This window comes from Colossoma macropomum, unplaced genomic scaffold, assembly GCF_904425465.1.
Source record: "Colossoma macropomum unplaced genomic scaffold, Colossoma_macropomum, whole genome shotgun sequence".
NCBI classification, from domain to species: domain Eukaryota; kingdom Metazoa; phylum Chordata; class Actinopteri; order Characiformes; family Serrasalmidae; genus Colossoma; species Colossoma macropomum.
The window spans coordinates 8,351,430-8,418,852 of NW_023494802.1; the positions used below are offsets into that span (position 1 = coordinate 8,351,430).

At 38.3% G+C, this 67,423-nt stretch overlaps 3 protein-coding genes across 3 annotated transcripts; all 3 read left to right on the top strand.

Moving 5' to 3' along the window:
- Positions 1-250: 250 nt before the first annotated feature.
- smc1a (structural maintenance of chromosomes 1A) lies at positions 251-20,690 on the top strand. The gene is made up of 26 exons (XM_036591354.1): positions 251-530; positions 2,029-2,217; positions 3,100-3,212; positions 3,300-3,503; positions 4,470-4,708; positions 4,950-5,208; positions 6,823-6,963; positions 7,298-7,380; positions 7,483-7,582; positions 7,733-7,840; positions 7,967-8,152; positions 8,263-8,442; positions 9,314-9,460; positions 9,819-9,956; positions 10,749-10,865; positions 10,948-11,054; positions 12,557-12,698; positions 13,392-13,537; positions 13,764-13,917; positions 15,614-15,721; positions 15,843-15,999; positions 17,490-17,644; positions 17,787-17,938; positions 18,041-18,110; positions 19,953-20,063; positions 20,230-20,690. The coding sequence occupies exons 1-26, from the start codon at positions 422-424 to the stop codon at positions 20,308-20,310; spliced, it is 3,696 nt and encodes a 1,231-aa protein (XP_036447247.1). The 5' UTR covers positions 251-421; the 3' UTR covers positions 20,311-20,690.
- A 3,207-nt stretch (positions 20,691-23,897) lies between these two features.
- Positions 23,898-30,241, top strand: srm (spermidine synthase). Its single transcript, XM_036592106.1, has 8 exons — positions 23,898-24,258; positions 25,469-25,589; positions 25,766-25,858; positions 26,631-26,784; positions 26,892-26,975; positions 27,075-27,220; positions 27,327-27,449; positions 28,824-30,241. The coding sequence occupies exons 1-8, from the start codon at positions 24,128-24,130 to the stop codon at positions 28,839-28,841; spliced, it is 870 nt and encodes a 289-aa protein (XP_036447999.1). The 5' UTR covers positions 23,898-24,127; the 3' UTR covers positions 28,842-30,241.
- Positions 30,242-34,844: 4,603 nt separating this feature from the next.
- Positions 34,845-37,524, top strand: cort (cortistatin). The gene is made up of 2 exons (XM_036591899.1): positions 34,845-36,154; positions 36,925-37,524. Exons 1-2 carry the CDS (start codon positions 36,053-36,055, stop codon positions 37,150-37,152), a joined length of 330 nt encoding a protein of 109 aa, XP_036447792.1. The 5' UTR covers positions 34,845-36,052; the 3' UTR covers positions 37,153-37,524.
- The last annotated feature ends 29,899 nt before the right edge of the window (positions 37,525-67,423 follow it).

The following is a 67,423-nucleotide window of genomic DNA, read 5'->3' on the forward strand; positions in this document are numbered from 1 at the left end:
AACTGAATAATAAATTCAGGATTAAGTGTATTTAATCCGAGAATATTCGTTTGCTTTTATTTCAGGGAAGTTGTCTAAGGTGGTTAAAAGCTATATAGTGTATTTTACAGGATATTACAGTGTACATGGATTAATTAATTTAATAATCAAAGAGTACCGGACGACCCCTCTCCAAAAAACTTGGGGTTCAAGGGGCCGGGGAGGACTTTTATTATGCCCAGATGCTGCAACCCGCGTTAATGAAGGGGGGCGTGTGCAGAGGTGGTAGACTGAAAGACTGGAACGCTAAATGTTGTTTTTCACATGTAGACGTTTTAAAACGCTTCGACTGCAGAAGACAATAAATAAAAGCAGCATAAGAGAAGAACTGGACTTTATCTGACGTCAACCCGAGATAGCACAGCGCAGCAGCGGCAGCAGAATGGGTTACTTAAAACTAATCGAGATCGAAAATTTCAAATCGTACAAAGGTCGACAAATAATAGGACCTTTCCACAAATTCACAGCGATAATTGGACCAAATGGATCAGGTAAGCGCGGACGAGGCTGTTTTGGCGACACTGAGCATCATCTGTGTGCGAGGCTGACTGCGAGGAGGCTCTATTAATGTCAGTCTGATCCTCAGATGTTCTGCTGTCTATTAAACAGACTCACAGAAGGACGGAATGGACGCTGCTCCGCCCTGTTGCATGTAGTGATCTGCGTTTTAAGCGATCCTCTCTGTCTCCTGTGAGTCACGCCCCCCAGTCTAGCTCAGCGCCTACAGACAATCCCCCCATAAACGAGGCATTTTGAAGTGCTGGCTTTTGTGGAAGCCCGTTTCCGCCAGTTATAATAACGAGAAAGTTTTCTATGATTATGACTTAGCATCTCATAATAATAGGAATACCAAGTCATATTTATGAGGAATTCTAATTAATGTCTAATTATTGACATACTGAGTCATAAGTATGAGAAAGTAAGTAATAATTATGAGACTGAATCTAATTATTATGAGATACTAAGTCATAATTATGAGAAACCAAGTCATAATTATGACTGATTATTATGAGATGCTAATAAATAATTATGAGATATTAAGTCATAATTATGAGATGCTAAGTCATACTTAGGATATACTCCGTCACTATTATGCGATACTAAGTCATAATTTTGGAAAGCTTTCTCATTATTATGACTAACTAAATGGCTATATACTTTTTTCCAGTGGCAGAAAGGGGCTTCCATATGCCAGAGTAGCCTAAAACAAAATATCTAGGTGAAAGTATTGATGTTTCAGTAACATTATGAATTAATTTAAGTAAAAGTAATAAAAAAATATTTGAGTTTAACTTAAAAAGTATTAGATCAAAAACAGCCTCAAGAACTGAGTTCTCTATAGCACTGCAGTGGAACCTCTCAATACATCCAGTATCTGTCAGCGCATTTTGTTAGGTGCTTTTCTTCTCTTTTTTGGTTCCCTTCATTCTAAAGTAAAATGACAAAGCTCAAAGATGAGAGATATTTTTTTTGAAGTACTTTTGGACCATCGCTGTTTGTCGATTCATCATGAAATTGTAACACAATGTAAAGAACAGCTGGCATTTTTAAGTGAAGGAGATTCAGTCTATATGCAACATTTTGAGCATTCCTTGTTGCATTATGTTTTGTTGATTTTCAAGTGAAAATAAGTACACATCATCTATTTTTACTTTGAAAATCCACAAAACGCATCATTTGACAAGTGATATTCAAATTTTTGTATACAACTGTGCAAGGTTTTGTTCCTACAGCAGTGTTAAAGAAGTTAGAGTTGGTTATTATTATTTGTAGATCATTTTGAAATTTCAAAGATGAAGATGAAATATGATTATCCTTTTGAAATATGTAATACAGTACAAATCCAAGTGCATGACACTGAATAAATGTATATGAACTGGTTGTTACCCACTTCTACATATTTGAAAATGTTGTACATTTTAAAAATACTTTAAATGTACATGTGTTTGTGGTATTGCTTTATGTTGTCATATTGTCTTTGTTATTTAGGGAAGTCAAACTTGATGGATGCCATCAGCTTTGTTTTGGCAGAGAAGACGAGTAATCTCCGTGTTAAAACCCTGAAGGACCTGATCCACGGAGCTCCAGTGGGGAAACCCGCAGCTAACCGTGCGTTTGTGAGCATGGTGTACTGTGAGGACAGCGACAATGAACGCACATTCACACGGGTCATAATAGGTACACAGTGTGACATACAGTACATTCATACCAGTTTTATTTTTTTGCCCTCATTTCTGCATTTAGCAGCTGGTTTCCATACATAGATTAAGTCTAGTTTTGTACCAATGCCAGTGTTATTTCAGCCTTGAAAGTTCTTTTTAGTGCAGGCTTAGCCCTAATCTGGGTCTGAGAAGCTGGTCCTAATAGTTTTTGTCTGTAGGCTGTAAGACTGCATGATTCATTGTATTTTCATCATTATCATGATGAGTTCCCTTGATAAATATACCATTAAGGGTTGTGATAACAGTGCAGATTAAATTGCTTTACACAAGTACATCCCTAGAGTGCTGTAGCATTACATCTGAGTGACTTAACCACTCTGCTGTACAGCAAAAGCATGTACACAGTTAAAAAACTAGGCTTTTAAAAAAATACTTCAATCAAGATGACTATTCTTAATCCCAGGTGTCGTTTCAAGCAATGAAATATTTCAAACAATGAAATGTTTCAAACAGCAAGCCTGTATCATCATTATAAAATACATTTTTTAAAAGGTTACATATACAGTATGTTTATTTATTTGTTTGTTGTTTTTTCCAAACCGAATAGTGATTTTTCAACTTTTGCTATGTGCTTAAAACAGTAATACTCTTTTTACTCAAAAAAAGCATGAAAAAATCCATATTAATCCATATCAATCCATATCATATGCACACTATTGTTGTTACTATTATATATTGTTAAATGAACTTGCAAAGCACAGTAAAATAAAATAAATAGTCATTTTAGTTTTGTCACACAGCTAAAAGAAGTCATTTAAATAGAATTCAATGCAGTTCATATCATTATCACAACATCCAAGTTACACTAGAAGGCTGTTTGCATCTGTGTATGTTTTAGGTTCCTCTTCAGAATACAGGCTTGACAGCAAGGTGGTTGGACTCTCTGACTACAGTGAGGAACTGGAGAAACTGGGCATCCTCATCAAGGCCAGGAACTTTCTAGTGTTTCAGGTACAAAAGTCCATTTAGTGTCAGAGTATTCAAATTAAAGCTGCTCTTCCTTGTTGAGATGTTTGATTCCCTTGCTTGGTCTGTCAGGGTGCTGTTGAGTCCATAGCCATGAAGAACCCGAAGGAGAGGACAGCTCTTTTTGAGGAGATTTCCCGCTCGGGGGAACTAGCTCAGGAATATGACCGCAGGAAGAAAGAGATGGTAAAGGCAGAGGAGGACACACAGTTCAACTATCATCGGAAGAAGAACATCGCAGCTGAGCGCAAGGAGGCCAAGCAGGAGAAAGAGGAGGTGCCGAGTGCTGAATTCACAAAAATATATAACATCATTAGTGAGATTTATTAAAAATTTAGAAACTCCAGAATACTCTTAAGGGTTTTTTGTGCCATTAAGGAACTACTTTTGTCTCTCTTAAAGAACCTTTAAATTGATGTTTCTTCAGGGAGGGAACTGTTTTTGTAAATCAGGTGTGTGAGTGTGAAGAACCTTTTTAAAGTTGGAAGAACCTTACATTTTGTGGAGCATCTGTCAAACTTAAAAAGGTCCTTCACATTCACAAATCTCTTTTCACTCATGGTTCTTTAGGGAACCAAATATCCATATATTTTTATGGCATAACTCCACTGTTTGTGGCACCTTTTTTTTAAGAATGATAATAAAGGTTCCGAATTTGATTCTTGGCTTGGATGTACAGTCCTAGGAAAAACTCTTCTTTAAACTTGAAGAATGGCCTTCAAACTTGCACATCTCATTTAAAAAAAACACTTTTTTAGGGAACCATCCACTGAAAAGTCCTGTAGGGAACGCTTCTTCCAGTGATCTTCTCCGAAGAACCTTTTTTGGCACCTTTAATTTTATCTTCTTAGCCTCTTACACAAGGTACACTCCTGCAAAAAGTTTATTGGATGTGTGGTTTTAAAAAACTGTATTTGGTATAGAACACTTATTTATTAATGTAACACTTATACATTATGTGGATTTTTTTTAACTTAAGAGCTTGAAAAAGCTCTTCACATTCGCATGTCTCATTTTCATTCTTTTTGAAGGAACGATTCAAAGGCAGTGGTTCTCAAACCAGTCTTCAGGGACCCTTGGATGGTCCACACTTTTGCTCTGTCTCTATGCGTTGTGAGTGGAGTTGGAGCAAGGCTTAGCAAGGAGAGCCTCTGCTTTAGGAAACTAAATGTGTCTCTTCTAATCCATTTTAGCACCTTTATTTCTAAGAATATAAACATGAACCTTGTGTCTGTTCTCCAGGCTGAGCGGTACCAGCGGCTAAAGGACGAGGTGGTTAGGGCTCATGTGCAGTTGCAGCTCTTCAAGCTCTACCACAATGAAGCGGAGATTGAGAAGCTGAATCGAGAGCTGTCGCAGCGCAACCGTGAGATCGAGAAAGACAGAAAGAAGATGGACCACATCGAAGATGAACTGAAGGAGAAGAAGAAAGAGCTGGGGAGGATGATGAGGGACCAGCAGAACGTGGAGAAAGAGATAAAGTATGTGATCAGAAACTCTGTTTTGTCTAAAGTGAAAGATGATCTTTTCAGGCTGCTAGGAACCTGGACAGACTACATTAAGAATTAACCAAAAACTGATGGGAGTTAGTTTAAATGAGGGCCTCTACTTTGGGAAATGTTTCTGAAGATGTGGGGAAATGAGATTAGTCTTAACTTTAAGATTTGCTTTAACAGTTTATTTTTGCTAGAACTCTCTAAGACCTGTATCTGCCCACTACAGAGAGAAAGATGCAGAGCTGAACCAGAAACGGCCACTGTACATCAAAGCCAAGGAGAACACCTCCCACAAGATTAAGAAGCTGGAAGCGGCCCGCAAGTCTTTGCAGAATGCTCAGAAGATGTATAAGAAGCGTAAGGCAGACATGGAGGAGCTGGACCGAGAGCAGGGGGCTGTGGAGATGGCCAGGCAGGAGTTTGAGGAGCGCATGGAGGAGGAGGCTCAGAGTCAGGGCCAGGACCTCACCCTGGAGGAAAACCAGGTCAGATTAGCTTCAGAAAGCTCCATAGTCTTTTCTCTGTATTCTCTGGATGTTGTCTGCAGGTTCTGTGTAGTTGCTAGCTCGTAACTTCAGGACCACTGGATGATTTAGAGCGATAGTGTAGGTCTCAATAGGCCTTAAACACAGCCATCTGATAAAACAAGACAAGTTTTATAAGATTGTAGACAGTAATTTTACAGTGTAGCATCAGAAACACACCATGTCAGCAGTGAAATCATGGTTATAGAATAACAGCTTCTCAAACTTCAAAGTCACTGATAATGTAGGGTTTTCAGTTATTTCGGTTTGACACGTTTTTAGTCATGGACAAAACTTGTGAAATGATCTCGGTTCTTGTCCTGTTTGTCTGCTTACTAAAAAGAAAAAAAAGCAGAAACATAAATGGGCAGTCTCTAATTATGTTATTATATAGTCTCTTATATTAGTTTAATCAGGCACGTGTACAGATGGACCCCCAGGGCGGCTTGAGCTCCTGCCCCTTTGGCTGTACAGGTGCCCTCTTGGTAGCTATGTATAGTAATTGTGTTCTATATTGCCTTTGCCATTCTTCAAAAATCATTTCAATGCAGTGAAACTCAGCAATAGAGTTTGCAGGTTGTCTTGGGTTCTACAAGCTTCATCGCTCTTGGGTGCTCTCTCTGATGCAGTATTGACCACCAGTGGAGATTTGTTTTCAATCAGCACCAGTGCTGGAAATCCCACCAGTAAAACGCTGATAATCTCTTTATGAAAGTTGTTACTTTGACCAGCAACCAATCATAAAGTAGGCAATAAGAGATGGTAAGTTCTCATTATTGCAAACATGGGATTTACAGGGATTTATACCAGACTCAGCGGAGTCTGTCACCCTTTTCCTTTTGAGCCCCTTATCCCTAAAATGTCTGTGCGTGGGCTTGAGTATAACATTCAGAGCTGCAATCATTCAATGCTAGATGATCTTCAAATAATTGGTAAAAGGAGCCTGTGTCTGTCCTCCATCCAGAATTCTTTCATGTTTTTAAATGCATTGTAAGATTGATGTGTCTTGATTGGTCAAATAAAGAAATATGTGAGCTATTGGGCTCTAAGACTGAACTTATTCAATCTTCTATAACTCCAACCACCAGCATCCAACAGTTTAAAATATAAACGTTAACAAAACTGCCTTTATTACAATCTGAAACTGTCATGTCCCAATCCAGTCCCATATTGTCAGATAAGTGTAAATTGGGCTTCAATCCAGCCTGGTTTTGGTGTTTTCTCTGCTCAAACCAATCTGATTCTGAGCATCCAGGAGCAGAAGTAGACATCGCTGATCTACAGGAGGGAAAGTCACAAAAAAGAGGGTGAAGGGTGGGGGGCGGGGTTTGAGTACTCCTCAGATACGGGAGAGTGAAAATATATGTGCTTGTAGACTAGCTGGGAGGGAGGACTTTCAGGCACAGTTCTATACTCAAGCTTATTTCAGAGCTCTGGATTATGAAACAGAACTTTCAGATTCAGGCTGTTGTTGTTACATTTATTTTTTCACTGTTACTGTCTAAGTGATGCAGGCTTTATTTTTTTGGCCATATAGTTATCTTTTTTTTCTATATGCCTGTTCTTGGTCTACAGGTGAAGCAGTACCACAGGCTGAAGGAGGAGGCCAGTAAGCGGGCAGCCACGCTGGCACAGGAGCTGGAGAAGTTCAACCGCGATCAGAAGGCTGACCAGGACAGACTGGACCTGGAGGAGAGGAAGAAAGTGGAGACAGAGGTGGAGTTACGCAAAAATTTAAGAATAATCATTACCTGTTTTCCTGCTTTAAGCAGTATGAGCAGTTAATTGGAGCCCCCAAACCACCATGGGGCCCAATACATCACCATGGGGCCCCACAAGAGTGTAGAATTTATTGAATTGTTTTATTTTATATAAATTAAGCAACATTAATGAAGTTTTGTTGGGTTGGATAACCAGCCTCCGAGAATGTTGTTCAGAAACAGCCTTGCTATTTGCTGTAGTGATTGTTTTTGTATACTGATTGTGGGGTACTCTTTTAGCATTGTGAATTGAACACTGAAAGAAATTGCTGTATTGTTGTTAATTGCAGGCTAAAATAAAGCAGAAAATAAGAGAGATAGAGGAAAACCAGAAACGCATTGAGAAGCTGGAAGATTACATTGCGACTAGCAGGTATAACCAAAAACTTTGTTTCACAGTAATTCATGTTCAATTTTCTTCTTGATGTATAAATATTAATACTGAATGAGGGGTTATATTCTCTTTCTAAATCAGGCAGTCTCTGGATGAACAGAGGAGAATGGAGGAGGAGTTGACTGAGGAAGTAGAGCTCGCCAAACGGAGGATCGATGAGATAAATATGGAATTAAACCAGGTAAGGCCTCGTTATTGGGAAAGTCCTGCACATTTAAATAAACCACTGCAGATTGCAGGTTAAAGTAAACAATACTTAATAATGTAAATTAAGTAATGTTACCATGCATCTGTGAACACAGTGTTTTGATTTGAATGATGTTGGCTGCAGGTGATGGAGCAGCTTGGAGATGCCAGAATTGACCGTCAGGAGAACAGTCGTCAGCAGCGCAAAGCTGAGATCATGGAGAGCATTAAGAGACTCTACCCTGGCTCAGTGGTGAGTGATGGATTTTTATTTATTTTTATTTTTATCATTAACACCAATAAACACCATGTTTATTATTTTGATGTTGGCTTTTTAGTCTATCTGTTTTAAAACCTTTTATTATCTTGATCTAATCAGTATGGCAGGCTGATTGACCTGTGCCAGCCCACACAGAAGAAGTATCAGATTGCTGTGACAAAGGTGCTGGGAAAGAACATGGATGCCATCATTGTGGACTCAGAGAAGACAGGCAGAGACTGCATCCAGTACATCAAAGAGCAGAGAGGAGAACCAGAGACCTTCCTGCCCCTGGACTACCTGGAAGTACAGTATATTCTGAATTTCTTTAAGACAGCAACAAAGAATTATTCATCAGTTTTCAGTGAAATTTTATTTGTATTTGGTTTATGTTTCTCTTATATACCTCCTTGAAGGTCAAGCCCACAGATGAGAAGTTGAGGGAGCTGCGAGAAGCCAAGCTGGTGATTGACGTGATCCGCTATGAGCCACCCCACATAAAGAAAGCACTACAGTATGCCTGTGGAAATGCTCTCGTGTGTGAGAATGTGGAGGACGCTCGCAGGATTGCTTTTGGAGGACCTTACCGACATAAGGTGAGTCGTGGCTGTCATCAGAAACTCATGACTCAACTTTTTTTATCAATATCAATAGAAGCTTTAGAACAAGCAACCAATCAGTTTAACACCTCACTCATCTTAGTGTTGTGTGTAAAATGCATAGACTGTATGATAAAATGTATGACGCAGTAGTAGCTTTTTTAAGCGAAATGTATTGTCGGTGTCAAAACAAATCTTTGTATCTCCAAAGCGGTTAACTTGACAGGTTACAAAAGACGTTTCTATTGGTCCTTGGTCATAAAATTTTAATACAATCTAATGAGTAACACAACTTTTCAAATTATGCCAAAAGTAAAAATGTCAAAAATGGAGATGGAAGGTTTTTGCGTGGAAGATACCATATATTTATTAGTTTCTGTAATCCTATATTAAAAAAGTATACATATTTATTTGTGTTAATAGCCTGACTGTAACACCTCATGGAACTCATTCACGTTTAGCATGCTAAAATACTCCACAAGAGGGCGCCATTAACAATTAAATAGCTTTTGATGCTTTATATGAACAGTGCTTCACATCAGTGCAAATGTGTGTCCTTGTTCAGCCTTACAGTGCACAAAAATGTGCTTGCAGTAGCTATTAGCATTTTATTATTTTTATTTTGCACAACAGTGAATAGTGTTTTTTGTATGTTTTTCTATTTGCTTAAATAGGAGGTTAGTTAGATTTCTGTTTACGATAAAAAAGTCTGTACTTGTTGCACAATCAGTCTGAGGCACACTATTTTATTTATATACACTATGCACAGCCCTAGTGTAGAAACATATAGTTAGGTTTGTGGTGTTAAAGCATTTCTTTAAAGTAAGTCAGAACTCTGTACCATTTTCCTTTTGTCTTTCGTCTGAAGACGGTGGCCTTGGATGGCACTCTTTTTCAAAAGTCTGGAGTGATCTCTGGAGGAGCCAGTGATCTGAAAGCGAAGGCCCGACGCTGGGATGAGAAAGCTGTGGACAAACTCAAAGATAAGAAAGAGAAACTAACAGAGGAACTGAAGGTAACAGCAACCATTGTTACTGAACAGAGTTTAATATAAATCCAAAAAACCCTAAAGCATCCCCCACTGGAGTGCAGGGATGTATCAAAACTCTGAAGATATTTTAGAAGCGAGCAAAAATCATTACGTTACAATCAAAGATTATGGAAAAACAGGAATTTTGGTGTATAATATGATAAGATCAGTCATGTTTAATATAACCAGGGACATGAACTCACAAGGCAAGTTAGGCTCAGTTTTAATTTCAGGTTGGCTTTAATTTGATGGCAGCAATATAGTTTTTTTCAAAAATACAATGAATATATGCAGTTTAACCTTTTCTCACACTTGCTCTTTGTTTATGATTGGCTCTGTTCAGGAGCAGATGAAGGCGAAGAGGAAGGAGGCAGAGCTGAGGCAGGTCCAGTCTCAGGCCCACGGGCTGCAGATGAGACTGAAGTACTCTCAGAGTGACCTGGAACAGACCAAGACTCGCCACCTGTCCCTCAACATGCAGGTACTTTAAAGAAAATGTGTTGTACGAGAAAGGTTTCTATACAAAAATATGCAGCAATATTACTGTATATAAAATATTACAGTTACCAAACGCATCTTAGCATTACGATTATCTTAACTGGTAGAGAGAGTGTTCCATGTGATGCTCCCTCTACCATTTAAGAGTCATCTTTGTGCTAAGATGCTTTGGGAAACTCAGCCCTGTTTGTAAGTTTGTAGATTTCTAATATTTATCTAATCTGCAAAACATTAGGAAATTTTAGATTTAACTAGAATGACCAGAGCTGTAAATAATAACCAGAAGTTCTACAATACTGAGGAATGTAATAAAAGTTATAATAAAGTTAATATCTAGAATGTCTTGAATTGGAAATTGGTGATGAAATCTCAAAGCAAATAACTTGACAAGTAAATAGATATTTACACTATATAATTTATCATTTATTAACATCTCACTTAAAATATGAAAATATCTAAAAAATACTGACACCTAGACAATACTGGTGTCCAGTTTATAATGTTTCAGTCCAAACTGTAGAAAAGGTAAATTAAATGTAGAAAAGTAAATTAGTTTCATTCAGCTCAGATACTTTGAATGAAACATTGTTTCGATCACAGTGTTGACTCAATTTGAATAAAACTAGTTCTATTGCTTTTTACCACATGAAGTATTTTTATGTTGAACTGACAAACCATTTTTACAGTGTACACTGTATAAAGTATTATTGAATTAAATAGCAGCCATTATTAATTTGGAAAGTGATTCCAAACTGACTGCTGACTGTCTTTGTAGGAGAAATCAAAGTTGGAGAGTGAACTGGCAAATTTTGGTCCGCGCATCAACGACATCAGGAGAATCATCCAGTCACGTGAGAGAGACATCACTGAGCTGAGAGACCGCATGAACCTGGTAAGAGCCCTGACTGGACAGTGTCATAGTCATTCTGGGTGGTGGTGAACTGTGCAGTATCATTAATGGTGATGTTTTCCAGGTGGAGGATGAAGTATTTCTTGAATTTTGTGAAGAGATTGGGGTGAGAAACATTCGAGAGTTTGAAGAGGAGAAAGTCAAGAGACAGAATGAGATTGCCAAAAAACGGTGAGTGATGTGTGGGCTGTGCTGCTGTAGATTGGTTACGCATCTCTACAGAGGTGATTCTGTGCAAAGTTTTAAAGCAGTTATAACAGTGAAAACATGAAGTGCGATTCATTCATTTCATTAGTGACACGCAGAGAAGATACTAAATTAACCCCTTTTCACAGCAGGCATGAAATGCAATTTCCACTTCCTTTGACGTTCCCTCAAACGTAAAATATGCTTACAATATGCTTAATAAAATTGAAAGAGAATATTGAAGGAAATGTGTGATTTACTCAAGTAAATTGCATTTTTGTCTTCATTGGTGAGCAAGAAAATCAATAAAAGTGTTTCTATTATATTTTTTATTTGGGGCAGTTGTACATGGCAGTTATTAGGAAAGCTGCAGTTGTGTTGTCTTTTAACTCAGCACAGTCTTCTTTGTGGAGAGGGGTGAATTGCTTTCACAGCAGGGGTCTCTCACTCCTCAACACAGAGCCATTACACAGAACATTACACACAGAGAGCCAACGGTGTCCTAGTTCATCTGATAACAGACTTACAGGGAAAAATATGTTATTTAATTATATGAATTAAAAATATCCAAGTTGGCCACTGGGGGCCTCCAGGAAGAGGCTACTACATAAAACTTTCATCACACTGTTCTGATGTAGTTTTATTATTATTAAGTGGTGCCAATTCAGACCCCTGGTGACCATACGAGCTGTGGTTCTCCAGAATATTATGTCTTCTGCTTGGGTCTTTAGGCTTCTTTAGGCCTCTGTATCCATTCATCTTGTTCACATTGTCCTCTAACTCTTTTACCTTATACTGTTCCAAGCACAGTTGTTTTAAGCATAATGGCCAATGAACTGGTTCTTTTAAATTTGTTTATCTGGGCATCCAGTGAGAAGTGAGGCTTGATTTGGTTGAGAATCCCTTTGTTTGTTTTCTTTGCTGTCCAAGGTACTCTCAAAAGTCCCAACACAAAAGTTCAAAGGCATCAGTGTTTTTCCTGTCTCGCTTGTTTATTGTCCAGTTTTCACATCTATAAAGAGCCACAGAGAAGACCAAAGCCTGGACAATTCTGATCTTTGTTTATAGAGACAATCGTTGCATTTGTTTGTTTCTTTTTTGAAGATGTAAATGCTGACTTTGTGTCAGACGGGAATGTAAGTTGCTGCATCGCATTTTACTACATAGTGCTTTCAATGTTCTAATCTAAGCCCGAAATACATCAAAGCATTTGTTCATGATCCCATAGACTTCACGATATTTCTATGCAGAGGGATTGTTCAACACTGAGATGTCATCACTGTCCATTCACAGCCCTCTGTAAAACTCAAGGTTGTGGTTGTAGCTGATCTTGGAATCTCCTCGGTGAAGTTTTCTGTTAACACTAAGTTTCCAAGACTGATTACAGTCATGCATGAGTTTAGAAGAAGACTGAGGACAAGGATATTTCATACATTCCATCAGTAAATACAAGCCTTACATTCATTTGCTTGTCTCTGGTATTATAGACTTGAATTTGAGACCCAGAAGACCCGTCTAGCCATCCAGCTGGACTATGAGCGGAACCAGCTGAAGGAAGACCAGGAGAAAGTGATGATGTGGGAGCAGACAGTGAAGAAAGATGAGAGTGAGATTGAAAGACTTAAGAAGGTACAGCCAGTGGAGAAACAGAAAGTAGCTGTTCTGGTGCAGTGTGTAGACTGGAGAAATCAGTACAAGGCCTCAAATGTGGAAATGAGAACAGAGAGCAAAGCAACTTTGACCACAGTCTCTTTATTTTCACATCTTCTTTCATTACTGATAACCGTTAATGCCAAGGCAGAAAGTGAGTCCTTCTGCATTTTAATCTATTCTTCTCCATTCATAACATGATTTCTCAATACTGCCCTACTGAATTTAATAAGAACATGTAAAGACTATTTTGCTACTATTCTGAAAAAGCGAACATGTGAACAGGAACATATTTAACATTTCAACCACCTTTCATTGTTATTCTGAGGAACAAATCAATAATAAGTTCTTACTGATTAGAAATCCATTCTGAATGACTGACCAAGCTTGCTCAGAAACTAAAGGCAATAAAGGCAACATGGAGCTTCTTTTATACGGTGATCGAAACATGGTAGCACACAGAAAGCTCCAATTTCACATTATGATCCATTTTACTATGACCAATATGGAGATGCTCATGCAACCAGCTACTCTGGGGGCAGATTTTAATGAGCTGAAGCGGAAAACGACAAAATCTGAATCTGAATGATGACTAATGATGGACTAATGATGGCCTACTGATGTAGCAGTTCACCTAAAAGGCACTGTAGTCTTTGTCTTCTTGCACTTCAGGAGGAGCACAGACACATGAAGATCATTGATGAGACCATGGCTCAACTGCAGGACCTCAAAAATCAGCACCTCACTAAAAAGGGAGAGGTCAATGACAAGAACCGAGAGATGGAGGAGATCCGCAAGAAACTAGGAGCTGCTAACAAGTGAGAAATTGTTCGTAATTAGATGATGAGTTGGGTGAGGTGTTTTTAGCAAGGATCTGCAAGCTTTTCTGTTATCATACAGAATCTTGTAACATTCTCAATCTAACGGACAGGTCCAGATTTCTGGCGTTGTGCTCCATGTAACTGAATAATAAGCCTTGTTTTGTGGACATGAATGGTAAGGGGTTATGGTCATAGTCTGAATGGTTTGATGTGATGTTCTCAGAGAGCTGACTCAGCTACAGAAAGAGGTGACAGCGATTGAGACAAAGCTGGAGCAGAAACGCAGTGACAGACACAACCTTCTACAGGCCTGCAAGATGCAGGACATCAAACTGCCCCTCAAATCTGGAACCATGGATGACATCAGTCAGGGAGAGGTATAGTGCAGTTTATCTAAAAAGCCCTATATGATCACACGCAAATGATGTCCACTGAGGTGTTTCAACTATAAATGGATGACAAATTCAAGGAAAAAACCTGTTTTGATGAATAGAGAAACATAATAAGTGCAGAAGCTCCCAGACATGTGTATTTAAGCATTTAAGCAAGTAGCATCCTACCATGCTTTTTTGCATGTGTAAGACAGTATAACGATTTTTTTAACATACAGCACTGAGAGCTTTACCAAAAGCTGTGAAGCTGCTGCAACAAACAATAAAGAATGGAACACTGATGTTGTCATGTTGATGGCATATAGTGCACTGCATCATATAATCATCATGTACCTGTTGTGTCAGTCATTATATAACAGTGCTTAATGTGGAAACTGTTTACTTCATTAGCAGCTGCTGTTTATCAAAAAACTCACTCAATAAGAATGCTAATTTCTACTAGCGGGAAAATGAGATTCTTAATTATGTGTTAGCATCAAGCTAACATTTCAAGCTAAGGAGTTTTTTCTGCATTGGACTCAAGTCTGTAAATGGAATTTAGACAAACATAGCTTGTAACAAACATTCAGGTCCCTTTTTTACTTTATATATTCTAGTTTTACAGTGAATCATTTAGAAAGCTTTTCAGCTTAAAACCCAACACAGTATTACTGAACACGTTAGCCCATTAGCAGTCTGCAGAACTGCTTGTTAAACAAAACTAGGTTCCTAGGTGAGGTTAAATTTGATATGCCTTTGAGACTTTTTCTTCATACACACAACTGCAAACTTAAGTGTATTCATGAAACTGAGTATTATTCCTCTCCACACTAGGCGGGACGAGAGTTTTCACTTTTTGGAGGGAGAAAAAGTTTCTTGTCTGCTCTTCCTTCTGCCGTGCTGTGGCTGTTGTGATTGTTTACAAGCTCTGCTCAGAGGACACACTGTAGTGAGTGTAGTGGGAGCTGCTCTGTGTCTCTGGTGAAACATATAATTTGTTTGACTAAGATGCATTGATGGTATTTCAGAGTGTGGACGATAATGTTACTGTGTGTGTTTAATGTTGCCGAATACTGGCACATGTTGTCTACTCTGCTCCGAAAGAACTATACAGGCCTAAATGCTTGACCCCTACAATGAGAGGGGCCAGTGGGTCTGTATGCTGTTGGGGGTCTTTTTCTGGCATGGTTTGGGTCCAATTGTCCCCTTAAAGGGACGGATCACTGCAAATTAGTACAAAGTTATGTCAACTAATCACCTTTATTTTATGATGAAACATTTTTATATTAATGGGAGAGGTCTTGGCCATGCTGACAGCGCCCCCAACACAAGGGGTCACTAAATGGTTTGATGAATATAAAAATGATGTCAATCATGTGCCATGGCCTTTGCAGTCAGCAGATCTCAACCCAGAAGAACAACTATATGAGATTTTGGTTCAAAATAGTAATGCTCTCCAGAAGCATGAAGTTTCATCCCTCCAGCAAGGTTCCAGAGACTTGTAGTTGTTCTGGTGGCTTGTAGTGTCCTAACATCTTACTAAGAAACTTTATATTAGTTTTTCCTTTAATTTGTCTCCTGTCTTAAATAGTGTAAGGAGACAATACTACAGTTAAGATGTCACAACAAACATAAACACACATGGCTGAAGCCATACACTGTAAATGATATCACACTGTTAAGATATGAATTCTTCATCCAGGGAGGCTCCCAGGTTGATGAGTCCAGCAGCCAGAAAACATCCAGCTCTGTGCATGCCAAGGAAGCTCTCATAGAAATAGATTACAGCAACTTGAATGAGGACCTCAAGGTATGCCAAAAACATACACCCATTGCAACCTCTAAATCCAACCATCTCTGAGGACATTTCTGTGATGTGTATTTTATGTATTGAAAATAGTGGTCAGCCTCTTTTTGATCCATGTTCATAGGACACTCTCTCTGAGGAGGAGATTAAGGCTGAGATGAACACTTTGCAGCAGAGGCTGAATGAGCAGCAGAGCATTCTCCAGCGCATCAGCGCTCCCAACATGAAGGCCATGGAGAAACTGGAGAGCGTCAGGGACAAGTTCCAGGAGACCAGTGACGGTAAGCCAATAAACAGTAGCTACAGCTGCAAAGGAAGGTTGCTAAATGGTACTTGGCTTGAATGTATGGTTCTAGGAAAAGCCTTTAATTGTTATAGGACCTTTATTATATGGAGGTTCTTTAAACTCCGAAAAGGTTCTTCACACTCACATCACATTTATAGAAACTTTTCCACCCACTGAAAGGTTTTTCAGGTTGAAAAAGGGCATCAAAATCCTTTTTGTTTGTCTATTTTTAAAGACAAATTCCACTGATTTTTCAAAATTTCTGCATAATTTAGTCATTGAGATGTAAGGTTTGATGTGAAATGGTTCACTCTAAAGAAACTTATCGACCCACATTTCTTTACAGTGGTGGTGATGGGAACCAGGGGTCACAATGTCTACAATGCAAATGTAGCCATTTTATTTACTATCCAAAATGACCAGTGAGTTTTATATTATGGTGTCTGCCGCATGCTCCGCATTTTTAAAAAGGGGCTTTAGGAGCATGGTATGCAGAGTTGCGCCACACGACCCGCTCTGCCCAGCCCCCTCTATAAGAGGGACATTAAATGTTGTTTAATGTTATTAATGTTGTTGTTTCTTAGTTTAAAGTGTGAGTTCATGTTATATGTGTTATTCTGTGTTGGGCTGTTGGGGTAGTTAGTGGTGTTTTGTGCTAACCCCTAGAAATGACATCACTGCTGTCTCCAGCTGTTCTTCATGTGCCTTTCTGCCACTGTAAATAAAAGAGCACTTCTTATGGTAGAATAAATAGAATCTGCCATGTCTTCTATGCTGACACCACAACATGTGATGCTAAGAATAGTAAAATAGTGGTAAATCTGAAAAAAAAAACACTTTTCCTATTTTGGCTTATAGCATCCTCTCTGCCAAAAATGTATTTAAAAAAATAAGTTTTATGTCAAAACCTACTGTCTTAAAACTACTGTCAAACAGTGTCTCAGGCATCAGGCAGCGTATTTGTAGCCAGTTTATCTATGAGTTTTTTGCGAGGTAGCTTTTTAGAAGCTTGAAACGCTTCAGACTTCTGGTTCCTATCACCACCAATGTGAACAACTCTGACTCAGTGGGTGTCTCTAGAAGAGCAGACTTCACATCAGACCACTCTGAATGACTTTGTTTACATGTAGACAATTTAGTCATGCAGATATTTTTTTTTAAAAATCCATGGAATTCCCCTTTAAGAGTGTAAAAGTTTCACGAAAGCCCTTCTTGAGTTTTTTAAATGATTACCAACAGGATCTGTGATTTTAATCTAGTACAAATCTGCATTTTAAACACATACTTTATCTCATACAAACTGACCAGTGAAATCCCTTACAAATTACATTACAGAACCTCCTCTGGTGAAACAAATCCAGCTCAAATAGTGCTTAAGACTGCAGATTTACTGTGAACTTGTCCTACACCAAACCTATTGAATAATTGATTGACAGTCTTGGAAGCACTCAGATCAGGCATTATTTGTTTATGCCTCTTCTGCAGAATTTGAAGCAGCACGAAAGAGAGCTAAGAAGGCTAAGCAGGCGTTTGAGCAGATCAAGAAGGAGAGGTTTGACCGTTTCAACACTTGCTTTGAGTCCGTCGCCACCAATATTGATGAGATCTACAAAGCCCTCTCGCGTAACAGCAGTGCACAGGTCTGAAATAAACACAACTGATTTTGAAGAGCTGCCTTATCATTTCAAAAAGCTTTCTGAGTATTAGAGGACTTCATATTACTGGAAGTGCAGTGTAGTCCTGTTAACTAGATTTGAAATGAAATAACACATTCTTCCCCAGGCCTTTCTTGGCCCAGAGAACCCAGAGGAACCATACTTAGATGGAATCAATTACAATTGTGTGGCTCCAGGAAAGAGATTCAGGCCAATGGATAATCTGTCTGGAGGGGAGAAGACAGTCGCTGCTTTGGCTCTGCTTTTTGCCATTCACAGGTAAGACAACATCCAGAGAGTAAATGCCTTATAGCTACTACTTTCAAAATCAGATAATATTCTTTGGTTCCTGAATGTTATATATTTAAATTCCCCTCTTAGCTACAAACCGGCTCCGTTCTTCGTCCTTGATGAGATTGATGCTGCACTTGATAACACAAACATTGGCAAGGTCTGTATACATTACAGTGGTCAACTGTAATTACATCACAATGATCATTGTTCAAAACACAGTGGTTTACATGCCATTGCCTTATGAATCTCTCAAAATTACATTTCATTATAAAGAGATTCTAAACAGGTTAGTTTATCAAATGTGTATTTGCTATAAATCTGGGCCCAAAGTTGGCCTGCAAGGAAGTTTGACTAAACCACCAGAAGGTTATCCTAAATCTACCCTCTTACCCAGTGAGAGAATAAACAAATGTTTAGACCTTATATAACTTTAATTCTTTAAATGTGTATTATTTAACTGTTTTAGTACTAAAAAATAGTGTAACGTTGTAAAACAAATATAACTTTAAGTAAGAAGAAAGTGCATTTCCTGAAGAAAATGCTGACTGATTGCACAGCTTAAGCAATTCACTGGTATTGCTAGGATGTTGCTGTGATATCTGTGCTGGTTGCAAAGAATTTGCTATGTGGTTACTGTAGTATTCTATGTAGTTTCTAGGGTGTTGCTAGGGGGATGCTATAATACCTCTGTTGGTTTCTTGGGGGTTGCTAGTTTGGGACTACGGTGTTCCAAGTGATTGCCATTGTGTTGATAAGTGAGTGGTATAATATTCCAGGTGGTTGCTAGGGTGTTACCACATGGTTGCTATGGTGTTCCAGGTGGTTGCTGGGTCATTGCTAGGTGACTGCTATGGTAGCCCAGGTGGTTACTAGGTTTCTTCTCTCATGGTGACATAGGAGGGGTGCACAAACATTTAGAATAAAAAAACAGTTCTGCCATTCACCCCTGTGGGAAAAAATGATTGGTATGCAGAAACCGGGTGTTCAGTCAAAAAGCTGTATACCAGCTCATTATCCCTGATCAGACCAAACACTCTGGAGTTGATTTAGAGTCAATATCTCGAAAAATACGGGACGAGTAAGTGGACCAACATCAGACAGAAAAGGATGAAGAATGTAACAAGCACCAATAGTGTTTATTAATGACTAATAATTAATAATATTACTAAATATCAAATCACTTATCATTTTAAAAATTTGATCTGGAAACCTGCCTTCTTTTTTTGAAGAGTACTGTATATCCATTGCTGTATATTCAAGTTGTATATCCATACATGTATTTGACACCTACTTTCTTCATTACATAATGCTCTAAATCCATTTGTAACAAGGATATTAAAAGAATAACAGCTGTTTTGTAATGCACATTGAGTGCATTTACCTGTACTCAATAATCCGATCATAATCTGATTTCTGCATTTATATGATTATTGAAATAGTCATGTAAATAGCACACTCCGATTTCCTAGATCGGAGTAAGGTCTAGAAATCTGATGATAAAATCTGATTATGAATTCTCAGTGCATGTAAACTCTTACTCAGATTTCTTTTGGATTTCTCAGTCTGCGCATGTGCGAAAACAGACCAGAATTAAGCAAGCAAGTCTGTCCAATAAAGTTGGTATTTATGAAAATATAATGGTGATGTTTTTTTGTGTAAAGCCCGTTCTCAGTGTTTATCAACGTATTTTATAAAAAATGAAGAAACTTAATGTGTGAAGGACATTTAATATGTTTTGGAATTAAATCCTTTATTCGTATATTGTTTTTCTTTTGGCCCTCAGCCCACTGCAAACATTGCACTTTGACCTGCTGAGACAAAAAGTTTGGGCACCCGTGCACTAAATCTGTAAAACTTTCCTTTCATGTCAGAATCTTTATAAATCTGTACTTGAATGGCAACATTTTTGTTTAAAATATACGGATTTTACATAACCATTGCCTTTTGCATGTGGCAAAATGTAGACATTAATTTTATGTTGTTTGTGCTACATACGCAGGTGGCCAATTACATAAAGGACCAGTCAGTCCAGAACTTCCAGGCCATTGTCATCTCCCTAAAAGAGGAGTTCTATACAAAGGCTGACTCACTCATAGGAGTCTACCCTGAGGTTTGTCTTTCTTTAGTAAACAGTGATATGATATGTAATTAAACAGAGTGGACAAAGCTGTGTGTCCAAATGAACCCCTGCTGTGTCCCTGGAAATACACACAATTTTAATAGCTGACTTAACCTTTTTCACAGTGTTGAAATACTAATAGCTGGTCTCTTCACAGCAAGGAGACTGCGTCATCAGCAAAGTGCTGACCTTTGACCTCTCCCAGTATCCTGACGCCAATCCAAATCCCAACGATTAGAGCAGCTGGATTTGTAAGTATAGAAAAACAGTGTTCAAAAGGACCCTTAGCAAACCAACTCTACGGACGTTAATGCATACATTGTGCTGTCATTGACATGCTGTGATGCTCAGTTCAGTAGACAGCTGTTCAGTGTTGTGTGCATGATTTTACAGAAACTATGCGAATCACGCATCTATAAGTTATTAAATGTTTTTAAAAACTGTGAATGCTGAAATGAAACTGTTACCACACTCATGCCTTAGCTAAATAATGTTTATTCTGTGTTCTGGGGAGACAAGCCTAGTACTAAGAGATTTCTGTCAGATGTGTCATGTTACATTAGGCAAAATATAGCTAGAACTCTAAACAAAGCACATACTGCATAGGCCATTGCGAGTGTGTCTTGTGAGTTTTTATTCATGTTTTTGAAGTGTCTGCAGTATTTATAGTGATGCACTACATTATTGTACTGGTTTGTTAATACTTTATATTCCCTTGTCATCTCTTATGATCTCATTGGCTGTGTTTACATGCAAAGATTTTTGCCAATCCGAATGAATACATTCCGATTACAGATTAAGACTTAAGTGTTTATATGAACACTCTATTCAACAATCTGATGAAAATCTTCGTTTATATGCTCACTAAAAGTAATCCGATCCAAAATGACGCGCATGCGTGGAGTACCACTTAGAGTAAACGTTACCATGACAGCGAGCATCACGTGAGGTCCAGTCAGCGCGAGATGAGTTTCCAGTTGGCGCGCTGGAGTTTTTAACTACTTTAAAATAATGTCAGACTCAGGAAAACGTCCTTATTAAAGAAGGCCGAGAGGAAGACATCGTGTTCTGAGACACATAAGCTGGACGTCCGTCCCACCGCCGTCTTTTAAAGATCAGAGCGTAAACTTCGTCTCCTCTGCAGACCAGTTTCTGCTCCGCCATGTTGAACGTTCTAAACTTTTGCCAGAGCCGGTTGAGTGCTGTGCTTTTAATATGACGCGACGCACATGCGCAGAACGTACTTACACGTTCCGATTGGAAATGTAATCCGATAAAGGCGTTTACATGGCTATTATTCTTCTATTTAACGAATTATTTACAGGATTACCCACCTCGTTCAATCGGATAGAAATTGTATTCTGAATGGCCTCAATCGGAATAGCCTAGTCAAGTGTTTACATGGACGTATTCTATTCCGATTGAGCTATTAGTCGGATTATTAACAGATTATCAGGCTGCATGTAAACGTGGCTAATGACAGAAAAAGCACCGTAAGTCCTACTGAGCAACTGTGTGTGAAAACTATATGAACTGAGTTTTCATGTAGCACAAATAATCGTCATGTTAACACATACTGTATGTTTGAGAATCCGTTCATTTTTTAAATGTAGTGGTTCTATATCAGGCCTGGCACCTGCTATAGACACACTTTATTCAAAATATTCACTTAGACACAGAACAACAAGAGATGTAGCCGTCTGTTTACCTAAATGTGAGGTATGTGTTGATGCTACTACTACTGAAGAACAGTCTTACTGTTTTGGTCATTGTTCTCAGTGATGTACTGAATAAATCTGTTTTTTCTCTAAAAATGGAGTGTATAGTGAGGCTGCTGGGTCCTAAAAAAGAGAGATGCTTGGGTTCCTTTCTCTGGAGGACTTTGATTTTGGTTCATGTTGGTAGTGGAGGGTCATTTTGGGATTTTCTTTAATTTTTTTGAAAACAAATTCCTGAATAATCACGTTTCTAAAACCAAAGTGAAATATATCAATATGTTAGCATTACTGAAGCAAGAAATACTCAAAAATAAATAAATAAATAAATAAAAATGTCCCGAGTACATACATACATACATACATCATCTAAACCGCTTATCTTTCTGGGTCGCGGTGGGGTGCTGGAGCCTATCCCAGCTGTCATTGGGCGGAAGGCAGGATACACCCTAGACAGGTCGCCAGTCCATCACAGGGCAGACAGACAGACATACACAGTCACACACTCACTCACACCTAGGGGCAATTTTAGCACGTCCAATTGGCCTGACTGCATGTTTTTGGACTGTGGGAGGAAACCGGAGTACCCGGAGGAAACCAACGCAGACACGGGGAGAACAGGCAAACTCCGCCCCGAGTACAGATGCGCAGTAAATAATGTAGTATTGATACCACTTCTTTGGAGAATCAATCCTTACTGATCAATACCAAGTGTTTTCTTTAACCAGTACTTTCAATATTTTTTATATTTTTCTATTTTTTAATATAGTTTTTACAAAACTGTATTTGATGGTTAAAAAGTGAAGCAACAGGCAGCAAATAATTGTGTAGGATTGGAACATAAACACAGGCATTGTTAAGGTATGTATATAATGATAGGTCTAAAATAGACCATTTTAACAGTTTACTGCCTGAAATTCCAAGACACGCCTGCTTTTTTGAGAAGCCCAATTTTATAATAGTAGATCAAAGAATAAGCAAACACAGACATAGAACTGATGGCTTGTTTAAGGCAAATGCAAAGAAGTTCAAATAAATGTATGTCTGAATTTTCACTGTGGCAATCAGAAATGTGCACAGGAAGAGTTTTACAAATATTGGCATTGGTATCAGGATTCAAGCCTTCATATTACTCAGTATTAGCAAGAATAGATAAGTAATAAGTGCGAAGGAGTCTCTGACTGCCAGGGGTCCTGGGGGGGCTTGAGGTGACCCGTGCAACTTGGGACAGTCCACAGATGCAGATGTAAACATTATATGAACAAATAGCCTTCAAATGTGTACAAATGACAAAATAAATGAAGAGCTATTAACTGCTTTCGGGCCCTTTAAGTTTTATATATTCTATATTTTATATAAGTTCTTTATATTAAGTTTGTGGTTTCCATTAAAATGGAGCAGACTGAAAGAAATAAGAAATGACTCAGATCTTACACAAAAATCTTAAAATCTTATGCAATAAGAACAAATTGTTACAACTGGATATCACAAATTATTAAGGCTTATTAAATCAAAAATACATTTCGAGCATTGTTTAAGGTGTACATAAACGTGCAAAATATCTCACTTTTCAGGTTTTATTTTTGCTTATTTTTGCTTCACAAGATCATTATCTGTCCCTGGGTATCAGATCAAAAAGAAATCCAGTTGTGTTGACAGCACAGCACAGCAGCCACCTCAGTCTGACTCTTACTGCCCCGTATGAGAAAGATCTGTAGTAAATACTACAGGAACTTCAGCAGGATTCATATAAGAATCTTATGGTAAATTCAGACAAACACTGTAGTTTATACTTCATGATTTCTATACGACAGCACTGCAGGACTCACAAATATTAGATGTTACAGAAGTACTAAAGCACTATAGAAATCTCCTAGTTTTACTATGTATTTTTGAAAGGCGTGGCTACTGATCAAGCCCTAAACAAACCGAAGATAGAAAAGCTAACCAGCGACTTTATCCTGTAGATAAGAGGTGCTGAATTTTGATAGAAAGGCTATATTTTGTTTGAATGAAACGTGTCCCCGTCTTTCCTGTGGCGCTTTGACATCAACGTCAACTTTCACGTGGTGTCTTTCCGTCCTCTGCAAAGCCGAACTAGCTTGTATAAAGATCTCTCATGCTGGCCTCTGATTGACTACGGTCGGACTCATCGCTGGCGACGCCCAGATCCTATTGGCTGGTTCTCGTCTCTTGTTGGCTAAGACCGGACTCCAGCGCCCAACGTGTCAGTGTGCGAGATCCTCCACAACTCCGAGCACTTTAGCTCCGAGTTTTCTTTCAAGAAGCTCACAAGAGAGGCGGCCGTTTTTTCCTTTTCTCCCCCGACATTCATTCACAATGGACAACCTTAAAGACGGCTGGTTCACCGAGACGTGCACGTTATGGCCTGGCCAAGCAATGAGTCTTCAGGTGGAGGAGGTTCTGTACCATAAAGAATCCAAATTTCAGGATGTTATGGTGTTTAAGAGGTGAGTTCTGAATAGCCACAGACCATTCAGTTAGCTGCCTTGCTAACTATCCAGCTAGCGTTAGCTGACTAACTATGGGTCGCTGATTCTTGGGGACCGTTTATAAAGTCAAACTTGATATTTTCACCACCTCTTCTTCTCCGAGCTTGTCTGAAATAGCCTGTTAGCTGCGCTTTCGCCTCTGCCTGTGGTGGTTTGGTGCTCTCGTGTTGGGTGCACGAGGCTGAACTTCTTCGCCAGCCTCTTACGGGTAACATTCGTTCCACCTTAAATGGTGCAGTAGTTACATTCTGGCGCCCAAGGCGGCTGCTGCACCATTTACATTTTAAGGTGGAACGCGCGGTTCGACAAAGACGCCAACTTCAGCTTCGTGACGAGTGAGCCAAGTTACCTGAATGTAACCGCTTCATCATTTAAGGTGGAACGGACAGTTTGACTAAAAAGCCAACTTTAGCATCGTGACGTGTGCGAAGTTAGCTGAATGTAACGGCTGCACCGTTTAAGGTGGAACGGACAGTTCGACTAAGAAGCCAACTTCAGCTTCGTGGTGTGTGCTAAGTTAGCTGCTCAGCTGCCCAGTATAACGTGGCGTTCTGTGATCTGAAAATACTGGACTTGATTGTTCTCAGTGACAGCCTAAACTTGGTCGTTGCTGTTGGAGTCCTATTTTGTGTTATTTTATTAGACATACGATGTTACAAGAAAATCGTGTGCAAGTTAGGTGTGTTGTGTTTAACCACACGCACCTGGAAAGCCTGGAAGTTGACGAATAAAGACAGCAGACCGTTTCCTCCCACTGAGTACTGTTACATTATATCTTCAAAACCAGTATTTCGCCTTTTGCTAGAAGTTTATGCATTCCATAAATTGTAGGCTCGTGACCCTATGTATGTTGGTATATTGTGTTGTGTTTTCAGGCCGTCGACTTTTCTCTGAAGTACATTTTGTGATAGACCTAAAATAGAACGCCTCCTCACTGCTTATGCACATTCATGAGCTGAAACTGACAGCACTGCTTTCTAACATCACGTTCCACTAAACACTCTCCTTTTTTTTCTAATGGCCTTCCTTCACCGCAGCCACTTTCTTTGTTAAAATATCACGTGTCTATCTATCTTTTTTTTACTTCTCACTTTTCCTACTTTCTCCCTACATGCATGTTTTCTTTCATTCTCTCTTTCATGTACTGTAAATGTTCTCCTGTCTGCAGTAAGACTTATGGGAACGTCCTGGTGTTGGATGGAGTAATCCAGTGTACGGAACGAGATGAGTTTTCATACCAAGAAATGATTGCCAATCTCCCCCTGTGCTGCCACCCCTGCCCCAAGAAGGTAATTAGTTCATGATTTCCCCGTCTGGGTTTTTTATGTTGAAAGAATTGTGCTTTTACAGAATGGCCTGCGATTGTGTAGAAAGAAATGAATCAGCTTTAGAGGAAGAATGGCAGATGTTTTTGCCATTCACCAGTGCCAGATATAATCTCTTGAATCTTTCCTTCCTTTTGTAGGTTCTGATTATTGGAGGAGGAGATGGCGGGGTGCTGAGGGAGGTTGTGAAGCATCCGATGGTCGAGTCTGTAGTTCAGTGTGAGATTGATGAGGTTTGTATGGCTGGTGTTTAAAATTGCCCTACTGTGTCAGCTGTTGACAGCTGTCTGTAGCCCTGAAGAAAACAAGTGGTAGTAATTTAGCGTATACAAATGATTCTGTTCCACTTTCATTGTTCTTTTTCAGGTGCACATATTTAGCTCTACTCAGATTGGATTAGTTTATCAAAAGGAGCCCTGTAATAAAAAATTTGCATGTCCAGTCAGTAATAAAATTCTCATCTGGACGGCAGATAAATTAATACTGGCCGAGCAGGTTTCTAGTGGGTTGTATGTTCTACCAACCTGGATGTTTGTGTTATACATGGTCATATGATAGTGAATCTCTCAGGAAAACTAAAAGCTGAGGATTTTTTCATATATGTGAATATAAAGTAATGTTTCATACCATTGTAATGCCAGTGTAATTGCTCCTGTAGTCAACCTGCACGATCTTGTGCTTTTTTGCTTTGTATTTCCTTCTGCTAATGCTCACAGCTCTACCGCCCAGATGAAGAAAATTATGAGGAAGTGTCTCAAAGCATCCATTGTTTTGTGATTTAGGATGTGTTCAATGTAAACATACATGCTGAGAGACAAATGCGGCAAGTAGCAGTGATCAAAAAGGCAAATAGGCTGCTCCGTACAGAAATAAAATCACTGAGTAGCACCTGTAAAAGAGGAAACTACCCCAGGACCCCCTGTATGTTTAATTCGGGCTAAATTAGGCTTTTATACAGAACTGTTGCAATTTTATTCTAAAAAGATGTGCTAATATCCCATTCAGGATGTCATTACTGTGTCGAAGAAGTACCTCCCTGGAATGGCAAAAGGGTTCTTCAGTCCGAAGCTGACTCTGAATGTCGGAGATGGCTTTGAGTTCATGAAGCAGAATCAGGATGCATTTGATGTCATCATAACAGACTCCTCAGACCCTGTTGGTAAGATAGAATGACTCTTGTTTCTTTGGCTTGGTTTCACTGACCCTAAAGCATGAGCATAAGGAAAATTCATAGTTTGTTTCTGACAGAAGTTTATCTTGTCACAGGTCCAGCAGAAAGCTTATTCAAAGAGTCCTACTATCAACTCATGAAAACGGCTCTTCGTGAGGGTGGAATTCTTTGTTGTCAAGGTTGATGCAGCTTCACATTTTAAAGCTTTCGAGCTTCTACCTTGTTTAAGAATTATGTATATCTGTGACTATAAGTAAGACTGTCTCTGGGTTTTACAGGAGAGTGCCAGTGGCTGCATCTAGAGCTGATCAAAGAAATGCGCACCTTCTGTAAGACCCTCTTCCCTGTCGTTGACTACGCTTATTGCACCATACCCACCTACCCAAGTGGTCAGATAGGCTTCATGCTCTGCAGCAAAAACTCGGTAAATATTCCTCATTTTTTCCCAACCTCTGAGAATTTTTCTTTGCATTGTATTGCAACCATTCTGAAGGTGTTTCCTTCATGCTTATGTGTTCTACTTTCTGCAGCAAACAAATTTCCGTGAACCAGTACGAGAATTATCAAGGGACGACATTGAGAGCATGCACCTAAAATATTACAACCCTGAAATCCACCGAGCTGCATTCATCCTACCAGAATTTGCCAGGAAGGTGAATATTCAAGGATAAGTACACAGTGTAATATTAAATAATGCATTTTCTTAACTGGGAATAGCGACTGTAATAAATCAATGTGGTCTTTATTGAAAATTAAGGTGCAGTTAGCTGAGAATTGTAATATTTGTTACTCTTTTTTTTAATAAGAGTTAAGTATGTAGTATGTAAGCATTGGTGAAACATGAAGCATCATCTGTCTGTACAGACCCTTATATGGAGACCGAGCTGCAAAAAAACAGCCCAATTATAAATCAGTGTTTCTGTTGCCCGGTCTATGACTCGGGCTCTGGCACCGTGGCCTCTGGTCTCATAGACTGGACGTTATCACACCGGATGTTACGCTGCATGGCTGCAAGCGTAACAGAAACACTAACGATATGGCACTTCAGCTTAACTAATTTTCATGGTTTACATTGACACTAAAATCTGCACATTTATGTATCACTCTTTTTGAAAGATATTGTTTTGTTTATTGTTGTTGTTATTATTATTGTCGTTATTATTTTTATTTATTTATTTTTTGGAACTTGTCTTGTTTCATTTATGTCATCGTGTGCATTTCACTATAAAAGCCCTGCATCACAAGCCTGGACAGTCCTACTTGTCTGTCTGGAGAAGATCAGATTTAAAATTGGGCATGTGATCTGATGAAAACCAAACATGTTTTTATCCCCAGGTTCATCCTACAGCAGTTTAGCCCCGCACATTCACATTTACGTTGCAATAGGTGTTTCAGTCCACACTGCTTTTTGAATGATGCAGGAGAGCCAATGAAGACAGAGCTCATTTACATATCAGTCTTGAAGGCATTGGAACATAAACAGCTGTTTTAATTCTAAAGGAAGAACCGAGATTGGAAAAGGGTCATGTAAAAGTGAATTATGACTGTTTTGGTACATAAAACCACCCAAATGTTATAACTGAAGTTGAGGAAGTAAAGGAAAATACAGAAATGTGGGCCATTTAAATAATAGAAATATTGTAGCGCTGGGGGTGGAGCTTACCAGTATTCTTAGTGGTTAGTTTATGTAATTAGCTTTTACTATTGTTGTTGTTGTGGTTGTTGTTGTTGTACAGTGTTGGTCTTGGATGTGTTTTGTGTATTTTTACGTTGATGATGGTTTGTGTTCAGATTTATCAGTTCAGCTTTATTTACTGCATTAGAAGTAAACAGATGGTGTCTTAATTTATTAGTTTTTTTTTCTTGTTAGAAGCCGTACTGAGCAAGTGCTTTTATTGGTGCTTTCAGTGGGATTTTTGCTGATCCTGTTTGTTTTTCTAAGCAGAGTCCTAATTGTAGAAGTTGTCCTAACACATTTTTAGGAAGCAGAATTTTAAGCAGTGTATTTTTTTCTCTGTTTTTCTCAGGTACTAAGTGAAGCATAACTGGCTTCCTGGCTGCCATCTTGTCTTACGCTGCCTTCTGTGGAAACAGGACAAACCCATCAGCACAATTGCAGTGTGCGTCTCCCGGCTCTCTCCCCAGCCTGCCTGCTGCTCTGCTTCACCGTTAAAGGGAACGTCTGGGGGGATTTCAGACAGTCCTCATTCCCTCCAGGGTTTCCCTAAAGACTTATTTGGATTTTTATTTATTGCTTTGATCTGTTTATCCTGTACGTCACTCACAATCAACGTTCAGCTTCGTAGTCGATCATGTTATTTGTGGACCTCCAAGTTTCTATGTCATAAATGTCACAATATCAATATGCTCTGGAATGTGTCTGACATAAAAAGGTTATTGGTTTAGATCAGTGCAAAATGAGTCTTATTTTGTGTTTGTGTTATCGCAGGAGGATGGCGTTACATTCTGCCACTGCTCTGTTGTTTGCTATTAACAAGGAAGTCAAATAACCATCTTTTAAAATCGCAGTTTAATGGAAGAAGCAGCATTTGAATTTGGCAGCTGTTCATTTTAGGGATTATTTCACTGTTGTTTTCTGTCGTTCTCTGTTAATCTGTGAAAAGACACTCAGGTCAAGAGCAATCCTACATTTATTTACAACATTATGTACACGATGATCCTAGAAACGGCGGATCATCGGCCAGTTAACCGATAGTAGATCATTAACAAATATGAAAATACTAATTGTAGTCAAAAAAAAGGCTAATATAAAATAACCAAGTTCAAAATTATTAGTATGTTTAATAAATAAAGACTGACCTTCAGCTCTCCCTGTATGGATGCTATTATGGTTATTGAGTGTTTTGTAATAAAACAGTCTGCGGGTGATTTGGATCTTATCCTGAAAAGGTTTAGATCCTATCCTGAATAGGGAATTTGCTGTGGTTTACTGGTTTGATTATTATTCTTTTTTTTTCATGAATAGTTATGTTATGACTGCCATGTGAGGCTGACTTGCATATAAATTAGGTATTTTGTATCAAACTCTCTGCATTACGTGCTGTATCGTGTGGTAGTAATGATGTATTCTTTTTGCAAATGCTTGTTGTTCGCAACTTGCTGGGATGAGGGCATGATTTCATGTAGAATGTGAAATGTCAGTTGGTTGGACTGGAAAGGGTGTGAGAAATCACTATAACGCAGCGTGAAATGTGCTTTTAAATGCGAAACTGAGTCAAAAGAAGGGTCCCCTTCAAGGTAAATCACTATTTACTGTGTTTTTAAACTGTTCTTTGGGAGCTTCTCTAAAGGCCATTCTCATGTTCCTATCATTGTTACTAGAGGCCAGGATGCACCTATTCTTTCAGCATCTAGTGTTCATAAAATCAAATTAATTTTGCAAAATTCTTATGTTCTTTTGAAATATTAAAACATATTAAACATCTGCCTTTGTATTTATTAAATGACATTCTAGACAGCTCAGACAAGGGAAGCAAGCATTTTTTAAAGGGCCCATATCATGGAAAACTGATGTTTTCTTATAGTTTTGAAAAAAAAAAGTTTGATGTAGTACTTAAACATTGTAAAAGTTTCAAAAGGTACATTTCATATGTGGAAGCTAAGCTGCATAAAGAACCTGTGATGTCACAAAAAACAACATATTTATATGTATCTGCCTTAGGCTAAACTGCTAAGTCTTAAAGGCACAGTATTAAAAACAGCCTGTTTAATTCTGAAGTATAGAGAGAGGTCAGAAAATGGTCATGTGAAAATGATTTTTTTGCTAAATGAAAGTACATAAGTGTTATATGTGGTCTTTAGGGGGAAAAATTTAATACAGGAAAAAAATGGGATATGGGCCCATTAAAAGCTGACATTTTTGACCACCAGTACCAAACGGTGCTGGTGTCCAGTGTGTTTCTCACCAGTTATTCCTACTTATCTCCAGCTATACTGAGACTGTGCAGACGTCACAAAAGGATTTGAGGATTTAGTCTGGGATCAAAGAATCCCTCTCACATCAGTGAAAGATGAGCCTAACCTTTGCTCCAATGACCTTGTGACTCAGGATGCCCCCCAGCCACTATTCCTTTAAAAAGACAATAAGAAATCTGAGGGTGTGGCATGGCTTAGGTCCTCTGTGTAAATCACTAGAAGCTCCTCAAGAGGATGTGATCAACCCTGTTTGTGCAGTACAAGAAGAGAGTTAAGACCCCTCATTGCTATCTCATTACCATACAGTACTGTGCAGAAGCCCACCCTTCATTTACTGAATTTCCAGTCAAAACAGCCAGGTTATTCATTTTTTAGGAGAGATTTTTAAAGAGAACAGCTAAACGAAAATTAAGCTTCACTCTTACTTAAGATCAGAAAATAAAACAGACAAAAAAGAAAAATATTGCAATCAGCTGCTGCGAAGCAGCTGGTGTTCTCAGAACAATGGACTGCCCACCCTGTCCACTCAAAATTACTGTATGTGTTTTGGATTAACTGGATTGCTAGAAGCAGGAAATGCAACCAACTTCTAAGACTGAACTGGAGGTGGGAAAAATATTCCTGCAGGGTGGGCACGCTAAATACTGAAAAAACAATATTATATTTATAAGCTGAAGCTTCTGTGTTCTTAAGGGCTGTTTTGACTGAAATAAGTGAAGGGTGGTCTTTTACTCATTACTATATATTGCTTAACTCTTACACAACACAAACGAAAAGGTTAGAGGCACCCCAGCCTAAGTTGCAAATAAGGGCAGTTTTCCCTTTTCCCCCTCACTGTTTTCAGCCCCCTGTTTTCCCTGTAGGTTTAGGCTTGAGTCCAGCTATGATGATCTCTTGCCGAGGGTCTCTCACACCCCCTTCAGGGATCTGATCTCCCTCTTTCAAGATTAAAGACTCTAGTTCAGGGGTGTCCAATCTTATCCACAAAGGTCAGTCTGGCTGCAGGTTTTCATTCCAGCAAAGCAGATTACATGATCATGTATTTGACTGAAACCAGTTGATTAAAGCAGTGGAACCAGTTGAGCTTCTGCTTGTTTGGAATGAAAGCCTGCAACCGCACTGGCCCTTTGTGGGTAAAACTGGACAGCCCTGCTCTAGTTATTTCTGGACACGGTGTTGTCACTTCCTTCTACTTCTCGCTGCAGGCCTGAAGAGACATACTTCATATAACTCTCATTACCCCACTGTTGGTGTTTCACTTAAAAGACAGAGAGGAGCTCATGCACAGGTACTCATGAATGGTTTACGGTGTTAGTAGCATTTCTAACCACCAGATGGCGCCAGTAGCCTTTCAGCAATCTTTAAAAATCCAACCGTATCAGAGTAGTCCTGCTAAATAGCCCTCATGTGAAATGGTAAATAGATTCAATAGATTAAAAAGACTTATTTACAGCACTGAGGTTTTATCAATTCCTACACCTTTTAACCTTCTTTTCTCCTTTTCTCTTTTCTCCTCATCTCCTCTCTTCTCTTTTACAAGTATACAAATGCATCTGGTCGTTTAAAAAAGTGTTTCTCAGCACCGGTCCTTGAAGCCCACCACTCTGCACAGTTTAGAGTTTTTTTCTGCTCCCACCACGCCTGATCCCACTAATCAGCTCATTAACTAGCCCTTTACTGAGTTCAAGTGATCGTGTTGGAGCAAGGAAAACCTCCAGGACCAACAGTGAGAAACACATTTAAAGTATGTAACATTTTCTTTATGTGGCTACTACACAGGGGCGGGGCCGAGCTACGCGTTGGCTGTGCTATTTATTCACAAAACAAGCCAATCAGACACAAGAACTCGAGACACGCCCCTTTGTGCGCACGAGCCGCTTTCCATCTCTAAACAGTGCAGCACAGCAGAGAAGGCCTCGCAGCGAAGCGAGTAGAGATGAAAACAAGGTTTTCTGTGTGAAGTTTTACTTGAGCAAAGAGAGATTAATGTACACTGAACCGAATTCCATATCAGAACCACAACAGCGCTACATGAGCGTGAGAAACGCCCACACAACCGTTTGGATCATTATTTAGTTACCTTGTCAGCTAGTGAGCTAGCTTAGCTAACTTAGCTAAGTGAATATCGACAGCTTCACACGAAGCCGAAATCAGCCTCTTGTTTGAATTTGTCCGTTCCACCTTAAATGGTGCAGCATTTACATTCTGGCATCTGAGGCAGCAACATAGTGGAATATGCCCATTTAAAAAGCCAAAAGCAAATTTATAAAATGTCAGCTTGTGAAAAAAATTGCTGCGTTTTTGGTCTGTGAATTTGGTGCTCTTTTGGTACAACAGCTAAAATGGCTGTGCCAGAATGTCAAAGCAAATGAAGTCGTCAAAGGTAAGATGTAAATGGTCATTTAACAGTTTTTCATGCCCGCTGTGGCAGTATGCTTTAGTTAGGTTTTAAGTTCACTGTGTTGTTTTTCAGCATTCTGGTGTGTTGTGTTATGGCGTCTGTGCTAAGTGGATGCATGTTTTATAGTGTATAGTGTGGTAGTGTTAGTGGGGTTCATGAATCTACTTTGACAGAAGCTCTGTATTAGATTGAACAACAGCTTTGAGGCTGTGGTCTGATGTTATGACATTGCAGGACATAACACATTTGGAAAATATAACTACCCCTCCCCCAACACTATTTCACTGTCTACCCAAGAAGTTATTTCTGCCACTGGGCTGGGATATAAAACTATTTTTTTTCTGATATAGCCTATGTAATACATAATATAGCTCATGTAGTGTTTTCTGACTGATTAGACATACGACCCAATGATACACTTGTGCGTTTGAATCTAAGTACAAATTTTCCAAACACAGATATTTTGTACAGTTAAACTTTACATGTTGGTTGCTGTTGTTTTGCATGTTTCTAAAGTTTGCTCAGTGGTCGGGGGGTTGTACGGATAGTCTTCTATATAAATGAGAGCTAAATAGACCTGGGTGCTGCATGAACGTACCACCCTGCCAAAGCTACCTGCCATCCCTGGTAAAACTTCTGCCACAGTTAAAAACTGAAGCAGTTCATGAGTTTTTTGTCTTTGTGTATTTATTCTTGAAATATGTAATGTGTACTGTTTACTGAAAGATATTTTGTTGTTGAGAACATAAAATATAAGGTAACACAAACTCCAACAAACTCAACTGTAGAAGTTACTCGAGTGAGGAGAGTCAACGCCAGCGGTGTTTATTGATGTGTGTTGGTGCTGCCTACTATATATATTTGTACAGGGTGGTCAATTGGCATGAATTCTTCAAACGCAGTGTATCAAGATTGCGCTTAGGGGCCAGATCATCTCAGCACCACATTAATCTCAGCAGAGCTGTAGGGCCTGAATCCTGGCCGTGTCAGACTGCTGTGAAAAATGAGTAAAAGCCTCTATCAGCTCTCAGGTCCCCGAACTTGGCTCGGGTGTGTGCATGCGTTCCCGAAGAGGTGTACGTCAACTATCCCATGTGCAGGCCAGGAGGACGACCTTAATGCTAGAGTTATGTCATTTACAGATGGAGCATGCTAAATCAGTTTAGTTTATTACTTTATATCTATTAAATGAGATTAGTGATCATTAAATGAGAAAGAATAGTTGGTTTTTAGGGGGCCGAGCACTGGCAGCCCTCTGGGTCAGTTCATCTAGTGTCTTTTGTGTAGAAAGTAATCCTAAAGATGCTGATGCTTTGTTGGATGCAAAAATAAAATAGCCAGTTATTGTTATTGATTACAGGCCTTTCCATCATCAAATTTTAACAATATCTCAAATTTCTAACAATTTTACTTCTAATAGTGTGAAAGAACTCTCAAATTAGAAACTCTTCGGTTTATATCAGATCTATCTCTATTTGAATATTGATAAAAAACAATATTTTATCATGCAAAATCAATATCAGTATTGCTTATGGTTGTTTGATTTACTAAAGAATTTTGACATATTAATTATATCTGTCTTCGAGAAACATATTAAGCCTGCAGATTAGAAATATTTTCTCTATCAGCCTTATAAGTTAAAATCCAATGTAATTTGTTCAGTTCAGTGATCAAAAGAAACACAATTTGGGCTATTGAGATGCATCATTATGAATTCAGTGCCAAAGTTTTATGAATATGTACATTCAAACTGATTGTTTAATATTGAAAGTTGAATATTTCAATTTTAAAATGGATTAAGTGGGTTGTTTTCTGGAGAAGTGCTTGCGTACTACCTACATTGCCCATCTCAGATTTTACCTTTACAAAACCATCAAAATAACTCTCAGCTATCTTAGGTGTCAGACAGTTCAATAGCAATCTGTGAGCATGGCAGGATAAGAATCATTAAAGGAGGGATGAATAGAGTTGAAACGAGGACTGTTTGCTGGATGGTGTGTTTACAGGTTTGTCATTAAACATAATGTAAATCAAAAGAGGAAAGAGAGGAAATTATTTCAGCGTCACTAAATTGATTTGAATATTATGTATGTGCAGTAGTGTGAATTCTAACCATGTCCTTGGTAAATAGGGTTTTATTGGCTGTGGTGTCTGAGTGTCATTGTAAAATGCGAAATGCTCTTTATCCATTTGTAATCATTTTGAACAGAACAAGTTTTTGAAAAGAAGAACAGTTGATTCCAACAAAGTATCTCATGAAAAAAAGAACAATGTTAAAAGGGGTCTACAATGCGTTTTGTAACAAATAATATATATAAATGAAAGATGCGTCCATATAAACATTTGCATTCAAAGCAATGTAATTCACATCTCAACTACTTTTTGTATACGCACATATATATATATTTTCATATATTCATATATATGTTCATTAGTCATCACTTTCTGGACTTTTTTGAAATGAATTTGAATATGGGGTTATATTTGTCGTCATCGAGTTTTTGTGATACTGCTTTTTTACTGATGTCAGGACCATTTTTAGCCGTCTGACGTGAGTGCGGTGGCGTGTGGTCCTCAGCACCAGTGAAATGGCTGGTTTGTTAGGGGGTTAACTACTCCGTGCTTTCGTTAGTCCCTAAGCCTCCTACTCCCCCAGCCCCCCTCCCATCATCCACCAACCCCTGCGTCAACAGGAGACCGCCAGCCTGGGGTATATAAGAGACGGCCACCTCAATCCTAAAGCAGCCCAAGACACTTCAGCTGAGACCAGAAGCAGCTCCAGCAGCTCCTCTCTCTGACTCTGCTCTACTCTCATCACTTCTTCTACGTGGTTGCTGTTTTGTCACGTTCAGATTTGCCTTGGCAAACTCTCTCTTGTTCTCTCTCTCTCGTCTTTTCCTCTACACTCATTTTGTCAGCATGCAGCTTTTGGCCAGCTTAGTGTCTCTGCTGCTGGTGCTGTACAGTGTGAGGGCAGCGGCCGTGCTTCCAGTAGAGGAGAGGAGCCCCACGCACACAAGGGTGAGTCCTGATCACCTACTACTGTCCTTTCAACGCTGAAAAAAGTGATGCTTTCAGTTTATTTGATTATTTCCACATGCATAAAATATGACACCAACACAGTTATTGCTATAAAATAAGTAAAATGAAAGACTATGCTGATATATATTTTACTCATGTGGAAATTATGCATACATTTTGAATCAAGTAAATTCAGTGCATTACTTTTATGTGTTATGTGCACTTCTTTTTAAGTGCACTTGACATTTGTAGGTGTTTTATTTGGATTTTTTTATTGAATTAGCAACAAATACTGGTATTCAGGAAAAATGCGCTAATTTTCATTTACATTGTCTTCCATTTAAGCATTATTTTCTATCCTAAAGAAATTATTAAGCATTTACAATCCAAATAAAACCTGTTTTTTATGCACACTCTGTGCTGATTAGGCTACTAAATTATACAAATTTAGAGGCAGATTTAGAGCCACGTTGTGAGAATTAATCCACAACATGATTGCTTTATAATTCAGTCACTAATTAAGCACATTTGTTATCTGGTTCTAAGTTCACTTTGCCCAAAGTGCCCCCCTGGCAAAGGGTTGATGCCATAGAAGAACCTCTTTCGGTTCCCTGAAGAACTTTTCCATAAATGGTACTTTAAAGATTCATTTTGCCAACGTGGTTGAAGTATGGAGAACCTTTTCCAAGCTTAAAGAACCTCCACAGAATGTAAAAGCTTCTGGTTTCTTCTAGGAACCCTAAGAGTGTAATTGGCTTTGCTGTCCTCAGGAGCTGAGCAAAGAACGTAAGGAGCTGATTCTGAAGCTCATCTCGGGTCTGCTGGACGGAGTAGACAACAGCGTGCTGGCCGGGGATCTGGTGAATATGGAAGTGGAGGAGCCGCTGGAGTCACGGCTGGAGGAGAGAGCCGTCTACAACCGGTTATCACAGCTGCCCCAGAGAGACCGCAAAGCCCCCTGTAAAAACTTCTTCTGGAAAACCTTCACGTCCTGCTAACAGTGCCAGCCTCCTGACGGGTTCCTCCATCTGAATGCACACCGCCACCACCTCCTCTCCAAAGCCCCCCCGACATGAACTGTGCCCACCTTCACTGTACATACCATCATCACTGCTGGCGAAAGAATGGTCACCGTGGACTTTATTCATGCAGCCAGTTTGTGAAAGATACTAATGATTATATTTATTTATTTATTGACTGACTGATTTATGATTTATTTATTTGTTTGTTTCTCAACATCTCAGACCAATAAAGCATGGTTAAGTGATTTGCTTTTTGATAAGGGATGTCTCATTCTCTGTGGTCAACCCCCCAAAAAAAGCATCAAACTGTTTTATCCTAATGGATAAATAAACATATAACCGATGAAAGAGTCAGGTGCGTTGTCTTTTAATGAAGGGGCACTTAAAGTTGTGTACTCTTCTTCTTCCTGTGATGATAACACATATTGCTAGTGTCAGTCTATTCGGAAATAAAAGATGAAAGTGTGTGTGTGTGTGTGTGTGTGTGTGTGTGTGTGTGTGTGTGTGTGTGTGTGTTTCAAAATGTTACTTGTTTATATGGGATTATTCCTTATTTCATTACTACTTTATTCTGTTACAAAATGAATCATCTCTTACAATCACTTAAAACTGTAAAGCAGTGCACTCTGGACTACAGTACTAGAGACTTGGTAGAAAGCACTCCTGCTTATTCTTGTTCCCAGACATGCTCATAGCATTCTCTATTGTGAAATAACAGAGCATTTCATTCCGGCAGTTATTATTTAGTTTAAATAACTGAGATTCATTCATTTGTGGGCTTTGCAGAAGGTTAATTACTGCTCCTCAGCTGTGCTGAAACCCAGCATCTTTTAGAACAAACACTGTAATCTTCTGCAACTGCTGAACACGTTTAACACAGTATATAAGACCCAGCAGATGAGGTGCGAAATGTCTTTTAGGAAACACAAAATAAATAAAGGAATCTACAGTGAAAACAGGCATGGATGTCTTTCTGAGTAAAAACTGTAAAAAGAGCAGGGACTGTGAAGAGCATACCCCCAAACTCCGTCTCCCACTCTTACGTCTTTCCTTATGCAATGGCATGCAATATAATAGGTGTAGCGAGGAACTGAGCTGAGGCAGAACATTGCATTGTGGAGCCCAAATCACTGCAAGCCCTCAGACAAAATGACTCATCAGTATGAATTCTAATGTTCTTGGGAACTTTGTTTTGTAAAGTAGACTTCTCGAGAACAGGTATATATTCATGTGTGTTCAGGAGAATCCTCTCTGTTTTGTGCTGTAGTATCAATTAATGCAGCTTGCATTCTTTGGCATGATGCTATAGACAAACCACTTTTGTTTCCCTAAAGGACCTTTCAATGGATGTGAAGGACAGCTGGTGTTTACAAATTAGGACCAACAGCGACAATACACGTACATATATTTTCATATATTGATAAATATGTGAATTTACAGGCAATTATTTAAATAATGAAAATTTACACAGGTTGGAGAAAAACTGTCCACCGCTGTTTACGAGCTTGACCACACACTATGTGGCACATGCATTTTGTATATGAGGAAATGAACATACATTTTTCTTTGTTTGGAATTTGGTGCTTAGACTTCATAAATATTGACATATATTGCTTAAATACTCTAGAAATGCTAAAATATATGTATATATATTTAGCTCCATATTGAAAAGAACCATTTTAATGTTAAAAGAACCTTGTTTAAAGGTTCTACACCAATTTTCTTTCGTCCTGGAACAATACATCTAAGCCAAGAACCTTTTAGGAAACTGTAAGAGAGTAAATATATATTCTTATAGCTCAAACTGTAGAATATGAAGTTGTTATTAGTTAGAAAGCAAATAATAATATTTTCAGTCTATAAAAAGACATTTTTCTATGGGAAATATCAAATAGAAGAATCATTTTGGGTCCCTAAAGAACCTTTCAAAAAAAATGTCTTAACTGAGGAACCACAAATAGTTTGCTTATGGCTTCTATGCACAGAACTCTTTTTGCAACTTTAAGTGTAGAAGTAAATGTACATTTTTAGTTAGACTACTCAGATATCAGGGCAATATAAAGCCTCAAATTATTACTCACATATTCATTTCTTTTCTGCTGATGCTCAGTTGCAGCAGAATTCAGTGGCTCTCTGGATCAGGACCTGAGCGTGGTCAACTTTCTAAACCTCGCTCTGCAGAGACAACACTCAGTAAATTAATGACCACATAACAGCTGCTCACCTGGAGCTAATAAAGCGTTCTGTCTGTCACCTTTTCCAGCTGCTCCTCACTTCTGACCTCACAACATCATCCTGACCCTCTGTGCTTTAATCCTGGATGCCAGGAATGGCTGCCTTTGTTCCTTTTTCTCTGACACTGATACTGTCACTACGTTCTCTATTGTTAAGTCATAGACCTTCACAGATTCCAACTAGCATAACGTACTATTATTGCCATGTTCAGATTGCTATTATTGCCACATTGGAGTTTGCAAAACTGGGGTCCAAAAATTATGAAAGATATAGATAAAATGCAACTCCTAACAATTGTGCAAGACCTGCTAGACACAAAACTGTCACCATCAGATAAACAGTGGTTTCATCTTTGAAAGAGAGAGGAGAAAATCAAGCTCCACTCATGTTTAGATCTGAAAAAATCACAGATGTTTCTGTCCATCCTTCCACTGTGAGAAGACAGCTGTACTGCATGGGTCTGAAAGGATGTGTGGCTGTCAAGAAGGCCTTAATGAGAAAAGGAAATAGACAAAGAAGAAAAAGATTTGCACTAGAACACTTCAGAACACTGTATACTTCACTATGGTGTATATGGTGTAAGGTGTATGGACTGATAAATCTAAATGTATAATTAGGATTACCTGGATTGTGAGAGGCAGAAAATGCAGCCAGTTTTTAAGACTGAAAAATATCCCAGCAGATGTCTTTGACAAACTGAAAGCAAGTGTCCTGAAAAGAAGGAAGACACATTGAAAATTGAACAATTTAATACATTGGTTGTGGAGACTTCTGTGTAATTTTCTGTACATATCAGTGCTGCGTAGGTCTATTAGGATCAGGAACATTTAGCTGTCGATTTATTGTTGTGTAAATAATTGAGATTAATGAATGCAGCTATTGTACAAGGCCATCTTGGCTGATTAGCCATTTTGATTCCTAGCTATGTTCGATTAGTAGCTAATACTGCTTGTTCTGTTGAAAAGATAGTCTACACTATTGTGCATGTGCCTTAATACTCACACAAATGTCTACAGTTACACAGATTGTGGAGTCCAGCAAAGCTATAGCTTAGAAATGATGGTTCTTCAAGGGTTCTTTAGTAAAGAAAATTGTTCTATATAGAACCATGAACACTCAAAGCCCTTTGCATGATTAAAGAATTCTTTGTGTCATGAAATGGTTCTTCAGATTGATGGAGAATTTGTTAAAGGATTCTTTATAGAACTTTTTTGAAAATGGTTTCGGTGCGGTGTCAAGCTTGTAACAATAGAAGAACCCTTTTGAGTGCTATACAGGACCCTTTTCAAAAAGGTTCTATATAGACTTTTTCATGATGTAGACTCTTTCTTGATGCAAAGAACCCTTTAATAATGCAAAGAGTTCTTAGAGTGTTCATGGGTCTGTATAGAACCATTTTCTTTGTTAAAGAACCCTTGAAGCACCATCTTTTTAAAGATTTAAGCCTGATATCGTAACAATAGAAGAACCCTCAAAAAGATTCCACATAAAACCATCTACAGCACATTCTACATCAATCTAGAACATTTCCATGATGCAAAGAACTCTTTAATCATGCAAAGGGTTGTTTGAGAGTTTATGGCTTTATATAGAACCATTTTCTTTACTAAAGAACCCTTGAAGTGCCAACATTTTTAGAGAGTTAAGCCTGACATCATAACAACAGAAGAACCTTTTTGGTGCGATTTAGAACGCTTTTAAAAAAAAATCCGAATAAAACCATCTACAGCACATTCTCCATTAGTATGAAGAACCCATTCATGATGCAAAGAACCCTTTAATCATGCAAAGATCATGCATAGAACCATTTTCTTTACTAAAGAACCCTTGAAGAGCCATAATTTTTAATTGTACACACAAGAGTGAAAATATAATATCATTCTGCAAGCAGACATGACAAAAATGTAGAATTAGCTCCATAGTTAACAAATACACCAACATTACTCAGCGATGCACTCTAAACATGTTAGAGCACCAAGTTAAAAGTTCGAACTTTTTTGCTTTCATGAGCCTCATGATGTCTCAGTTAATACCTTTACTGCTTTCATTTATTCATATTTATTTACCTTGACTCCGCACACCCAGTTCACCTGCTTCTTGGTGCAGAAATCTAATGATTATGGAAAATGATTGTAGTTCTAGAAATTGCAATCATATTTTAAATAATTGCAAAAATCTCAAATAATTGTTTTTAGGCAATTATGTAATACTTATGACAGCCCTAGGACTGTGGAAATGTTTTGGGCACTAAGGCAAATTGTTTAAAAACATTTTATCTTGGCAATAAGTGTTTTTCTACACACTTTCACCTTATGACATTTGCATAAAAGCAAACATTCACCTCACCTTATTCACCAATATATTCTAAGTTTTTTCTTAAATTTGTTTCTGAGAAAGATCCTAAAAGATAGTCTACATCAGATTTATGACGTGTTCTTGAGTGTGTGTAGATTCTGTTCTTACGCAAGAACAAATCCCAAATAAGAAAACACTGGTGAAAGTCAGAATCTTCATGAAAACTATGTAAATGGGTTTTAAGAAGAAATTTCTTCTTAAGAAGGGTCGGTGAATAAAGCTCATTAATTTCTTGTTTTCAGAAAAATAGTTGATTGGTTGTGAGCTAGATAGAGGAACACAAGTTTGGTTACAGATTTATACGCAATGAATATGTTCGATTCCATCACAGCTCATGTAATTTAACATAATGGAGTACTGATTAGCCAAATTACTGCAAATAATACTGGGCTGCCACAAGGAGAGCTTTGGAAATGGTTAAGCAAACACACCCACATACATAACATACTCTACTTATTTTATGGCTGTTATTTACTGTATTTATAGTAATTTCTGTTTTTCTGAGCCAATCAACACTGACCAGATAACTTTACAGTACTGTACATGTGTGTGTTCATGTATAATTAGTGAGTTCAGCTACTTTAATTTGCAGTAGTTGCTGCGTAAGGTCATGATGCCCAATACAATGAGTTGTAGTACCAGAACTAATCGTCCAACATAAGTCCCTGACCTCACTAATGCTCTTGTAGCTGAATGCAGATAAATCCTTACAGCAATGTTCCAGCAGCTGATGTAAAGCTTTAAAGACGCTGTTACTGCAGCAAAGGCGACAATTCAGATGATGACAATAACAATGTCTTCAATTTCAGAGTCATTACTGAGTGTAACTCCATGAAAGCTTTGTTGGTAAGTAGGTTGTCACAAGAAAATCATCACATATGTTGAAATGTATAAATTATGCATTTTTAATCATATTAAAATGTAATAAAGTCGTGCATTTCAGAATCAGTAGACTGATGAATTACTAAGAATAAAAGAACAGGTGCAAAATAAGGCCTTAATGAAGGAAAACACGTAATCTAACATCTGAAATTTAACCTCAGTAGCTCTGAAGTCCTTATCATCTTCCACTTCTGAATTTCTGATAGAATTAATAAAAGAAGATGTGGAAACTGAAAATACTGTAGATTATAAAATGCTGAATATTTCCACATTCATCCAAACAGGACACTTAAAGACGTGGACATGGCTGCAAACTCATTACCACAACACTCCAAATGCTGTCTTTTACCAAAGAAATAGAATAGATTGTCTCTCAGGCTGTAATACAGCTGTGCATCTCCTGTAATTGTAGCCCTAATTAAGGCATGTATCCTGGCTCTGAAGAAAAGATGTACCTTGTGGGAATTTGTTCCCCATCCTGGAATCCACACAGAGGCTGTTAATCTGCTATTGTTAGACGATTTTTGAAGGCACATGTTAAATTGGGCCTCTGTCATTACAATGATGTGAGCGTCTAGTCTAATGTCCTCTGTGTGGACAGACAGCGCTTAAATAAAGCAGTGTATTAAAGGGAAATAATCCTAATCAAGGGGGAGAAATGTCATGTGTCTAAGCTGATCACAACTGCATGATGTCACTATATTCTAATGGTGGTGGTTAGTAAGTGCATAGTGTGACATGGCTAAAAGTAAATGTACTGGTGTGTTGGTTCCTCTCCGACATGTTGGATTGAGCCTGAATGATTTGAATGAATGACTTTTTTTTGGTTATTAATCTAAAAGTGCTGTGCATGGTGGGGAAATGCTGTCCAATACACAAGTGCCCTGAGCTACAATGAGTGCATACTAACAGCACATCAAAGCTGCTGCCTGTAACCAAAGCGCTCTGATTGGCTTTCCTTTGATGTGGAGCCGTGCTGCTACCTTAACGTGAATTTGAAATTCACATGGAAAGTCTGGTGTATTTAGTTTTGGGGAGTGCACTGAGTAATGACTTCCCTCTCGACACAAAGAAATGTCTGGAATCTCTCTCACTGCTATAATGAGCTTATGCGGAATAATTTCGTCAAAATAAATATTTCTAAACGGTAGTATTTTGAAAAATATTCTCATGATTCAGTTACCATGCAAGCAGAATGCAGTATGAAAGTTAGTGACCCACATAGAGACCTAAACTTTAGCTTGATCGGTTTTGTTCTTGAACTTCAGGTAAACGTGTTTTTTACACTGATGCTATGAGTGATTGTCACTTCCTACCTCTACCCAAAAAGACTCAGTTACAGTTTAGATGGACCAGGGGTCGGCAACATGCGGCTCCAGAGCCCCATGCGGCTTTTTTACTGCCCTGTTGCAGCTCTACAGCAGAAATAGATATTTAGCTAGAAATAAAATAATCTTTCTTTGCAGTAAAATAAAGCTCTGCTAATCGTTTTAACAGTTTTACCAAAAAAATGGTCTTAAACACTGAAGTTAATGTATGACTGCTAATTCACCCTTTAACCCTGAAGACTGACGTGCAGACTGCTGGTCACTGTAGCAACGCAAACAATAGTCTCGCCTAGCTAGTAGCTAATGAAAAGGCAAAGAGAAAGATTTCAGATGAACATCGACGATTTGGAGACAAAGGGATTTATTTGCATTTATAATCACTCAGCTGGTTTCCTGATATGTTTAATCTGCAATGAGAAACTGACAAACACTAAAAAGTCACAAAGCTGAAGGCAGCTTCTCATTCAGCTTCTTATTCGAATTTTCCCATTCCACCTTAAATGCTGCAGCAGTTACATTCTGGCGCCTCAGGCACCGTTTGAAGGTGGAACGGGAAAATTCTAACAAGAAGCTGGCGAATGAGGCGCTGACTTCAGCTTTGTAAAATCAAATGTTGAGAGACATTTTACAAGAAACAATTCCACTTTTGTGGAAAAATTTCTTGCCGGAGATGCGAGGAAAGTGGCTTTAGCTGACTTAAACCTTAAAGCAGAGCAGAGTATTTTTATTATATTTTTTATCCTATACTAGAACATCAGCACATACTGAGACTTATTTACAGCCATGATGGTAAAACAGACATACAATGTTGTGGCTTCCAAGGTGGTTTGATTTTTATTAAAAGGACAAAATGGCTCTTCTTAACATTCAGGTTGCCGACCTCTGACATAGACCATCTGTAGGAATGAATGAAGTACAGAGGACAGAGATGTGCCTGGTGCCTTGAGAATGGCAATGCAGCGCACCATTATCACCATCATTCAGTACTATTCAATAACAGTGGAACCAACTCTAGTGGTGCTCGATAAAACTCAAAAAAGCTACATGCTTTTTTTGTAGCATTTCTGTTGTCTTGTCATTTTAGAAAATTACAAATGCTAAACAATTTAAGATATAAGTTTTGTTCCAACAGCAATGATAAGTTAAATGTACGTAACGTTACATATATGTTTATTATGTCTATTTTAAGTAAGTAATTAAGTAATGCTTATGAATGTTTACAGTGAAGGAATGAAAAAATAGCTGCCAAGAAAATTTGAAAATCTGTTCTTAGAATAATGGACTGTCCACCCCAGAAAAGTATTAAGTACGGAAACATTGTGATATAATATCTTGTTATTAAGCCATCTTTGTCGTTTTGGGTCACTGGTACTCACTGGCCATTTTGACAGGACTTTTGGCCTATGACTTTTGCACAGTCTCAAAATAATTTTGAAAAAGTTTACAAAAGAAGGAAAAAACATTGATAATTTAGAATGGTACAGATATATTTACCATATTTACCATTATATATGTGGTTATGTTATAATATATGTTTGGGGGAGGAACATGTCTGAAACCCCTTCTTCTTCCAATATAACACCTTATAAATTCACATCCTCGCTTTCCGTTCCCGTGAAAAAAGCATTCGCTATTCCCACCGCCACCCCATCTCATTCATTCATTTATGGACATAAAAGGTTGTGTACACATAGCAACAGTATATAAAGGTGCATATGTATTTACAACATATTTCCAGTGTGAAATGTACTTTTATATATAAATATACTTATATACTGTAGTTAAACCAGAACGTTTCTCATTCTAACTGTCATATGTCACATGTAGGTCAGGTCAGTTCCCTGCTCATTTCGTTTGAACAGTGACAGTAACAGAGTTCAGAATCCTCTTCAAATGGCTGTCAGAAACAGTGAGAACTGTTTAAACAGCTCCTCAGGTGTCAAGCTTCCCCTCCGTGTCTTTTCCTATTTAGCTCACACACACAGTATGTTCTTCTAGATGAGCAAATGCCAAGCGCTCTTATTTTGGCCTTGTGTAAATTCGAGGCAGCAAAAATTCACACCTCATTTTTGAAACCTTTTCCTTGAAGGAAAATGTGTGAAAAGGCAGGGCATGACCAGAGGCGGCTCATTTATTATGATGCTTGTGTTCTCCCCAACCCCAATATCACTGTGTAAGTGAGAGGAAATTACCTCATAGGTGACAAATGGAAGGTGATGGCGAAGGACGTCAAAAGGACACACAGTTACATTTTTAAAAGATTGGGCATTTGTTTTCTTCTGATTTGTTGTCAGATGTAATGCGCTTTGAGGCAATGGAGCTGGGGTGTAAATCGAAAGACATGGCCCCCCAGCTCTTGATAGACTTTTTGTATTCATCTTCTGGCGGGAGCTGGCTGATGGTATAGCCCTGAATAACTGCACTATACGTCCAGAGGTTTGAAGACACCTGCTTATGTAGCATTTCTTCTAAAAACAAGGTTACAAATATGGACTTTGTCTCTTCTTTGCTGAAGTATCAACCTCTTTCCTTTTTGAAAGGCTTCGCACTAGAAGATGGAACATTGGGTTCAGGATTCCCGCTATCAATGAGATCATTAGTAAGGTCAGGATGACATTTCTGGATCACAAACTCCACTCCAGCTGTCTCAAAAGTATTGGATAGAGCTCCATCACTCCAGAGAACACAGTTCCACTTCTCCACGGCCCAATGCTATGATATGTAAGTGATGTGTTAAGTTCATTTGCATACCCCATAAATCTGTACATAACTCTATAATGGTCTAGAAGTGTTCTAGCCAAAAGAAGCCTTGATAGTGTTTACTTCATGCACTACAGTGAGCTATGTAAGTCTGTTGAACTAGCCATCGAGTCTACGAGTGTTTAACTATCATACTGTTCACATGCTATTCAAGAGTAGCTGAAAATATCATATTCCTGCTGTTTCCTGGGTAGGCCAGTCTTCTAGCTAACCACCAAACACATGTTCAGCTGCTCTAACTCTGTTTCAGTAACAGTTTTAACAAGCCCCTCATCAAATTGGCCTTTTCATTTCCCCTTGGGGGAACCCCCAGCGTCATCTTAAGGGCTGTTCCATTACATTATTACCTCTAAAAAAGTGCTTTATTAGGGTGTTAGATTAACCCTCAGGGGGGGCGAGGGTTTGAGCAAACACCAGTGTTGACTTCAGCAGCGGAATTTGCCCAGAAATCATTTTACCAAGCTGTTTGCAATCTATAGCAATAAACTACTTTAAAATGCTTACCATTTCAAAACCATAGCATTCAATTTGCTGGGCTTTAGGTTACAGAATACTCCACCTGTTATACATCACTGTTGATACAACTTTATCATTTTCCTATACTAGTTGGCTTGATTGCATGCTAAAGGCTACATGGCAAAAAGGAAAGGGCACTACACTGCAGTTTTCCTCCAAGTTTATAGCCATACAAAGCAATTACACACACACATTATATACACTATGCTCAAATATCTTAAAAAATGTTTTTGCATTACAAAGTTTTCATGGCTAGCTGATTAGCTCACTGAGACTAACCTGCCAAGTGTGAATTCGTTCCGTTTGAATAATCCGCTCCTCACCTGTGTTACTCACAGCCACTTGTGAAACATAGGTGTGACACACATCCTTGTAGTGAGTCGATGTGGGTGGAGGCAAGTTAAAAACAATTTAAATGGTGCTTGTGTAAGTGAACTAGAAAAGAGAATTTCCATTGGTTTAAAATGCCCACTGGTCCTTACTTGTTGACGCTACAGTACTTTTGGACATATAGTGTAGCATATAGTAGATTCATGCCACCCAGTTCATCTAAGGCTACTCTCACTGCATTAGGTGTAACAATGGGAATCTGTTGCCCAGAGCGGCCTTATCTATCATAGTCTGTCACGCCTGATTTGTTTCAGGTGACATTTGAAGGCAGGTGGAGTTGGACGCACTGTACAAATGTAAGGGTGAGGAGTTAAGGCTTTTGAAAACAAATGGAAAAGGTAGTGACAAAGTGGGAGAAATAATGAAATGTCATCTGTGGGGAAAAGCAGCTATAAGTGACCATATCCATATCTGCTGTATTTGATATATCTGAGTCATTGTGCAAAAACATTCGTTCTCCTTCACAAAACAGCATGTCCTTACAGTATTTTAGGATGCTCTGGCTTGTGTGTAATAAGTGAGTGGGAAGCTGATGGCATGTCAGAGTGACATTAAGAGTCGACCTAACTCAAGCGTGTCATACTTTTTTTGCTTTTGCTTTTAATGAATTATACATGAATATGATGCTGCTTTATGAACTATCAGAAGTGATAGTTTGAAAACCTACTGTGAACTATGTGATACACAATGTGAGACAATAAGTATGGCTATGGACTGTTTCTGCAAAGTGTCATCTCTGTGTCATTTGTGAGCAAAGCTTTCGGTTATAACATTTTCTCTCACACTACATAAAATATTCATCTAAAACTACAAATGATCAACAGTGAACTTACACAGACTGCCATTCACTCTTAAAAACAAGAGTTCCTAGATGGTTCTTGGCTTGGCTCTAGGTGAAAATGTTTCACTGGTATAGAACCTTTACAATATGTGCAGGTTCTTTAACTCAAGGTTTTTCTTTCTGCACATCTCATTTTCAACAGTAGTTCTTCAAAGAAGTCAGTTGAAACATTCTTTAGGCAACAAAAAGTGGTTCTTTAATTAACCATTCATTGAAGTGTTCCCATTTAGGGAACAAAAGTGGTCTTTACAAAATTGATCTTTATAGAACCATTTATTGAACTGTTCCATAGGGAATAAAAAGTGGTTCTTTACAAAAACAGTACTTTAATAAACCATCAATTAAAATGTTCCAATTTAAAGAACATCCATTGAAAGGTTCTTTTAGAAGCAAAAAATGTTCTATAACAAACCCTCAGTTGAAAAGTTCTTCAGGAAAAAAAGTGGCCTTTGCAAAATTGATCTTTATAGAACCATCTATAGAAAGGTTCTTTAGGGAACAAAACTGGGTTTTTTATAGCATCGCCCCAAAAGAGCCCTTTTTAGCACCTTTATTTTCAAGACTATCAATTTCAAACAAATACAGGTTCAGCTGTTGTGTTGTATTCCATCTGGCTGTTAAGCTGAAATGCGTGATATCTAGTTGCCATATGATCAAATGAAGGGATCACGTCTGTGAGCATGTCTGTGAAAAACTGTGTCTGAAGAGCTGAACAGGTGACCAGTTGTGGAAGTAATAAATACTCATGCAGGCACTAATGATGCCTGGTGTGTTGGGCCGTGATTGTTTTGCTAGTCAGCGCTGGCTAAAAGCATATCATTATCCTGCTTCACTCTCCTCACTGAGCCGATCCCAGAGAAAATTAGATGTCACGGGCATGAAGAAGGGGTGCAGGACGCCTGTAACCATAGAGACCCAGCCCAGTGCAGCGGGGGCCACATCAGGAGGAGGGAAGGAGGCCTTATGATGAGTCTATAAGGGGACACGGGACGTAGTCTTCCTGTGCCATTACCCCGTGACTCCTACACATGACACGTTCTTGTGTGTCGGACCTCAGTCCAAAATCCGCCAGCTGGTTTCCCTTCTGTATAGCAGGCCGTTTTAGCTTTTAATCCAGGTTCTTCATGTCTGAAATTCAATTTGGACATTAAAAAGTGTTAATTAAATATGTAATTAAAAACAAGTGACATTTTCATTGTAAAAAAGCAAATTCTGACATTAAACTTTTAAATTTCACTAGTAGGAATTATATTTTAGTATGTAAAATTCCAGTTCACTTATAAGAGTTTAAGTCTTTTCTCAATTCATTTAAAGGGTAGAAACTATTTTTATATTATAATTTTAATTCCTAACATGTAGTAATTTAGTTTTCACAAGTAAAAAGAAATTATATAATTTAACCCCTTAAAATCCCAGCCTTATTTCATACTAAGGCTTCAATGCAAACAAGTTGAGCTATTCTATTGTTATAGAAGCGTGTAATAAACCTTTAGGCCTGTCAGTGGGCCTAGGCCTTTTGAGGGGTTAAACTAGTTAAAGTTAGGAGTTTATTTTTGACATATTACAATTAGATTTTTTTACATGTCACATTTAATCATTTACTGGTATTAATAACAATTTAACCAGTTCAAATTCTTCTTAAGCTTCTTGAAGTTGGAGCATGTTCCATCCAGAAACATAGTCTCTGTGCTTGGGTATGATATTGTTTGTGTTTGATATTGTGTTTGTATTTTATATTGTGTCTGTTTTATATTGCTAAATACAGAAGATTTGCATAATTGGAAGGTTAATTTGTTCTGCACAACATTTTTGATTGAACTAGTACTATCATGTACTTTTGATCAAGGTTTTTCTCCCCAAAATATCTAAATATTTATTGAACTCCCCTAAACTTCCCCTAACTCTAACCTTAATTTCATCGTAAACACCTAAACGCAGCCTTAACCCTGGCCCTAAACCCAGCCCTAGTGTTAATACTAAATCCCACTCTGTTGAGGACTTTCAGTAGATACTTAAAGGTGCCATAGAATGCATTTATTCAGTATTTTAAATTGTTCTCTGATGTCTACATGGATGGTATGTGATTTTGGTTGTTGCAAAAAATGATGCAAATGATGCCCAAATTATTTGGCCCTAGAATGAAACAAGCTGTTTCCCCTTTTTGTGGTGGGCTCATAAATAATTTGTTACTATACTATAGTATATAATATATATATAATTTGATACTGTACTGTAGGTGAGGAGCTGTGCTTTGATTTGCTGGTTTAGAGTGGGGCACCGTGATGGCTCACACAGAAGCAACATGTCGAAATAGACACAGGCAGAAAAATAAAATAAGCCTCTGTGTAAATAAGTTAGGTCGTCATATAGTTAGCTATGCTAGTTACTTGGACTTTGCTAGTATCTAACTTTACCTATACTAACAACTTGCTTTTGATCTTGACAGTAACACAGTAATTAAAGTTGATAGCTCACTATGAAACTTTCAATGTAAGATGTTCTGGCTTCAACCATCAAAAAGTGGATAAAATCCCAAATCATGGCTGCTACTTACAGGTTGCTGTTGGGGTTGTGATGCTAATAAAGCTGGAACTGCCCCTCGCTTCAGTGTCAAGTGCTGAGCGAAGCTGCTCGATGTTGTCCAAGGTTCGAGAAACTGTTCAGAGTGAAACGTGCAGAGCAAACTAACAACTTTGAATTAAAGTTGTCCGGGATCCTGTTAAAGATGAGGGAGCTGAGGTTGGCTGTTTTGTGAATTTTCCATTCCGTCTTAAATGGTGCCACAGATACGTTCTGGCATCTGTACAAGCTGTAGCATTTAAGGTGGAACAGAACATTATATCAAGAAGCAAATAGAAAGCTTCGTTGAATGATACATTTCATCCATGCCTGCTGAAAGCTTGGTTCCTACACAGTGCTGACATCAACTTCACAGCCTAAAACTGTAAGTGTCTGCACAGAGTCTGCCATTTTCATTGTTGTTGCTCTGTTGTCATTGTTTTGATGGGTTAGAACGTGTTCTGCTGTATGTAAGTTTTGTCAGTGAGTCAACTGTTATGTGATGTTTTACTGCCTCCTTTTACAAATGCTGGATTTGTGTTTGAAGGAGAAGACAGCAGTATTTCACAGTATTTCAGATTCATACATGAACCCTCCTTAGTCAACTTTGCCAAGGTAAATTTGCCAATGTTTTCCATTCTATGGCACCTTTAGTAACAGCAGGGTATAATAACAGCAGCTAAACAAGCACTGTGAGCATCCATTTTTGGGATGGGAAGTAGGAACTTCTGTGTTGGAACATTCTGAGTTCCTGGTTGTCATGAATGCAGCAGTGTGATCTTTCACTGTGATTAGTTGCATACAAACAAAACATTTCTAATTAGTTATGCACTCTAAATTTACATATTTTAACAAAAACAATGAGTTTCTCATTTAATTTAATAAAGTTTTTGTGCTGTAAAGCTTGTCCAATCGTGCATGGAGCATGAAAAGACCAATTTAGAAGCATGCAGTGAGTGATCAGATTTATTTCCCACCACACTCAGAACAAAATATTCATTCTTTTATTGCACTCCTGTCACTTGCAAACATATTTGGTTGACTCCTGTTTCTGACAGTGTGGGGTATCTTTATGGGTATCTTTAGATTTGCATTAGTCCTTTTTCACAGCAGCTATAAAATGCAATTTGCAAAATCTGTTTTTGAGGTTCCTCAGTTTAACCATGCGTTTTCTTTTTTTATGTTGATGGAACAAATTTTAATGGAAATGTATATGAAAACCTGAAGCGAACTGGATTTTCATCTTGATAAACATATAAATAGTAAACGAGCATGTCAACATTAATAAAAGTGAATTGTGACAGTTGTACATGGTTTTTGATATGAGGAAAGCTGCAGTTGTGGTGTTTTATCTCAGTACGGCTGACTTTGTGGAGAGGTGTGAACTGTTTTCACAGCAGGGGGCTCTGACCCCTCCCCTTTCACTCCTCAGTGCTCACTAGCAGCTCAACACAGAGCCATACTTAATGTTTTCCATTCTGGAGGCAGCTGTCTAACTCAAAGGCACCTCTGTCTTTGGGCAGCACTTCAACCATAAAGGAACAGGCATTGCATTCAGGACACTCTACAGAACCATCATACCTCATAAGTTTCACTGCGCTGTACACGCCGCTCGTTAGCTTACACTTACCTCTGACTGTAAATGTGGATCACCTCAGTGCATAAGGATGGATCCCGAATCTGCAGCAGCTGTGTTTTCTTGCATTGGCACTGTTGTGGGAATTTATTATGCACGAAGAACAGGATTAGTCAAATTTGCCGTTACGTACTTGACTTGGTGCCCCAGATAGACACAGATAATCATGAATACTGGTTTGTGAATTATTCCATTTCACTCACTGCCCTCATCCATCTTAAAGAACCTGCTTTATTTCTAACATAAAAAGGATAAAATCTACATACGAGATGTACAAAATACACTCAGAAAAAAGGAATGATCAGCTAAGCTAATGTACATTTTATTTAATGCTTTCTTATGTGATTTATGTGTTCCTAGTCTGCAATTTAGCCATCAACCTTCACCTGGCTGCCAACACTCATTCATTGAGTGATACGCATAGCAATACAAGACAAGCAGAGCAGGCAAAAATAAGCATTTGCAGTATTTAGAAAAACATTTTATTTCAGAACTTTTACATCACCCGGTAAGTTAAAGTATTTTTAAAGTATAGTATTAAAGTATTTTGCTCCCACAATCCCCAAGCAGGAGTCCAGTACAACACCAATGCTAAACTTATTACTCTCATGTCCACTACTGAGGAGATTCTTAGTTTGATCATCCCTCAAAGGATTTCATTAACACTGAGATGAGTAACTGACTCATCATGCTGATTTATCAGTCTACGCAGGCTTTGGCATGAACTTTAGTGTTTGTTAATTGAGGTCCTCTTTAGAGTTGATCGTATAAGCATGGTTGCTACATGCCCTGCTCTGATTTATAAATAGTTAATAAACAGGCATTGATAGTGTTTCTTTTAAAGATTTATTTTGTTTAGTGGGAAAAGTATTCTCCTAAAAATGTAAAAGTAACTGTATTCTGAATATCGCCTTTACATAATGTAACTCGGACTGAATACAGATATGTAATTTCTGTATTCTAATGCGTATTCCAAATACTTGTATTCCCTTCCATCCCAACTCTGGATACAGAATACTCTGATAATAAACATGAAGTAGCTACTGCAACAATGACATAATTACTGTTTGACTAAGCATTTCGTGTATCTGCGGAAGCGAGTGGAAGTGCACCATCTTTGCCACTAGAGGAAAATCAAAGAAATAAAACGTCATTCTCTAAAAGCTTTTCTGTTTTTTTCTTACCATGAGCCAGAGAGAGCTAAGCTAACAAGCTGAAAGATGTTGGAACAACAGCTCATTAGCTGTGCAATGACTCTGTCATATACTCTCTCTCTCTCAGTCTCTCTCTCTCTTTCTGTGGTGCAATTACTGAAAATGGACTAGGAACGAAAGACCCTGCTTTTGAGCATCTTGTATAAACACTGAGATGACCTGTCAGACATGTACTCCAAGTGTCTCCATCACAGGCAGGCCACTTGTAGGGCAAAGCATGAAATTAGTCTGGGTTTACAGAGCCTTTGAACCAGTAATAGATTCGTTGCGATATGGGGGAATGAGAATTTCGAGCCATTTACTGGAATGAAGTCATCACCCTCAAGATGCACAGAGAGCAACCAAAGCTTTTGATATTATTGGACCTGATTGAGGTTGTTTTAGCTGTGTTTTAGCCCTATGGATCAAAATAAAGGCAGGGAAGGCACAATGTATATATCTGTAATGTCATAGCATAGTATAGTATATATAGTATTATGTAGCATAGTTTGCACTGCAGCAAAGAGGCTTTTGTAGCTAACAGGTAATGGAAATCTAAGGTACTGTGCAAAAATCAGAGACCTTTTTTTATTTATTTTATTTCTAGCCATTAAATACAATTAATGCATTTTTCAGTGTCAAGGAAAAAACAGAAAACATAAAAACATAAAAAGTTAACAGAAAATTACACAGAAACTTTAACAACTAAATTGACTCCTTCCATCCTTTTTTTCAAGGCCTCCAAAGTTCAGTTTTAGAAGTTAGTTGCTTTTTCTGCTTCTCACCATTTAAATAATCCCAAACATCTAAAGGTGGTAGGGTGGACTCCAGTAGCTTCTTTGTTTGATTTTGAAGTACAAGACTAAAGAATCAAAGTTCAGACACTAAACATGTGTTAACTGATTGATTATATTTGGGGGTGAGTGCAAATTAGATTTTTCTGGTGAACCATTCATGTAAAACCAAAAGCATTCTTCTAAAAGTCAAGTCAAAGTTTATTTATAGAGCGCTTTTTACAACAGGCGTTGTCACAAAGCAGTTTTCCAGAAAAATCCAAGTCCAAGCCCCCATGAGCATCACCAATGGCGACAGTGGCTAGGAAAAACTCCCTAAGAGCAAGAGGAAGAAACCTTGACAGGAACCAATACTCAAAAGGGGAAACCTGGTCGACACCAGATAGCAGAGTACAATAACAGCAGAGAAAAAGGTTTGGTCATCAGTAGAAGTATAACATACAGAAAAGGGAAAAAAAGAAAGTAAGTAATTTGCCGTTCTTTAGCTTATCCATTTTTGGCAATATACTGAACCCCTTTCTAAACGTTCTGTAAAGACACATTAAAGGGCCCGTATCATGGAAAAGCAAATGTCACTTATTTTTTAAAAATAAAACAGTTTAAATTGTTAAACTTTTAAAATATACCTTTTACTCCCCAGTCCATATAAGGAAACTAAACTGAAAAAACAGCTTGTGATGATGTCACAAAAACCAGCACTTTTACATCTATTTGCTCATTAAGCTTACGTATCGCTCCGCCCATTCTTATTGAACTTATAAGGAGTGTTTCAGCCCGGACTGCTTTGTGAGTGAGGAGCAATACAGGGAGGCCGGTCAGAACAGAGATCATTGACATATGTCCATCTAAAAGGCACAGTAACCAAAACAGCCTGATTCTACGGGATGAAGAGAGGTTGGAAAATGGTCATGTAACAATGAATTATGACTGGTTTTGATAAAGAAAAAACACACTAATTCATAATTAGACCAGAAATGAGAAGATACAAGAAACACGTGGGAGACAGGCTCTTTAAAGAATATCTATAAATGGCACAAATGAGTTCCCCAACAAAAGAAATTACAATGTTTGAAACCCACAAAAGAAACTCTTCCTTCATATGGAATGTTTTGTGCATTAGTATTTGTGTGATACATGTAAAGACTACATATTTGATAACCTTGTCTTATACAGTTACATTTCAGGGTGTATTACATGACTCTAAAGAAGAGTAAAAATCCATGTACAGTAATTATACATGCACCAATACATCAAATGTTACATAGTATAAAGTAATTGCTGTTGAAATATTCTTCTGTGTACTGTAAGTGAAAGCTGTTTTCTTTTTACTTAACGTCAATCATGGCGATGACACAAAATGGAACTGGAATGCTTAAGGGAGCAGCTTAAGTGTAAAGGTTAAGAGAAACTGTCATTCTGTGTTTTGCAAAATCATACTTTCACTATCTAATGTGTGAATATGTTCTCTGATTTCATTTTATTGTTTTTTTCCCAGTCTTTCTCTTTTTTGCCCAGTCTTAATATCAGTCACCTGAATGCAGGCTGGCCTGTGACTCGGTTTGCTATGTTAATTCTAACCTTAGATTGATCACACTTCTGCCTTTTTATTAGATATTGACATGTTTGTGTAACCCCATTTGAGCGCTCAATCTGAAATGTCGTAATTTAATGAAACAGCTCTCTCCCCAAATGACTACCTTACTAATTCCTGTTTCGCTGCTGGAAATAGATAGTAATAAATGATTTTTTGGTGGTCTAAAATCAAATAGAAAATCAGATGTGGTTTGACTAGGCTGATCAAACACTGTAGCTTATTATACACATGAAGCTTTTTCCTCACCTAAAATCCAGAGGTGATGATTCAGATTTCAGCCTGCAGTGCAGACTGTACTCAGGGCTAATTCTGAAGTGTGGTTTAGCTGGATATTGCCTTTGCTCATGAAGTCAGAAATAAACCTGTTATGAATTACAGTATCAGGTCATGAACAACCTGGAAACGTCATGAAATATATAATTTTCCAGACCTGAAAAATGGAAAATAATAAGTGCTGTTCATCATTTCATCACATATGAAACACTGAAGTGTATAGATTGCAAAAACACAGCGAGACCCTAAACTAACGTAACTGTGTGCAGACTAGTATTATTATTAGACTAGCAACGTTTAGTCACTGCAGTCACTGAAGTCACTGCCAGCCTAATCAATGTAACTAAGCCCAATTAAATATTAAGACAATACACAAATATTGTATACTATAAAAAGTTATCACTATATATATATATATATATATATATATATATATGAGATTCTGATAGCTCTCATAGCTAAGTGATATAATTTAAAGGGAATGAAAAGGAGTGTCAATTTTACAAGAGCAATGATTTTTGTCATCCTCTCAGACTGAATGGATGGCATTGCTTTGCATTAAATGGAGCTCTGCTAGTAAATAATGGTAAGTCACCTTCATGTAAGTGTATTTGAGATAAACATGCGGTAACTTCAACCATGTGAGAGTCAAAAGCTAATCAAAAGCTAATCAGCTAAGTTGTCACATACCACTAAATAACCCCAGTGTTTGTTAATTGTGAGCAGTGCTGGCTCACTGATGCGTGCCAACAAGCACAGCGGGAGAAAAGGGAGAAATGTTGGGAAGCGCGGCAGGCTACTGCTGTTTAGCCTTTTAAACTCTAAAGCTAATGCTAGAGGAATTACTCTTGATAAATCGAGGCTGAGTCCTCCAGCATTGAGCTCCAGCCCTGACGTCACATTGCCATTACTCTTTCAATTTAGCTCTTCATGCAACTTTTTAGAAAATTAAAGTCCCCATATGGCCTTTCGGCAGGCGTTTACCAATTGAGTCGACCTGACACGTAGGTCCTAGCCTATATAGCGCTGTGTAGCAGACAATAGCAGGGGCGACAAAGTGATGAGGAGAAATGGTGCACAGGTGCTGCACCGACTCCTGATTTTTATTCAGGTCGACAACGGAAAAGCAAATTATTGAATAATGCCAGCCTAGATTAGGCCCTACTGAAATCAGGGCGTTGCTCATGGTCATTATTTTACATGAAGTTTTCACCAAAATACTTTTCAGATCACTGTTTATTTCTTCAGAAGCTTTGATGTATGGCATACTTTCCAAAGATAGAGCAATGTAGCCAGAATTTCATTTTGGAGGGGTCTAGGTTGAAGGGGCCAGCAAGCATTATGTTGCATTTAAATGTTGGTGAGAATCAAATAAAGCTGCAGTTTTTCTCAGTTGAGTGTGAAAATATGAGTAAAAACAGTCATTTTGTGGCCGCTAGCATAAATGCTAACTGCGTTAGCTTCTTATAGCTTATGTCGCCTTATGTCGAGCTCTACAAAATAATAATTCTAAAAATAGCAAGCAGCTAAAGCTGGTTTCTGAGGAGCATGGCTTCTTCCTGTTTCCCCCTATTATATCAAAAAATGTCTGCAGAATGCCAGAGGGTGCCCGATTCCTCAGTGGTATCAATACTAATTACAGCAGCTCTACTTGCCTTTGAAAGCTGGAAAAATCCATTACATACTTTGGTATCTTTGACATAACATACTCAAACAAAACAACATTTGCCAATGTTTTGTCTGTTACATTTGTTTTTACTGTAAATTGTGCCATAATTTGAGCTATTTCCATGCTGACTGGTCATGAGTTCTCCATTCAGAAGTGTAGCCAACGATTATGTTTACAAACCTTCTAATTTGGTCTATAAGGCACAGAACAACCTTTCATTCATTACAGCTTGTTAGAAAAGTATTCACCCATGGTGAATCTTTGGTCATCCACTCAAAATTGGTGATGACCTAGGGAGAGCTTTATCATTCTCTTATTTATTTAAGGTGGAAAAAAACTCATGAGGATGAAATAGCTCAGAGCCGTAGTCCATGACAACCGTACATTGTGTTATATATTCATAGCCCACCCCCGGTAGCTATGCTTCTCTGTTGATGACTGTCCATGACTGTTCCAGAATTCATTTTTAAACTTAGATCATTTTACTGGTACAGGTTGAGGTTAAAGGCCCAATCTGCCACAATCAACACACACATACACAAAATGAAATGCAGCATATAAATTCTTCAGGCTATTTCTCATTTATTTCCTGGGCCAGGTCTAAACTGTCCACCCCTGCCCCCTCTGCCTCTCCGATTCCAGCTGTGTTTCACTCTAACCATTTAGCAGCCACACTGACACTGAAACGTTAAGGGTCCTATCTGAGAGAACATAATTGCTGTGTGGTGAACACAGAGGAGCATTTTGACGCTCGAGGTCAGAGTATTGATCCCGCTCACAACTGCTGCTTTCAGCCTTCTGGCCTTAGGGGCAGTGGACACACCAATGTGTTTAGTGAGAAAACGGAGAAATCTTTTTTTCGGTTTTAGAAGAGTCAGAGGGCTACGAAGATGTAAAATTTCATATCCGTTTGCATTTTAAGCGTTAGAATTTTCCTTTTAGGCATTCTTTTTATTTTCTCCCATAACACCTACTTATGATGTTCTGTTTTATGTATCATAATTCATATTTTTACACAACCTCTATTCACTCTTTATCTATTAAAATTAAACATGCGATTTTTCTTATTGTGCCTTTAAAACACATATATACACATATATGTAAAAGATCTCTGTTCTGATAGGCTGCCCTGTTCTGTGCCTCATTCAATAAGCAGTCCAGGCTGAAACACTGCAAATACCATCAACATCAATGGGTGAAGCTAAACCTATTGAATCTGAATAGGTGGATATGAGTAAATGCTTCGGGTTTTGTGACATGACAAAATCAGTAAAATCAAAACGACTGTTTTTGCAGCTTAGTTTCCATATATGGACTGTATAGACCGTGGAGTGAATGGTATTTATTTTAACTGACAAACTAACTATGTTTACAAACTGCATCATATCATAATTTAAATTTTTTAATAAGTTAGTGAAAATTCAGTTTCCAGGATATTGGCCCTTTAACACTAATCATTATCACCAAAAAGAACACAGGTTATGTTAGAAATGAAGTAAATTGCAAAGAATGGCTTTGGACTTTGCTTTTGCTGTTGTTCTTTTTGCAGTTGATAGCAGCCTTTATTTTTAGCCTGTAGTGGGTGGCTGATCTCAAAAAGCATTACTTTGTTGTGTTAGAGAGGTAAAGAAATTACATGGTGAGCACCATCATGTCAATTAGCAGCTCCTCTGTTATACTCTGTTATATCACTATGACAGAGACTTCTATGCTCTCATACACTGACATAACACCATACATGCATTCACATATAGCAATGCAACAGTAAAATACTGCAGCTGTATATGATTTTTGCATGTTGTTTTCTGCTTAAGCACGTTTGTTAGAATTTCTGAACCCTCATGATTTTTTCTCTTTGTCTCTAGTCTGGATTGGCTGGTCCAGTGTTCTCCACATCAAAGTCTCTCACTCTCTGATTGACCAATTGGCTTCTTATAAGGATATACTTCATTACCTATGGTGCACTGAACCTTAGAGAGAAGATCTGAGAAGTGGAGCTTTTCATTAAAGCCTTGATATACCGTGTATGGTACTAAGCTTCATTTTCGTTTTTGACGAATACACTTGAAAATGCATTGTACTGTTTTTAAAACTTGTGTGTTGATTTAATTTTAACATTTTATTTGAACGCCAGATAGACTACATAAGGACATCATAACACATGCATAAACATGGAATAATATTTTAAAAAGCGATAATTTAACATATGAACGACTTATGTCAGTATTCACAGGATGTCATGAAATGTTTTATGAAGTGTGTATGACTGTGTATAATTGATAATAGACATTGTAGAGACAAAAATGGCATTATATAGACATAAATGACATTACGTTGTATTGATATAATTGGCAGTGTAGACATAAATGACATTGTAGAGACATAATTGACATTGTATAAACATTAAATAAACATAAATGACATTATATAGACATACATTTTGAAAGTTTGAAAATGACCACTTGGACTGTACATATTCATATTTCATATTTCTTGACATATGGATGTGTTCCCTAAATAAATACCCATCTTTCAAATATATCTTTACATTGATTTTAGCTGACTTGCTGTGCTTAGTTGTCTTCACCTACTGAAGGCATACAGACACAAGGCGACTCACCAATCAGCGATGTTAGCTTTGTAAAGAGGATCTAAAGGGCTCTTGACAGTTCTTCAGTTAGCTGTTTCACTTCGGCTGTTGCGAAGGCACTGACAAGGGCCAACCTGTGACTCAAATCTGACACACGGAATGTCACCTTAATTATCTTGGTTTTCTAGCAGCTAATAACAACAATTTCCTCCAAAAACTGTGTTCACTAATCAGCCCATTTGTTCAGTCAAAGTGATTGAGGGACGTTTTATTGTTGCATTTTGTATTGTACATTATGTAAGACCTGTTTTAATGCACTTTTGTTTTTTTTTTAACTGTGCTATGACCTCATGTGGAGTGACTCTTACTCTGTATTGAGAAGATTTTAAAACCTATAACTCATGGTACATTGGGTGCAGGCTGTGTACTACTCTGTCCTCATTCAGGGGCATGCACAACATTTTCAGTGAGTTAACGGTTTTTCACAGTAGCCGTAATGTACAATTTGGATTTTTTACACAAATAAGCCAACATTTATAAGTCTTTTTGTTCTGTCTAAATGCTGTTATTCATTCTTGTGGTAGTTGTGCATTTTAAAAATGAAGAAAGCTGAAGTTTTGCTGTCTGTTTTATCTCAGTAAAGGTCTTTGAGTCTTGTGAATTGTTTTCTTCTCAGGGGGTTCTCATCCCTCCACATTCAGCCCTCGTTACTCACTAGCAGCTCAACATGTCCTGGTTAATGTGATAACAGAGTTGCAGGGGGAAAATATTTAAATGCATGTATTAAATGGGGCCTGCAGAAAGAGGCTACAAAAATAGCTTGACATAGCATGCTAACTTGGCTATCGACGAATAGAAGTAGCCATAATGCTAATGTGTGGCCATAATGCTTATTTTCGTTCACTTTCTTTTTTGGCTGAGATATTCTGTTTAAGTACGTTTCTGTTATGGCTTCATATCCTGTTAAACTGGCTGATGTTTGTATCGTGTCAGTATGACAGAGGGTCTCCTGGGAAAGAAACTGTACAAACAGAGATTGCATTCTTTCTATTGCTGCTGTCAGTCAGAGAGATGGGTGATAGTCACTGGGCTAATCAGACCAACTTCATTCAGTTCTCATGATGACTGCATGCATTTTGAAAATATTTAACTTGCATATTCAAACAAAGTGTGCATTTCTTCATCAGGCTGGTCTGTAGCTTTTGAAATGGAACCTATAACTCCTTCCACATTACTCTGTATTTTGCAGCTCCTTGTTGCAGCTCATCATCCTGACAGAGCTGTAAATAAACAAACCTCTGTCGAGTCTGTTGATCTATTTAACATGAAGACTAACATAAATCTTGACTTGTTTAAAAGAAATCCCAGTGAACTGTCTAAGACGGGGGTCGGCAACCTGCGGCTCTTTTACTACCCTGTTGCGGCTCCATAGCAGAATTAGATTTTTAGGTAAAAATAAAATAATTAATGGTCTTAAATGCTGGAATTAACTGCTAATTCACCAACCTTTAACTCTAAAGGTTGCCACGCAGACTGCTGGTCACATAGCAACGCAAACAACAGTCTCGCCTAGCTAGTAGCTAACAAAATGGTAAAGAGAAAGACGAACATCGATAATTTGGAGACAAACGGACTTTATAAGCACTCCAACTGATTTCCTGATAGGCTTGGGCAATAATGTAAATTTGGACAAACGATTATCGTCTCAAGAATTATCTCGATAAACGATATTATCGTGTTAAAAATTAATTTACAAAGAAAACTCAAGTGAGTCGGCCTTTCAGTCACGTGATCATTTTATTGCAGCCTATGTAATTGAACTGCTGCATCTCAGTGGATCAGCAAAGGAGTATTATAGCAGTGAATCTTAATTTGCAGTTATGTTGTGAAAAAGCTGTTATGTTAAAAGAAATAATAATAATAATAATAATAATAATGTGGCATGCGCCCGCCCCCCGGGCCCCGACGATGACGGCTGCGATAGCCGGCAGGGAGAGAGCCGCGAGTGGGGGGAGGCGGAGCGCAAAGCGCAAATCGAGTCACGCGAGTGACGGCGGGAGGAGGAGGACGACGGTGCCGGACACGAGAGCAAGGAGCGGGGCCCGGGCGGCGGAGCTCCAAGCTGGCGGAAGTGACGAGGAGGCGGAGCGGCAAGCTCTCGGCTCGGGGGGGGTCATGGTGCCCTTAAGGAGAGCCAGCTGATGCTGATCTGGCTGGCAGCGTGAGCGCCTTTTAAGGGGAGGGAGGGAGGGAGGGAGAGAGAGAGAGAGAGAGAGAGAGAGAGAGAGAGACTGACTGACTGACTGACTGACTGAAGAGCTTAAAAGCTGGAGTAAGAAAAAGACTGAAGTTTAGCTAATGAAAGCCACGGAAAAGTGCCAAGCATAGCGTTGGTTTTGTGTGAGTTTGAAGCAAATATTAAAGGAATGGCTGCTGCGGAAGTTTTTCCTTCCTCCAGCGTCCTCCTTGAGCCCGGGGTAGTGCATGTCGTGCTACAAATTATTATTAATATTATTATGATTATAGTCTTTAACAACCTAGATTGTTTCATACACAATTAACATTATTACACATCTCAGGCGCCGCTGTCTTGCTGAAGTACTTACGGCTTGGCAGCTCGTACTGTGGATTCAAGGTCTGTATTGCCGCCTTTGATGATGATCAGTTTTCTGCATAGACGGCATGTAACACTGTTAACATCTAACGGTTCTCCGTGTTCGTCTGGTTGGAAACCAAAATATTGCCAAACAGGTGTGGTAACACCCTTCTATACGAGCTCATCAATTTCTTCACCGTATAGGGAAGAAATTGATGAGCACCGTCACGCGTAGCGGAGTGTTTCATTTGGATATACCCAGCATTCTTTGCCGGACTGAAACGCTACATTCTAATCTTTTCAAGTGGCGTTTTAAAAACGTATATTTGTAATTAATTAGTTATGTTTCATGGTCTATACTTAAAGCCGTCTTTTCTGTTATAGCTTAGAGCTAAAATTTTAACCTACCATCGATTAGAATGCTTGTACAAAGTCAATGTTTAAATAAGAAGAACGACAAGGGTGGCACACTACGTGGCAAGAGTACATGATAAAAAATAAAACGATAATTTACTTCATACCGTCACTGGTTGACATTATTGCGATATTCGATAATATCGTTTATTGCTCCAAGGCTATTTCCTGAAACTTTTAATCTGTGTTTTCATTTATATTATATATTTTAACCTATTAGTACATCAGCACATACTGAGACGAAAGATGGTAAAATGGACCTAAAATGCTGTGGCTCCCAAGGTGGTTTGATTTTTGTAGAAAGGAAAAAATGACTCTTTTTAACATTCTTAAAACAAACTTATAATAGAAGCCAATGTGAGTTGCTGAATTCCTAAAATAAACCTTTGAAATGCATGCCTATATCACACAAATATGGAACTATAACAACAATACTATGAATGCCTTTTTTGACCTGTTCTCATAAAGTTTTGAAGTTTTCATTCAGCTTTTGAACACTGTAACACACAGTAAAAAAGTAATTGTTACTTTCTTTTTTACACACATATTCAGATGGAGCCTCTGAAACCTCTGCCTTAGCTGGGAAAATTTTACTGAACAAGCTATTTATCTGATTTATATCTATTTAGAGCCCCAAAAAACAAATATTACAAAAAAAAAAAAAATACAAATAACAAATGCAATACATAGTTTTTATATGCATGTAAATGTGTTTAACACTTTCCAAACCTCTCTTTGTGGCAGTCCAGTATTAATTACAGTTATGCGGCATCTGGTTTGGTTAATCAGTTCTTCATTATGCTAAATCAAGTGTGCTGATGATGAGGAATTCCACCAATTGTCCAAGATTTCTTCATAAATAAATCATTAAGATGTGCAACCCCAATTCCAAAAAAGTTGGGACGCTGTCCAGAATGTAAATAAAAATAGATTGCAATGATATGCAAATCATGTAAACCCCATATTTAAAGGAAAATACCACAAAGACAACATATCAAATGTTGAAATTGAGAAATATTACTGTTTTTTAAAAAAAAACAAAAAGTTGGAACAGGGGCATGTTGACCACTGTGTTTCATTACATCTTCTTTTAACAACACTCTGTAAGCGTTTGGGACCTGAGAAGATGAACTGCTATAGTTTTGAAAGTAAAATGCTTTCCCGTTCTTGCTTGATATAGGATTTCAGCTGCTCAACAGTTCGTTATGTGTTTCATAACACATAATGTACCAAATGTTTTCAGTGGTGACAGGTCTGGCCTGTTTAGCACCAGGACTCTTTCAATACGGAGCAATGCTGTTGTAATACATGCAGAATGTGGTTTGACATTGTCTTGCTGAAATAAGCAAGGCCTTCCCTGAAAAAGACGTTGTCTGGATGGCAGCATATGTTGCCAAATCATGTATATATCATTCAGCATTAATGGCGCCATCACAGATGTGCACATCACCCATGCCATGTGCACTAATGCACCCCCATACAATCATGAATACTGCCTTTTGAACTATGCACTGATAACAAGCTGAGTGGTCTTTAGCCCAGAGGACACTGTGTCCATGATTTCCAAAAAGAAACTGAAATGTTGATTCGTTAGACCACAGGACACTTTTCTACTTAAATGAGCTCGGGCCCAGAGAAGGTGGCAGCATTTCTGGGTCCGGTTTATATGTGGTTTCTTCTTTGCGTTTTAGTGTTTTAACTTGCATTTGTGGATGCAGTGATGAACTGTGTTCACAGACAGTGGTTTTCAGAAGTGTTCCTGAGCTCATGCAGTGATTTCCACTACAGAATTGTGTCTGTTTTTAATGCAGCGCCACCTGAGGCCAGCAAATACTGTTTTTCGGCCATGTCCCTCACATACAGAGATTTCTCCAGATTCTCTGAATCTTTTAATGTTATTATGTACCTTAGATGATGAAAAGCAAAAGTTCTTTGCTATTTATCTTGAGAATATTTATTCTTGAATTGTTGCACTACTTTTTGTCTTTCACAGAGTGGTGATGCCCTCTTCATGTTTACTTCTGAAAGATTCTCTGGGATGCCCTTTTTTCCCGAATCATGTTACTGACCTGTTGCCAATCAACCACCAGGTGTTTTTAGTATTACAATAAAAAAACAATAAAACTTCTCAGTTTCAACATTCGATATGTTGTCTTTGTGCTATTTTCAATTAAATATAGGGGTTAAATGATTTGCACATCATTGCATTTTTGTTTTTATTTACATTTTGCACAGCGTCCCAACTTTTTTGGAAATGGGGTTGTAAAAAAACTCATTCAGAGTTTGAATATGCCTGAAGATGCTGACATTGTTTTCTGATAGTTTGATGGTAAGGTTTTGGCCAAAAAGTGTATTTTTAAACAGCATTTTTGGTGGAGAAGTACATGTAGAGTGTTGCAAAGCAAAATCATATCTAAGTTAAAATTACTATACCTCTATTTTACCACCATCAACATTACCTATAAACTCAGATGACTTGTGTAGGCTCATTGATCATTTTGGATAGTAAATAAAATGCCTACATTTAAGTTGTAGACACCACCACCCCTGGTTCCTATCACCGCCACTGTAAAGAAACTTTTCACATAAGTTTACCCTGAATGACTTTGCATATCTCAACCACTGAATTATGCAGACATTTAGAAAAATCTGCAGAATTCCCATTTAACTAACCTATGCGATGGCTGGCAGTGTCCAAACTGTTCTTTAAACTAGCTCCAAAATATCAACTACTTTTCTGAGAACAAGAAATTCTTGTCACTTTTTACTGTATTTATGCTTATTTGCAATATAAGCACAAACACACTTACTTTCAAGATAAATGGTTTTGTGTTTATGTGCTTAGGCTTAAGACTTTTATACAGTACTGTATTATCACAAGTTCTTCTCTTTGGAAAACTAATCCCACCTCTGAGAGAATGAGTTATATGGATTTACAGCTTAAGTATCTTTGTCTAAAGACATCACTGCCTCAGTGTGAATGTGTAAGGGAAAGAAACCACCATTACTTATTTACAGTGTTGGAAAGTTGGATAAAACCTCAAAAGAACATGTTTGGAAAGGCATTCTCTCATGTATATCTCATCTTAAAATGTGTATTGTTAGAGTGCAAAGGTTGTGGTTTCAAATTTAAATTATGTAGTCACTTATTTCAAATGTTTAGTAGAGCACCCATTTTAGCACCGGTTTTAACAAGTCCTCATCCACTTAGCCTTGTCATTTTACTTCAGGGGGTGGGGGCGGGGTTGGGGAGGAATCCGCAGCACCATCTTAAGGGCTGTTCCATTACCTTATTAATTCAAGTGAAGGATGTTAGATGAGCTCTCAGAAGGGCAAGGGATCTAGCAAACACTAGTGTCGACTTCAGTAACAGAACTAGCCCAGAAATCATTGCAGCCTGATGCATTTTTCCTTTTGCTGGGATTTAGGTTACAAACTACTCCATCCGTTGTAGATGACTGCTGGAACAGCTTCATTACTTTCCTCTGCTATCTGGCACGCTAAGGACTAAATGGCTAACAAGAACAAAAAGAAAGGGCACTACACCACGGTTCTACTCCAAGTTTGCATGGCTAGCTGATTGGCTCACTGAGGCTAACCTGCTTGAATAACCTGCTAACCA

Excerpts from the sequence above, each read along its gene's own strand:
- smc1a (XM_036591354.1), top strand. The coding sequence starts at position 422 with ATGGGTTACTTAAAACTAATCGAGATCGAAAATTTCAAATCGTACAAA. Across the intron at positions 7,583-7,732 it reads TAAATATGGAATTAAACCAG|GTGATGGAGCAGCTTGGAGA; the intron begins GTAAGGCCTCGT and ends TGTTGGCTGCAG. Across the intron at positions 13,538-13,763 it reads AAACTAGGAGCTGCTAACAA|AGAGCTGACTCAGCTACAGA; the intron begins GTGAGAAATTGT and ends TGATGTTCTCAG.
- srm (XM_036592106.1), top strand. The coding sequence starts at position 24,128 with ATGGACAACCTTAAAGACGGCTGGTTCACCGAGACGTGCACGTTATGG. Across the intron at positions 25,590-25,765 it reads GCCACCCCTGCCCCAAGAAG|GTTCTGATTATTGGAGGAGG; the intron begins GTAATTAGTTCA and ends TTCCTTTTGTAG. Across the intron at positions 26,785-26,891 it reads AGACTCCTCAGACCCTGTTG|GTCCAGCAGAAAGCTTATTC; the intron begins GTAAGATAGAAT and ends ATCTTGTCACAG.
- cort (XM_036591899.1), top strand. The coding sequence starts at position 36,053 with ATGCAGCTTTTGGCCAGCTTAGTGTCTCTGCTGCTGGTGCTGTACAGT. Across the intron at positions 36,155-36,924 it reads GGAGCCCCACGCACACAAGG|GAGCTGAGCAAAGAACGTAA; the intron begins GTGAGTCCTGAT and ends TGCTGTCCTCAG.